Source organism: Zingiber officinale, chromosome 4B (genome assembly GCF_018446385.1).
Source record: "Zingiber officinale cultivar Zhangliang chromosome 4B, Zo_v1.1, whole genome shotgun sequence".
Lineage (NCBI taxonomy): Eukaryota > Viridiplantae > Streptophyta > Magnoliopsida > Zingiberales > Zingiberaceae > Zingiber > Zingiber officinale.
In genome coordinates, this window is record NC_055993.1 from 22,127,553 (window position 1) to 22,199,641 (window position 72,089).

Below are 72,089 nucleotides of genomic sequence, written 5' to 3' on the forward strand. Positions count from 1 at the left end.
ATGAGGGTCTGTGAAGTTTCTTTCCAGTATCTACGATCTTCAGTATGCTTGCCGCTCGGGGCAAATGTTATAAATTTTGTCTATCCGCCGCTTGGCGTGAATGAATTTTTTCTTTTGTTATTTGTTTGCTTGACCAGCGTCCAATCTCTAACTTTTGTCTCGGTCATAATTTTTCCGCGTCAAAGTACATTTGGTAAAGGAGCCGCCCGGCCATACGATGGCTTCATTCTCGCTATTACAGCCGGCCCGATAACAGTTCGGCCCTTTCAACCAAGGACCTCGTATAGAGCCATTCGTCCAACGGCCTTACAGGCTCCGGTTGCCCGTCTTTTAACATCGAATTTTATCATCGGAACTCGACTACCTTCCGGTCAGAAGGTTTATAGACGCCGATCCGTCTCTCGATTTTTAACGTCGAAGCTCGACGGTCTTCCGCTCGGGAGTTTATAGACGCCGGCTCGTCTCTCGATTTTTAACGTCGGAGCTCGACGGTCTTAGACGCCGGCTCGTCTCTCGATTTTTAACGTCGGAGCTCGACGGTCTTCCGCTCGGAGGGTTTATAGACGCCGGCTCGTCTCTCGATATTTAACGTCGGAGCTCGACGGTCTTCCGCTCGGAGGGTTTATAGACGCCGGCTCGTCTCTCGATTTTTAACGTCGGAGCTCGACGGCCTTCGCGGCTAACTTCGATACTGCCGATCGGCGTCTTAGCCATCCTTTGGGTTTATAGACACCGGCTCGTCTCTCGATTTTTAACGTCGGAGCTCGACGGCCTTAAAAGCTAACTTTAACACAGAAGCTCGGCGAACACCTTAGCCATCCTTTAAATCATTTTTGCTTCCTACATTACAAGGACATGGGCGGCCAGAATATATACAAAAATGAGTTACATCAGTGCACCTTTCACCCAGCTCGATAAGGCTGGAGATGATTCGCGCTCCACGGTTGGTCCAACTGGCGCCCATCTTCGTCCTCCAAATAATAAGCGCCCGAGCGGAGCTTTTCGATAACCTTGAAGGGGCCCGCCCAAGGAGCTTCCAGCTTGCCGACGTCACCGACCGACTTGACTTTCTTCCAGACAAGGTCGCCGACCCGGAATGATCTGGGAATTACACGCCGGTTGTAGTTTTGCTTCATCCGCTGCCGGTACGCCATCAGCCGGACGGAAGCCTTGGCTCGCTCCTCGTCTACCAAATCCAGCTCCATGTTCCTCCGTTCGGCGTTGCCATCATCATAGTTTTGGGTCCGAACGGACTCGACGCCGACTTCAACAGGAATGACCGCTTCGCCACCATACACCAGATGGAAAGGTGTGACGCCCGTTCCTTCTTTTGGGGTTGTTCGGATGGCCCACAGGACGCCCGGCACTTCATCTACCCAGCTTCCTCCCAAATGGTCTAGCCGAGTTCGCAGAATACGAAGAATTTCCTGATTGGCTACTTCGGCTTGTCCGTTGCTTTGGGGATAGGCCACAGACGTGAAGTGTTGCTCAATGCCATAGCTTTTACACCAATCTTCGAGTAACTTCCTTGTGAATTGCCGCCCGTTGTCGGAAACAAGTCGGCGAGGGATGCCAAACCGACAGATGATGTGTTGCCAGATGAATTTTTTGACCATCTGCTCGGTGATCTTGGCTAGTGGCTCGGCCTCCACCCACTTGGAAAAGTAATCTACTGCCACAAGTAAAAATTTCCGCTGCCCGGTCGCCATAGGAAATGGACCCACGATATCCATTTCCCACTGGTCGAACGGACATGATACAGTAGCCGCTTTCATCTCTTCCGCCGGTCGGTGGGAGAAGTTATGGTACTTCTGGCAAGACAGACACGTCGAAACGGTCCGAGCGGCGTCTGCTTGTAAGGTTGGCCAGAAGTATCCGGCCAGCAGGATCTTCTTAGCTAATGATCGTCCGCCCGGATGCCCTCCGCATGATCCTTGGTGCACTTCTTGAAGGATGTACGCCGCGTCTTCCAAACTTACGCATTTCAAAAGTGGGCGGGAGAAAGCCTTCTTGTAGAGTTGATCGCCGATGAGTGTGAACCGACCGGCTCTCCTTCTTAACAGCTGGGCTTCATTCCGATCGGACGGTGTGGCGCCAGAGCGCAAAAACTCCGTGATGGGTGTCCTCCAGTCGCTCGGAAACGTGAGGTCTTCCATCCGGTCGACGTGCGCCACCAAAGATACTTGTTCCATTGGCTGCTGGATGGCGACCGACGTTATTGAGCTTGCAAGTTTGGCTAACTCATCGACCGCTTGATTCTCTGCTCGGGGTATCTTTTGTATAATAACCTCTCTGAAGTTGGCCTTAAGTTTTTCAAAAGCTTCGGCATAGAGTTTGAGCCGAGCGTTGTTAATCTCAAAGGTACCTGTGAGTTGCTGAGCAGCCAATTGAGAGTCTGAATGCAGCATCACCCATCCGGCCCCTACATGCCGAGCGGCCTGTAAGCCGGCTATGAGGGCTTCATATTCCGCTTTATTGTTTGTAGCTCTATAATCCAGCCGGACGGATAAGTGCATCTTTTCCTCTTGAGGGGAGAGCAGCAGTACTCCAATCCCGCTTCTGAGCCGAGTGGACGATCCGTCCACATATATTCTCCACATAGCTTCCGGCTCCGGATTCTGCACCTCAGTCACAAAATCCGCCAAGGACTGCGCTTTAATTGCCGAGCGGGGCTGGTATTGAATGTCGAATTCGCTCAACTCTGTAGTCCATTTGATGAGCCGTCCGGACGCTTCTGAATTCAACAGAACTCTTCCGAGTGGACTATTCGTCCGGACGATGATGGTATGAGCCAAGAAATAGGGGCGAAGATGCCGAGCGGCGAGGACCAGAGCGAAAGCCAACTTCTCGAGCCCGGTGTAGCGAGATTCAGCATCTTTTAAAATGTGGCTCAGAAAATATATAGGCTCTTCTCCACTCGCTCTTACTAGCGCCGAGCCGACTGCTCGCTCGGTTGAAGACAAGTAGATACATAGCGGCTCACCCGCAGCTGGCTTGGCTAGTAACGGGAGAGAGTTCAAATATGTCTTCAAATCTTCGAACGCCCGAAGGCTCCGGTCGGCGGTTTTTGAGATAAACCTGGACAGAGCAGTTATCCGACCGGTCAAGCGCTGCACTTCCCTTAGATTTCTTGGAGGCGGCATATCTTGTAGAGCTTTCACCTTGCTGGGATTTGCTTCGATACCCCGCTCGGTCACTATGTAACCCAAGAAACGTCCTCCTTTTGCTCCGAACAGACACTTCTGGGGATTTAGTTTAACGCCGTACCTCCTCATCGTTCGGAAAATCTCCTCCATGTCTTCGAAGAGATCGGCCGCTCGGACGGACTTGATGAGAATGTAGTCCACGTATACTTCCAGGTTTCGTCCGATCTGCTCCTTGAACACTTTGTTCATCAGACGCTGATATGTGGCTCCCGCGTTCTTCAATCCAAACGGCATCACATTATAGCAATATGTGCCGTCGGCGGTGATGAAGCTAACATTTTCTTGGTCTTCACGGGCGAGCGGCACTTGATGATAGCCTTGATAAGCGTTGAGCATACATATCAGCTCGCAGCCAGCTGTGGAGTCCACCAATTGATCGATTCGAGGCAAAGGATAAAAGTCTTTCGGGCAAGCTTTGTTGAGATCCCGAAAATCTATGCACACTCTCCACTTGTTGCCCGGCTTGGAGACTAACACCACGTTCGCCAGCCAGCTCGGGAACTGAACCTCGCGTATATGGCCAGCCTCCAGAAGCTTTTCAACCTCCGACCGGATGATGGCATTCTGTTCAGTGCTGAAATCCCTTTTTCTCTGCTTCACTGGCCGAGCATCCGGTCGGACATGTAGCTCGTGCTGCGCTATGCTCGGCGAAATTCCGGGCAGCTCGTGCGTCGACCAGACGAAGACATCACAATTTCTCTGGAGGCATTTGATCATTCCTGTTTCCGGCTTTCCTCCAGATCGGCCGCAACGAACGTTGTGGCTGCACTTCCTCTTTTTCTTCATAAACTAAAGAGGGAGGCTTTTCAGTTATAGCGTTCACCTCTATCCGTGGCGACTTCCGAGCGAAATTGGCTTCTACTCGGACCATCTCGATGTAGCATCGCCGAGCTGCTAGTTGATCTCCCCGTACTTCTCCCACTTTGTCCTCGACGGGGAACTTGATCTTCTGGTGGAAGGTGGAGACGGTCACGCGGAACTCGCTGAGCGCCGGTTGTCCCAAAATGACGTTGTATGACGAGGGAGAGTCGACCACCACGAAGTTTGCTGTCCGCGTCCTCCTGAGCGGCTCTTCTCCCAACGAGATATCCAGTTAGATCTGTCCGTCTGGCTGAACTTCGTTCCCCGTAAACCCGTAGAGGGGAGTCGTCATGGGCAGCAGCTCGGCTCGATCAATTTGTAGTTGGTCGAAGGCTTTTTTGAATATGATATTGACCAAGCTCCCTGTGTCAATAAAAACGCGGTGGATAGTATAATTGGCTATTACCGCTTTGATGAGGAGAGCGTCGTCATGTGACACTTCGACTCCTTCCAAGTCTCTGGGCCCGAAGCTTATCTCGGGTCTGCTCGCCCTTTCCTGACTGCAGCCGACCGCATGGATCTGGAGCTGTCGGACGCTTGCCTTCCTTACTCGGTTAGAGTCGCCTCCGGTCGGCCCGCCAGCAATTATATTGATCTCGCCTCGGGAAGTATTACTTCTATTTTCTTCTTCCCGAGCAGACGGTCGGGATCGTTCTCTGGACATTTGGCGATTCTCCCGCCTCGGAGAGCGATGCCGATCGGGAGTCTGTTGTTTTCGCCTGTCAGCTAGCGTCCGATCGGCTTCATGAGTTCTCTGTCGCCTATCGAATGAGGGCGATCGTCGACCACCACTTCGGGGAACGGGATGGGTGATCAGGGGAAGACTACGACAATCTCTGGTATTGTGCGTATCCGTCCGGTGGAATGAGCAGAATATGGGGGTCCACTTCTTTTTTGGCTTAGGCCGCTCGGCTGCAACGTCTTGGACATGGGACCTAGTATGGGGGGAGCGGATGGCTTCGGACCTTGGTCCTCTGGGTGGCTGATGAGCAACGTGCGGCTTCCGTTCGGTAGGAGGAGCCCGCTCGGTTGGAGTTTCTTTTTTCCGGGCCGCTTGGGCTTCCTCCACGTTGATGTATTCGTTGGCCCGGTGCAGCATATGATCGTAGTCTCGGGGCGGCTTTCGAACGAGCGAGCGGAAGAAGTCCCCGTCCACGAGGCCTTGCGTAAAGGCGTTCATCATTGTCTCTGAGGTGGCTGTTGGAATGTCCATGGCCACCTGGTTGAACCGTTGGATATAAGCTCTGAGCGGCTCTCTTGGCTCTTGCTTGATGGCGAACAAGCTGACACTCGTCTTCTGATAACGCCAACTGCTTGCAAAATGATGGAGGAAGGCCGTTCGGAAGTCCTTGAAGCTTGTGATGGACCCGTCCGGTAGCCTCCGAAACCACCGTTGAGCCGATCCAGAGAGGGTGGTTAGAAAAACTCGACACTTCACCCCATCCGTATATTGGTGAAGGGTAGCAGTGTTGTCGAATTTACCCAAATGATCATCCGGATCGGTGGTCCCATTGTATTCGCCGATCACCGGGGGCACATAGTGCTTTGGCAGAGGATCCTTCAAGATGGCTTCTGAGAATTGACGATTGACCCGCTCGGGCGAGGCGTCCGATCGGGGGGCTTTGCCTTTTCTGTTATCCCGCATTGGCACCTCATCTGACGAAGAGCCTCTATCCCGATTAGCTGCTGCGGCTTCAGGAGGAGTGCGGAAGAGAGCTCGATGGAATGGAACTGTGGCTGGGGGTGCTTCCGCTCGGCCGCCGGATGCTGATGTGGCTTGCTGCTCAGGCCGCTCAGCTGGTGCCTTCTGTTTTTGTTCTACAAGCTTAGCGGCCCTCGACTCGATTAGAGCATCGAGTTCTTCCGTGGAAAGCGTCACCGTGTGCTGTCGTCCAGCTTCGTCCATTGCTTCCGATCGGATGCAGGAGCGTTCCCACAGACGGCGCCAAATTGATCCTGTCCGAATGCTGAATCAACGGACGCTGGGCACGTGGCGCTCTCCGGGTCACTAACGTGGGTCGACGACTGGTCGTATGAACCTCCGGCGAACCTGCACAGAAGAGAGGTGAAAGAGCTCACGCACACCTACCGAGGCAAACACGCGTCCTTAGCCCATACCTCGGTATGTGTTTGTCAGAAAGCTTACCTGACACCATACTGCTACAGTCCAGGCACGTCTTCGATGGGACAGCAGAACACCTCGTAGCCAGACTTAGAGTATGACCTAGTCATAGGACTTGACAGCTGTCATAAGATGTTCCTTGTTTTTCTCTCCCTACCCCATGCCGGGGCGTCCGGCCGGCCGGCCCTCATCTTACGCCCGGTCGGACGGCACCCCCATTACGTCCGGCCTTCCGTCTGCATCGGTATTTTGGGGAGATCTTCGGTAAAGTGTTATGTAGGGACTGCTAGCAATATGTTACCTTATGTCTTCGGCCGAGCATGACTTCCGCTCGGCCCTTCGTTACTGTTCAATTGAGCGTCGAAACCCCGACCCCTGTCAGGGCGCCTTTCGCTATCGGCTATTCATCGATCGGCCAGCCGACAGGTAAGCCCATCCTTCTCCGGTCGGCCGACCGGTCCGCCCTTCTCCGGCCGACCACCTAACCTTTTGACTCGCACGTGGCGTTAACCCCTCAAAATGGGGTCCCCTATTCTAACCGCCGGATCAAGAGACTTAATCCTTTGTGACCTACTCAACTGAAGGGGAGAAGATCTGATATTTTAGAATAGAAGAGGAGTATAATAATTTAAAGAAGGAATATAGCTAAGGAAAAATGTAATTTTTTCTCTCAATATATTTTTTGCATGTCACAACTTTACTTATATAGTTATAACAAAGAAAATCCAAAGAACAATTTAAATCTTCCTACATTAAACACACCATCATATTTTTCTAATCAAATGCATGTAGTTAACAAATTAATTCAATATGATAACTTAATTAGTCACTACATAATTCAATCAAACTTGACTTGATGAAGACTAAGCTAATTTGATTTTGAGTTCCCACAATATAATTTAGTATAGTTTCCAAATATACAATTTGATTTAGATTTCCATTCTCAACTTCACGTGGACAAAATGCCTCTATGGACATTTTATCATCAATATATACACTATTTCCATTTCCTGTCACATGTAATAGTAGATCTGGAGTCTATCAATGTTTTTCGTTGGCTTAATGTCTCCTTTGTCGAATGTTCATTGTATCTTGTTCTTTGGAACACTACTATTATTTGAATCCATACTATTGAATCAATCAAGAATTAAAAAATAATAAAAAAATAATAATCCATACATTGTCGACTGTTCATTGTATCTCACAATGTGCTGTTGAATGAGGTAAAAGCTATCTATACTTTTCTCAAAATAATAAAAAAATTTAAAAAGGAAAAAATCATGCAAAAATTTGGCATCTCAGCCATTAATTGGAGAAATCCTCTATCCGAACATCTGATCGAGGACGACGACGACGGCCATTGCGAGGCACGCGTCAGCCGCCGGCCGCACCACCAGCTGGTACACGTCGTCGCCGAATCCCACCCCTCTGAAGGCTTCCTTCCGCCGGACCTCCGCCACCACTCGTCGCCGCTCGTCATAAACCGTGCAGCTCCGCCGGGAATACGACCCCTCCACCTCGTACCCGGAGGCAGCACCGCCCTTACGCCGCCTGCAGGCCGCCACTCGAGCGAGGGCGGACTTTACATGAAAGCGGCTCTTGTACTGCTTCTTGACGGAGTAGACGGGGTCGACGGCGTCCTCGCCGTCGTATATTTTCCAATTCTCACCGAGACTCAGCTTCTGCGATCAGTCAAATCTAATTTAGTTCGATGAAACGATTTGAATCCACTCGAATTTTGTCAAAAAAAAAAAAAACTAAAAATTGAAATTTAATAGTTCGCATATCGCGCACCTTTCGTCGGACGGTGAGCAAAGGCTTCCCGTCTGCGTCCATGAGCACGACCTCGCCGGCACGGCCGGAGCCGTAGTTATCGACTCGAAAGACCAAATTGCCTTCTTCATCAAAAACCGTGAAACCTCTGCAATTGAAGAGTAGAGACTTCCTCCACACTGTCAGCACCCTACTCTTATCTTTCCCCTCGTCAGCGACCTCGACGCCGCCGGCTGCGCAATATGCTTCAGTGTTGGGATGAACCTTTGCCATGATCCACCGACCTCTGCTCGAGTCGTTTCTCCGGACGGCAAACTCGATCGAAGAGAGATCTCTGCTCGAGTCGCTTCAACTTTTGCTTGTTAGAAGAGAGCTAAAAGACATGTCTATATAAATACAGTGAGGTGTAGACCGAAATGGTGAACGTGATTTAAGGGGAAAGTGTCGAGAAACGAGTGGAGTAGGGCTGCTTGACTTATCCTTGTGACTAAATGGTCATTAGTGACGCGATAAAAATGACAAAACACAAATACAAATACCTTTTATTCAATAATTTTAATAATAAAAAAAGTCATTTTGATTTTTGCCATGTGAAGAGTCAAAATTTGGGCATTTCTGACTAATTTGGAAAAGAAATGGGTGAGATGGTGGGACTGCAGGATCTCGTCCACAAATTGGCAATAGTTTTGGTCAAATGGAGTTGAATTATCACATCACTTGATCAATTATTGAATAAAGACTGTGATAGAAGAAGGAAAAAAAACACGCTCTCCATGTTTAAATAAAACGTGTTGATTTTCTAGAAGGTCAGTCAACATAATACATTTCTTTCGGTGTCTTTTTTTTTTTTTTTGGTTATATTTGATAGTTTAAAAAAATGAAACAAATCGAACAATGAAAACAGAATGGAATATTCATTTATTTTCAGAATACTATTGCGCCAAATTCAACATATGTTTATTTTCAAAAGTATCTGTAATTATTCTTGATGTTACTGCAGTAGCTATAGAATTATAATTACTACACAGTTGGTTGGAGAAACTACGACATTGTAATTGACATAACTATACAATTAAAGCAGTCATGATGATATAGCTAGTGTACTCTGTTAGAATTACGATCACGAAACTGTCATATACTATAATATCACTCTTGATTATTTATGAATTGTTTATATATTATAATAACTAATGTTTATAATTATTATAATGATAGTAAAATATGATTTGTTCATCTTAAATATACTTTACAATTTATTCTCAAGTTATGTGAAAGGAGATAAATCATATGGTCAACTTATAAGCTATCGCTAAGTGGTTAGAGATGAAAGAATTTTTTCCAAAAATATGCATCCGAATATCCTATTGTAATAAATCTATCATTCTCTAATCAATTGGATATCCTGAGACCACATAATTACTATAATATATTATAGTATTGTTAGCTGGATAAAAAATAAAGTATTCATATATTGTAGAATTGTAATTATTATAACACGTCCAATAAATTATTTTTGAAAATAAAAAAAATGAGACGTGATGATGTTATTTTGATAATAAATAAATAAAAATGACAACTAAAAAAATTTAGTTTTTTGTGATGCAATTAGAGAAAAAATATATTTCCATCTCTAATTACGACATACTTAAGATTTAGAGATGGAAATGTATTTTCTTCTCTCATTTCTCATTTGCTCGTTAATAATAAAAAATTATATTTAATCTAGAATTATGACATAAACATATTATCAATCCCTTTATAGAGACAAAATTTAAACTCCATCTATAACTAATGATGAAATATATATTTTATCACTAATATCATTATTATATTTAAATATTAGAGACGGAGTTTATATTTCGTGTATATATAAGATTAATTTATTTCATTTCTAATATTAAAAAAATACAGTACTAATAAATAACAACGGAATAAATAATCAATTGCTAAATAGAGACAAGTTTAAATTCTGTCTCTATATAGCAACGGATTATTTATTTCATTGATAATATTTAAAAATACACGTTGATAATTAGCGACGTAATAAATTAATCTGTCGCTATAGAGAGACAGAATATAAACTATAGCGACAGACAGAATATAAACTTAGTCTCTAAAATAGCGACGGACATAAATGTTTGTTGCTAATATCGGGATTTAGGGATTGGCTCAGCCCCGATCTCCCAAAGTACTCATGTTCTCAATCTCTTCGACTCTAGCGATTCTCGATCTCTCCGGCAACCATGCCCTCCAATCTCCGGCGCCCTCTCCTCCGGCAACTGTGCATGTATGATCTTCTCCTTTACCTCTCCTCTCATTTTTTAACCCTAACGGTCATGATCTTGGCCAACCATGACTTGGGGTCGTGATCTTGGCCGACCGCAAGCTTGGCCAACCCTGATCTCACAGCTACGAGCTTGGCCAGCCCTGAACTATGGCCATGAGCTTGGCTAGCCCTGAGCTCCCTGCTGTGAGCTTGACAGGCCCTAAGCTCACTATCGCGAGCTTGGCCAGTCCTAAGCTCACTATCGTCAGCCTTGGCCACGATGCCTCGACCAACTAGTTGGTTGTAAGGTTTAGGATGCAAACCTAAATACCATTCTTGATGATTTTAACCTGGTTTAGTAAATTGTAGAATTTTAACCTAATTTCATTGTTTTGATTAAGAAACTTCTTGTATACTTATTCCATCGCTAGTATCATTACTGTATTTAAATATTAGAGACGAAGTTAATATTCCATCTCTATATAGTTATGGATTAATTTATTCCATCGCTAATATTTTTAAAAAATAGTCTGATAAATAGCGATAGAATAAATAATCTGTTACTAAATAGAGACAAGTTTAAATTCTGCCTCTATATAGTGACAGATTATTTATTTCGTTGCTAATATTTAAAAATACATGTTGATAATTAGCAATGGAATAAATTAATCCGTCACTATATAGAAAGGGAATATAAACTCAATCTCTAAAATAGCGACAGACATAAATATCCGTCGCTAATATCAGGATTTAGGGCTTGGCTCGGTTCCAATCTCCCAAAGTGCTCACATTCTCAATCTCTTCGGCAATATCTCTAGTGATCGTGCCCTCCAATCTCCGACGTCCTCTCCTCCAGCGACCGTGCAAGTATGATCTTCTCCCTTCCCTCTCCTCTCATTTTTAACCCTAATGGCAGTGATCTTGGCCGGCCACGAGCTCACAGCCGCCATCTTGGATGGTCACGACCTTGCAGTCATGAGTTTGGTCGACCCTGAGCTCGCGACCCTGAGCTTGGACGGCCTTGAGCTAGCGATCGCGAGCTTGGCCAGCCTTGAGCTCATTGCCACAATTGCTTGGCTGGCCCTGAGCTCTCTACCACGAGCTTGGCCGACACTAAGCCGCGACGTCAACCTTGGCTATGAAACCTCGACCAACTAGTTGGTTGTAACGTTTAGGATAAAAACCTAAATACGATTCTTGATTATTTTAACCTAGGATCTGCCTCAAGCATCGGGGTACCAGAGATCGGGGTGACCCGGTCACTGGCTGCAGGTAGCGTTGACCAGAGGACTTCTGACGACTTAGTCAACATAGAAGTCATCTCAGCATACCCCTCTTCGGGCCATAGTAATTCGGTTAACATTCCATCCGCCTCATCTGGCGGTTTATCTGACTCAGATTCCAGACAGGATCAATATGGTTCGACTAAAAAGAGACATTTCTCTCATACTATATAAGCTAGAGCGCATATTTTCATCCAGTTTTTAGATTCAATGGAACATTTATCAGTATATTTACTATAAGAGGCACAAATAGCTAGTCTGATGTAGTATAGATGGATGTATCCATTCGAATGGTTTTTAAGAAAATTAAAGAATAATATTTGTAACAAAGCAAGAGTTGAGAGATCAATATGTAATGCTTATCTGGTTGAAAAAATATCTTTTTTCTGCTCCTATTATTTTCTTGATAATGTAAAAATCAGACATCACAAGTTTTCTAGAAATTCTGATGATGCTCAGTCGATAGACCCATCGATACTTTTTATTTCAAGTTTTCTAGTAAGTCAATGGGTGCATATATTTCTAGATGGTTAACTCAAGGAGAATATCATACTGTAAAAATATACATACTCTTAAATGTGATGAGGTCAAACCCTACATAAAGTAAGTTGACTTCTCTAATCAAATATTTATCCCCTAGATAATTTGTTTGCTTGATATCCCAATTATTTTAAAATTTCCTTCTTTCCTAGCTTGTACAAAAAATAACTATATCTATAAAATCTATCAATAGGTGCAAGTGAGGTAGCTGAAAAGTTAGAGGTCGAATTTGTATTATGGTTTCAAATATATGTAAGTTAGAGAATTTTTAAAATTTTCTAGTTCATGTGTATTAAGTCGGGTCCTAATTTATATTATAATTATTTTTATAGGTAAAAGGCCATAGAATATTAAAAGTGCAAAATAATAAGAGAATGAATCTTACATCAGGACTCATCCGTAAAATATTAGTGCACTCTGGTTACTATGTTAATGGTCTTAAATTCCATGTGGCACAATGAGATTCATGAAGATTAATCTATAATTTTGGTATTTACATCAAAGGATCTATGGATAACAGTAACACTTAGTTTAATTACTATGGTAGACTTGACAAAATCAAAGAGGTTGAATATCCTACATTATCTATAAAAAGTGTATGTTATTCAAATGTTCATTGTATGATCTGACCCTAAGAATAGGTACTAGAATATATCCAAATTATAATTTAGTTGAGGTTAATGCAAATAAAAGTTTAACAAGTTTGAACCTTTCATTTTCGAGGTACAACCAGATCAAGTTTTCTATCTTGAATACCTTATGAAGAGAAGAAGATCTACTGAAAAGGATTGAGCAAATAGAAATATGAAGTCAGGTGGTTTGACTACCAGAACCGCTCGACATAGTCAGGATCCAGATCTATTGTTAAGCATGTCATAGATCTGGTGAGTTTAATTTAAAGTTGTACTTTGTAACAAATTTTGTATTTATTATCAAACTGGTATAATTTTATCTCAAATTATTTATATATGCAGGAACGTGATTTAGCCTGACAACCCACATGTATGGAGGTCTTTCTCAAGACCCACAAGAAGAACAATGGGACATTTATCGACTCTCGATCCTAGGTCATACATGTAAGATTATTAACTTTATTACATTCAATCGTTTCTATCTTTATTAACTTTAGTAATGGTGATCCAATTGGATATTAATTATATTATATTTTTCCACACATGAGCAAATGACAAATAGAGTGACTCAGACATCTCATGAACTAGTAGAGGGGGGAGTCATAGCCTCTATCCACCAATGTGCTAAATGAGATCTATTATGATGTTGTCGGTGGATAGACAAAAAAATCCACCCTTTATGGCCTTGGCTCTCAAGCAAAGTTGCATTTGATCGGTTGATGAACCCTAGGGGTCATGCTAGTTCTTCTTCTTTTATTGAGGTGCAATCTTTAATACTTAAAAATCAAGAACTAAACACTCAACTAGCCTCAACGGATCAGAGGATGGTTAATATGGATCAATGGATGGCCATTGAGGAACAGAGCTAATAACCAGAGAAGAGCCAAGGAGGATCGAAGGAGGGCCGAACGTGACACAAATAATAAAGATCTACTCGCTCATATGCGAACAGTCATGGCTAATTTCACCCAGACCCAATCCCAGACCTAGACACCACATGGTTTATAGTCATAAGAAACTCAAAATCCATCAAACTGTCTTAATTAGTTTTTCTGAAGTTTGTTCAACTACAACGTAATTCTTTATTTATCATACATAGATTATGCAATATCTATTTATTCTATTTTGATATTCTAATATGCACATTTCTAAATATTGTATTACTGTATATTTCAGGAGTCCCTATTGACATCCTAATCATCATCATCATCATCATCATCATCTGGTCATTTTATCCAGGTATCTTTTTATTACATGGAAAATTTTTAACTATGTATCAATCTGATAATAATTTATCATATTTAATTTTGTATAGGATTTTCTATTACTAGCTTGTGTTTCTTTTTTTATTTTGAGTATTTTCTATCATGGTATGTATTTAGATATCTGATTCTATAAATTTGGGTTTAGATATGGATATTTAGATAGTTTAGTTTGTTTCTATTATTGTATTTGTAATTTGTTTAGATTGTATTTGTTTTGATATGGATGATTATGTTTATTTCTATTATGGATTTTTGTGATATTATTGATATTTGTATGGATTGTGAAATGTGTTTGTTTGTTTGGATTGTGTATGTATGAATTGTGAATGTATGGATATTATATTTGTTTGTTTGTATGGATTATGAATTGTAATCGTCTGTGATGATTTATATAGATATAGAAATTGTAAATAGGGTAGATCCTAAATATAAATTGGCCTCTTTGATTTTTTTTTTTTTTTTGGTATTCCAATATTCTGTCGATATATATCGACACGGTATACCAACGAAAATAATGTTTTTGGTCAGTAGATATCGAAATAAACTACCGACAGAAATAGTGTTTCTGTTGGTAGTTTAAAAAGGATTACTAATAGAATTTTTGTTTCTATCAGTAATGTAGGTCCAGATAAGCCGGCTGGAGAGGGTTTTGCCTGAAAAATAACTAAAGACCTTTCTCGAGTTTTGGAATTAGATTAGTAGCAATAGGATAAAAAATAAATAATACAAAAACTGAAAGAAAGAGACTCAAAATTTTACTTAGTTACAATCGGGGTAGTTGTTAATCGAAGACAATAACAGCACTAAAAAGAATCTCCTTCATATAAGCGGAGAAGCCTCATACAATCTTTGAACGCTCAGACTATTGCTAGGAAATTAATGCTTGAGTTGTTGTTCTATTTTCTAGCTTCGGGGGCCTTTTTATAGCTCCTGAAAATTCTATCCATAACTCGAGGGCGCCTCCCAAGGGTTTGGAGGGCGCCTCCAGCGAGGCAACAACGGATAAAACTTTATCCGCTGTGAACAGCTATTTTGCCCAGGTCGAGGGCGCCCTCCATGCTTATGGAGGGCGCCCTTCGCCTGAAGGTGGCGGAGGCACTGGCTCGCTTCGGATGCGCCTTCAACACCTTGTTGAGGGTGCCTCCAGCAGTGTTCTCCAGCTCCTTTCGCTCTCCTGCTGCTCCGATCGCTTGGATGATTACGGCCAACCGAAATCAGACTCACCCCAACCCAATTTCTGATCTCCTCGAGTAGGCTTCCGCTCCGGCTTCTCATCCCTCGAACGTCGCGTACGCTCTTCTCGTCCACCGGCCGCAGTTCTCTCGTCCCTCGGACGCACCGAGCCCGTTGGCTCCCTTCCCGTGTCGTCCTTTTCGCTAGCTGCGTCTTTCACTCGACTTCATGTGCTCTAAGCTCTTGCACACTTAGGCACAGGGATTAAACCAAAACAGGACCTAACCTAACTTGGTTGATTACACCAAAATCAACCTTGGGGTTCCAACAAGTAATCCCTTTTTAAACTTCCAATGGAAACATTATTTTCGTCAGAAAAATTTACTACTGAAATTGACTTTCCGTTGGAAAATATTACTACGAAATTTAAATTCCATCGATATACAGTAATAGAATTTAATTTCCATCAGTAAAATTATTTCCGACAAATAACTATCTGACAAATCATTTTCCGTGATAATTTCATCACTGAACGAATACACTAATAGAATTTTTTTTATGTAATCCGATTTTTTTTTAATGATTTGTATAGTTATTATTATACACCTTTGATTTATATATATGAGTCGCTGTAATATTCTAATTCTAATTGTATATTATGAAAACTTAAAATTTAAATATTTATAAAAAAAATTAGAAGGGTATTAAATGAAATGTATTTAACTTACCATAAAAGCTATAGTCACGAATAAGCAAAAATTAGGGCACAATAAACATATCACATACGAACTTTAGTCATACCGATGCTTATCATTACCTGGGGTTAGCGTCCCGGCCATGCACTTTCAGCTGTGTATCTACATTTACAGTGGCGTAGCCAGGATTTTAGACCAGGAGGAGTGATTTTATAAAAATTCTAAATATTAGTGTAGATCAATTTTTATCCTCCAAAAGTCTAACTTTCAAATTCAAGGAGTTAAAAATGAACTTAAATTTAAAAATTTTTAGTTTGGCCCTTGATTTTAGTTGAAACAATGATCTATGGATCCTCAGACCTTATCTATGACTTAAAGCCTAAGAATCAATTTAGGTGGAAGAGAGAGAGAAGGGAGGATGTAGTGAAGGGGGATGCCCTATTTGAAGTAAGTATATCTCATATTTTTTTTAAATATTTCGACATTGTTATTTCACCTAATTTATCATTAATATAATATTTTAGACACATAATCACTTAATTTAATGACTATTTTTTTAACCATTCAATAATAATAATAAAATTGATAGTAAACAAATAAACATGAATATGAAAAATTGACACTATCTATTTTTTTTTGACACTTATATCCATAACGAAAAAGAACAAATAAGAAAACTTTACTTCAATCAAAGGTGTTTGTTGTGGAGTATTGGTGTAGCGACAACGATGACACTGGTAGCAAACAATGGCAGCACTAGTAATAATATCGTGCAGTGACAATAATGTGTATGGAAGTGGCAACGACATGAGATGAAGAATTTTGAGGATAAAATAAGGTTAGGAAAAAAATAAGAAGGGGATTAGAGGAGAAAAAAAGAAAATACGGTGAGAGAGGAAAAAAATAAGAAAAATTAAGGAAAAAATAAAATACAATATTGAAGAAAAAAAATGGGAGAGATGGGGGAATCATGGAAGAGAAAAAAATATGGTTGATTTTCATTGGATTTTTTTCATGAAAGTCTATAAAATTTAAAAATTTATAATTAAGTGTTTTTTTTATTTTTCTTCCCAATGTATTTTTTCCCCTCAAATTTCAGGGGGTGCGGTTGCACTCCCAAAATTTCACCTAGCTATGCCCATATATATTTACCTCCCTCTATATCCGTGAGACCGATTCTAAAAGATCATTGATGTGACAGTTCCATTTTTTTTAGTCGTGCTCATTGGAGTCAATCAAGTAGAGTCTCATACAGTGGGCTTCGTAATAAAATAAATAAACTTAATTTTTACTTAGGTTCATCCTTTAGAAGGCGTGCCCCTTTAGCCCTCATATGAAATTTCTGACTCAGATGGAAGGTGAAATAGTCCGGTTCAAATCACAAATATAAATATTTTTGAAAACTTTAACACATACATGATAATTGAAAAGTAATATGAGAATTAATATGTAATATTTAAATTGTGTCACATTATTTTTGTTATGTTAGAATGATATAAATTATAATATTATAAATATTTAACTAATAAATTTTATTTTTTATATCAATTTGTCCTCTTAATTCTATTTTTTATCTCAATATTTTTCTAATTTTTAAAAAGATATTATAATTTTTATATTTTTAAACTATAATTTTATTTTTAGTGAAGATTTGTTCAAGCCTATGCTAAGTGACAAAAGTTGACGTCCCAAGTCGTGCCAAACATTGTGCAAAAAGACGAGTCCCACCGCCCAGCGGCTCCCTAGGCCTGGCCCAGCGCCCCTAGTCGTGCCAAACATGACTTCATGTGATGTCTTGTGTTGGATCCTAACAAACCTACATAAACTTAGCCGTACTTGGCTCTGGGCCCTTTTTTGCCATCTCTAATCTAATATTCCCACCTAAGTGGATCCATCAAAATTAATATATATATATATATATATATATATACTTGGCTCTAGGCCCTTTTTTGCCATCTCTAATCTAATATTCCCACCTAAGTGGATCCATCAAAACTAATATATATATATTATATATATATATATATATATAAAAGAGAGCATTGGAGTTTAAATAACTAAAAGATTGAAAAATAAACATATAATAATTTAAATAAAAAAAATACTATATCATCATTTTCTGCTTATATTTTAAATTTAAATATTTAGATACAAGACCAGTTCAAGACATAGGTCATTAATGTCTATACCTAGGGCCCTTATTATATTGGGGTTCATCAAATTATATATATATAAAATTTAATTTAGATATTAAATATTTAAAATTATAGCTAAAATAAATTTTAATCAAGATTTATTTTCATCGATAATTTTAATTTTTTACTAGCTAAATTATATTTGGTTAATAATTTTTAATTTTTAGATTTAACCAATAATTTTTTAGTTTTTATAGATTAAAGTTAAATTTGATCGTTTTTATTTTTTTTACTCGATTTGATTGATAATTTTAATTTTTTTAATATTAAAGTTAGATTTGGTTGGTAATTTATTTTTATTTTTTTATTAAAATTTAACTCATAATTTTTAATTTTTTACTGATAAAAATTTAATTTAATAATTAAAATTAAATCTTGTTAATAAATTAAAAATACTTATCGGTTATACTTAATTAATATTTTCTTATAAAAATACGTTTGAAAGTCTTTCAAATTACATATTTAATATTGTACTATTATTTCTCTCAAAATTTTATTTTCTTTCTCTCTGCTTATTTATTATCATTTTTTTACCATTATTATTGTGTCCTTGCCAAGGTTTAAAATTTCGATCCGTACTGAGTTTTCGATTCTGGACTTGAACGATACAATTTCGGTACCGTATCGTGCTGTGTCGATATAGTTTCGGTATTTTTTAAATATAAAATATATTAATTAAAAACTAAAATATTTAACATAAATATTTAAAAAATAAACAATATAAAAATAATCTTAAAAAAAAAGAAAAAGATATGAAAATAGATAAATAAATAATTTATTATAATTTTTAAATTGAAATAAATAAAATATAAAATTAATTAGATAATTTTATTAGGGTTTAATAAAGTCTCTTTAGATTATCTCCATCATAGCTAGTGATTAAAATAATTAACTTAAGTTTAATTTTAAAAAAATCTGAAATCCGACACCTCCCGCGAGCCCACACGACTTCGCCGCTGCCGCGACGTTGCGCAACCAGCCATGGTCGCAGGGATTGCGTGACTCCTTCGACGCGACCGCATTGGTCTTGCAACCCCTCTGCAGTGATCGCAGGGTCGCACGATCCCTCCGCGGCGGCATCGAAAGGGTTATGCGATCCCTCCATTGCTGTTGCAGGGTCAAGCGACCCCTCCGCTGCGACCACGGGGTCGCACAACACGTCACACCTGTAGCGGGTCTGGTGCCAAGATCCTGCCGATGTCGGTTGCCGAGCGGAATGAGATGTTTTGTCCGTTTCGACTGTCTCAGCAAGACACTTTAAACCATGGTCCTTGCTCTTCGACGAGTTATTATGCACACTTTTTTTTTAATAATTTATCATCGATATTTTTGACTAAATAAATTTAATTGATGATTTATCTAAGTCGAAGGTCCTGCCAATGCGAGATACTAAGAAAGGGTATATTGTACACAGTATCTATATATACTAGACTATTACTCGAACCTATTACATCTAGGTCACACAATAATAATTTTTACCATTACGTCAAGACTTACCTTCATCGAAGTTAAAATTAATTGATAATTTCTTCTTAAAAATAACAATTAAAATGTATATTAATAGTATTATAATAATTTATTAAACATTGTCAAATTAGTTAACATAAAATATTTTTTATTCTTTTATAAATTTTACTAATAAAAAAATTGAGGTTTGACACAAGATAAAGTTATTACTATGTGACCTAGTTGCTCACTCCTTCTGATTGCATAAATAATCATTAGCAATGTATAAAATTGTCCTTTTAAATTTTACTAATAAAATTAAATATCTCTAATAATATTTTTAATATTTATTTTTTAAAAAATATTAAGATCTTAATTTTTTCAGCCTAGGACCTCAAGAATGGGTGAGACGACCCTGTTTAGATAATTAGTAAAGTCCAACTATGTTGCTACAGTTGAATTAGCATAATATTAATATTCACATTCTAATATAGTTGACATATGAAAAGACAACATGGGCTAAAATTTCAGGAGAAAATGACGTCTCACCAATATTCATCCATCCATCCATCCATCTTTTAAAATGATAGAGTTGCACATGATATCTCTATCATAAATATTAAATAGTGTCCAATAAATTTAACTCAATAATATTCATATTATAACGATTATAATTTTATAATTATTATATATATTATAACAATTATGATTTTATAATTATCATAACATGGATTTAATTGTTCATGCACATATTCACGTTATAACAGATATAAAATTATAATTACTACAACTATTGTAACATCTATACAATTGTAATTGTTACAACTATTATAATAATTATGAAATCATAACTGTTATAATGTAAATTCGACATGCTCACTTAGCATTCACGTTATAATAGTTACGAAATCATACCTACTATAATATTTATATCAATTATAATTTTATAAGTGCTTCATGATTTAATATATATGACAGGAGTTAGAGAGCAACTGGATCATTTTATAAAGGATTGATAAGGTGGGATGTCTTTTTGTTTAAAATAAAAAATAAAAAGAGATATTTTAAGGATTCCAATAATAAAAACAAGATGCTCTTTTAATTTTTATCCAAAATTTTACCCCAATTTTAAACATTGCAATAGATTTTAAAAAAATTGATACAGAAAGTATTTTCCATTTAAAATAGCATCTATGTACAAGTAGTCAGTACCTAGATATATAGGCTTGACCCAAACACAGTAGTATTTATTAGGTCTTTAACATTTGGCACACAATATTTTTAGAAGTCTTCTGTACAAAAACATCACCACATTAATAAGTATGTACAAGAAATCCACACTTTTTTTATTTTTTGTTCTTTTTACCCCTTCCTTCAATTACTTTTGTAGCTTCATTTGCAAATATCTGGTTTTGTCTAATGAACTCCAAAGGATGTGGCACAGAGGCTTTCCACTGCAGGAGTGGAGTAAAAGCAGGTCAGCTGTGGGATGTATGTGGGGCGCTCTCCCATGGATTTGATAGCTGGTTGATTCAGATAAGCATACTTGCTCTTGGTCCACCTTGAGAAAATAAAATAAAATAAAACTTGAAGAAGAAAGGTAGATTCTTTAGACAAAAAGAAAGCGAATTGCCAAAACTCAAAAGTATGTGGATTTTATTTATTTTGAAAAAAGCACATCATATTATATTTTAATTTAAATTTCAATAAACTCCTCTGTTTTTTCTCAAAAATATAAAAACTTGAACAAAAAGCTTTGTTTCTATGTTTGTTATAATACTTAAAATGGGCCAACCATAGGTCGTCCAGTACTTATTAAACTGTTTGTTCATTTAATGAAACGAGGTAATCTAAATCATTGTCAATTAACATGAAAGAAAATATACAATGACGATGTATTAACCAACCACTGATCAAATTATTAAATTATCATAAACACAGCAAAGGGATTTCAATGATACAGAATGGTGAAAAAAAAATCCATTTAAAAGAGTGAGAGTTTAAAAATATACGTATGTGTATCTTTATCCATTTGCTGATACATGCCCTTATCCATCCATTCAAGTTAGTAACAAAAGTGAGGTCATAAGAAACAATATAATGAAATAAATAAATCAAAACCGAATTAATTAATAAAAAGAATCGATCAAACTTTTCTACTAAAACCAAATACATTGAACTAACGTAGATTTAAATTAATTGAATTTTTCTTAAATTATTATTGGATAATCGAGTCAGTCTAAGTTTATCAATTATTGCACCGTCGATTTTCCACCGCCATCAAATTAAATTGGGAATAACTCTCAGTCTCCTGAATGCTCTTCTAGGTTGATTAGTCGAAGATGATAACTAATACAATCTGAATTCTTTTTTTATTCTTCTCTGTTTGTGTAGCGGACAAGGGACGGTGAACTACTTTACATTTGCATCCTATTTTAAAGTTGTTTCAAGTCACCATCAAGTGATGATTAGATTACTTGTATGTTTGGAGGGGGATTCCTTCACTATTACGCACCGAAGGCTATAATTTTCTACAAGAACTCTTTAATTTTTTAAAAAAAAAAAATAACCAGAAAAGGCATCATCTAAATTGCTTTACTAATTTATCATTAACTAGTTTCTGATATTTTTGCAGATGAAGAATTTAGCAATGAGGTGATGTAATTAAGCTAGTGGTTTGATGCGTACCAATCCTTGATCCCAATCCGCGGTTCCTTGTTTCTTCCGCCGCAGCCGATGGCAGCCTTCGCCTCGTCTCCATTCTTCTCCAAAATCTCCTTAAGGAATTCCTCAAATCGTCGGTGATCTTCCTCCTGCTCAACGCGATCCCCAAATCACAAAGATCAATCGAATCATTCGACCGTATTTGAAGTTGGGGAAGCATGGAAATGCTTGCCTTGAGAGACTTGGCCCTGATCCTGGCGGCTGCCTTCTGGGCGAAGAGGAGGTGGTCCTCCTCGATCATTCTTTGCATTCGCCAGTACCGATCGATCTCCTCCCTGGTGAAGCTTTTCACCTTGGTCGGATTTCTTGTCGGCGGCAGCGGCGGCGAAGAAGACGGCTTTGCGGAGGTCACACGAGTGCTTTCCTTCTCCACCATCACGTCGATCGGGATCTTCTCTTGCTTCTGCTGCTTGGTTTTTCTTCGCTGGGCTCTTCGGATGCTTCAGCCGGCGTCTTCTTATGTAAAATATAAAAATAGATAAATAAATAAATAACACGACGGACGGTAGGCAACTGCTACTTCAATCTAACGAATGGGGCCAACCGCAGGAGAGAAATAGAACAAAATCTTAAAATAAAATTTTATTAAACATTTTAAAAAATTTATAACCAATTTTGAAAGATTTTAAAATTTATAACTAGCAAAATATGTCTTTCCTTTCACTGGCAAAACTTTTCTTCTTAGCATAGCCATATAATTCATATTTGTAAATCATTTCATTAGGTTTACTAGTGAAAAAATCATAATTACAGTTTACTCATTAACTGGGGTGATCGATCGACTTCTCATTAATTATTAATTATCAGAATAAATTGAGAAATATATGTAACGATGCATCTAAAAATCTAGTATTTTTATATTGTATTTTTTATTTGAAGAAAAAATTTCTGTAAATATGTCATATCTAGGGATCAAATTATGGGTACCTGAGTGACAATCTTGATATCCTACCACGACATCATAATCCCGGGGATAAAAAGATAATCCTAGTTAGTTTCATTGACTATTCTTGAGTGACCGACTCAGTCCCACAGAAATTTTCCACCGGCCACCAAAGTAAATCGGCAAGCGCACACGATGGTCAACCCAAAAATCTAGTATCCTTTGGTTGCGCCCCACCTATTTGGAGAAAAAATTCTTGTAAATATATCATAACTAGAAATCGAACCATGTATATCTGAGTGATAATCTGAATATCCTATCGTGGTATCATAACTCTAGGTTTACTAGTGAAGCAAACTAGTAAAGGAGTTTAATTGAACTTATCAATGGATGATTATGACATGATTTTTTTTTTAATGGGTATCAAAGCATGTACAATGAATATATTAATAGGGTATTATAATATCTCCTTGATGTTAACCTCGTTGTGAAAGGATATTATAATACTCCTTCATTTGAACGCGTTCAAGCAAACGTGGGATGTGTGTATTTTTTTTATTTTTTTTATTAAAAAATTATAAATTTTAAAATTAAAAATAGTAAAATTATTTTTTAAAAGTAAGATTATTATTAAAAATAATAATAATAATTTTAATATTTTAAAAATATATTTAAAATATATTTATTTAATATGATATAATTTTAAAATGATTGATAACCTTAAGACCTATAAATATTGAGTATTAATATTAAAAAGAATGTGAGTAAAAAAGATATGTTATTATAATAAGTATGTGGATATCCTCATGTATCTAATTTATGCCGATTAATATTATAATGAATAATTCGATTTCATAAAAATTTTTACTAACCTCCAAATTAAATTAAAAAGTACTTGCAATAAAAGATTAATTAGTTTACCATTCTTAGATCAACCATCATCTATCAGAAGAAAACGATCTGTTAATTTACCAAGGTTAAAATTCTATCCATGCTTAAACAATTGAAAAGGCATTCTCCCATTTATCTTCATAGATGAATCATTCCCGACAACACCTCTATTTTTCTTCTTCTTAGCAGCACTAATTGAAAAAATTAATTACAAGAGAAAAGAGAAGGTCAAAAATCGAAAAAAAAAAAAAAAACAAATTCTCGGAAGAGTTTTCTTGTAGTAGAGGAGCATTTGATTTCTGTGAAGTAGTTATATTCTAAACGCAACCTCAAAGCTCCTTTATATATTGATTGAGATCCAACCTTCTTCTGTGTGTTTGCCTGGTCAACGTGAATGTTGTAGTTATTTTCTATCAATCCACTAACACTAAAATTTGATCAAAATGCAAACATTGCAACTTAACTTATCTTCGCAATTGCTCATTATTAACAAACAATTTTTTTTCCCTTGCAATTAACTTGACTCAACTGATCAGCTTGCTAGCAAATATTTTTGCTCAAATGAATCAAATCATGAAACTCGAATAACTTTGTAGTTATATCAGTTGGCCACTTGATGTGCATTAATTAAAAGGGTAGTTCGGTACATGAAACTTTCGTCATGCGAGATCTCAGGGAAGGATCCATTGTACGTAATCTTACCTTACTTTTTATAAAAGACTGTTTTCAAAATTCGAACCCGTGATCTTTTGGTCATATGGTAACAATTTTATCGTTGTATCGAGGCTCCGCTTCCTGATGTGAAATCATAAAATTTAAATAAATTTATGATTGCATCGGTCTTTGATGTCCATCGGTTGATTAGATTCTTGAACAACATTTGTCGTTGCATCAGTCAGTCGACTGCCCAATGTTCATCAATAAATTGGACTAAAGCCACAAAACCTGAATATCATCCATGGTAGCATCACACGACTGACCAAATCACAAAACTTGAACACAACATATCTCTTGAACACAACAAAACCTAAATTCTTGAACAACTAGTGTTGTCTGACTGATTGTAATCATCCTAACGATCAAGTCTTGCCTATGTTGAATTTACCTTCGCTCCATGAATACAACATATCTCTTAACACTCAGAGTTTACCACTTGTCATAAGACACTTGTGCCTTATCTAATCTGTTGGGCCTTTATCACTACTAAAAATCTAATGTTCAATTTTCTTGGACTTCTTTGCATAGCATTCAATTTCTCTAATCTACTAGGACTTTTCCCTACCACGAATTTAGTGGATGACCTCTTTGAACTTCTTTACTTAACATTTGGTTTTTACATATCAAGTATCTGGTCTTTATCAACCTATTTAAATTTTTATACCTACAATATCTATCAAATTTCTTACCCCTATAATTTTTTTTTTTGTTAATATAGTTATCCAGCTTTTCAAACTAACTAATCTTAGAGGTAATCGAATTGGCCACATAAAAAATTTCCATCAACTATTAGGGTAAATCGAAAAACACATGGATCCTGATGGATGATCCAACATCAGAAGTGGTTCGAATATCACAGATAGATATGTAAAATCACAAATAATTCTTAATTTAAAATTAGTACAAATATCTAAATTATATGTTCTAACCAATCGTACCTAGTGGAATAAACCTTTATTGTTGTAGTATACTCTCAATTGACACAAAATTATAAATAATTGTTAACTTAAATTCAATCTAAACATCGAAATCACATACAAAAATACTACATACTTGGTACCCAATTCCAGTAACATTTTCTTACTACCACATCCCATCCATAATATCAAATCTGTTCAGCAAATCCAACTTTAGCTTGCAAGTCTTGCTCAGAATCTTGTATATATTATTTTTTCAAGTGCGTTGTATTATCTTTCTTCACATCCCCCTGCAATCAGAATTCAGTGTCTTCCATCAAACTAGCGGCATCATTATATTAAGTGGTACAACATTTGGGAATATCCATATTCGTTTAGGTCTCTTACTGAACATGATGTTTCAGCAAAGATACCTCCTCTTTCATTGATATTCAATCTGACAGACGTAGGAAACTCTGAATTATATATTCTAACAAAATTGGATCATTCTTTTTTATGTATGAATTTATCACAATATAAAACCAACACAACTTGCTAAATAGTATGGAAAAGGTCAGGCAGACGACTGATCCTTCAAGAATGAAGAATAACATTAACAAGTACGGTGCATTATAAATATTTTCCTCCAATGAAATAAAAAACACAGGACATTGACTACTGGATGAAGAGTCACATACGCTTCCGAACTTATCCTAGTGACCGACGAGAGCTTTTCATGGGATTGGACCCGTCATCTCCAAAATCAAACAATTGGATACCTAGATTATAAAAGATGAAGAACAACAAAGATCGACCTAACAAAGTTCAAATGGGATGTTTCCACACAGTTCAAACCAGTCTAATGAGGGAATAGTGCTTCTAAATCGTATTACAAGGCATGTGGTTCAACAAACTATAAGTCAAACATATAAATCTGAGCACACGTCCAGATATCATATCCTCCCTAAACTGACAGAAAATCATTAATCATATAGAACAAAGCCAATAACGACTCTGCATTCTGAATATAGTCATCTTCCTTGGGAGGAAATCGTAAGACACCATACAAACTGCTGCAGGTTTAAAATATTTGACATTTTGAAAGAATATAAAAGAGCAAAATACACTATTTCAAGTAGCACATTAGTAGGACAACTTCTGAAGAGAAATTTAAGGTTTGCTGATGGGTTAAGAGTCATCGTGTCCAGCTGAGTGAATCCTGTTAATCACAAGGTTACAAATTAGTACCCAGAAAATAAACTCTGCGCAGGTGAAGAGTTTGAGCCACAGCAAGGGAGGAGAAATCAACAACGCAAGCAAGGATCTTGAGCCATACGCCAGATATGTTGATATGATGCTTGTTAATTTCCACAGGAAAGATTCTGGAGAACATCATTTACAAGGGATATAAATATCCTCTTCCATACAATACATGAGATTTTGGTCCGTCCAAATGTCTTCCCAAATGTTTGATATTAACTATTGTCCTTCAAAAGCTAAGCTTCTTATTATGGAATGTTCTTCTTCAGCTCATTTGCCTGTATAACATAACAGAATCAGATTGTGAATAAAACAGAACAGGGCATTTGCATTACAGAGAGAAACAAAAGGCATTTCCATATAAAGTAATTGCCAGAAACATAGTTCAGGTCACTGCTAATGTGTATGTTAAAGTTCAGGCAACCTTAAAATAGAATTAACTGAATGTTTATTCCTATGTCATATGTCAACTACAGAGCTAATGGAGAATTAACCAGATGTTAAGGTTGGATTGGTTGAGTTGTTGCAGTTTTAATTCATTAGATGAAGAAACATGGCATAAGAAAATGCATTTGAAAGTTAAAAAAGCCTTGACCTTGCAATCAACCTATGCTAGTCAGAGTTACACAGACCATACAGTAAAAAGATTGGCATCTCCCGCAATTGCAAATTCAGCTCCATTACTCAACTTCTTTACCTGTTATGACCGCTTCCATCTGATGCAAACAGTCTATCTGATCTGAAACTGAATGGCATGTTACTCGTGCGACTGGTTACTACTTCCATTCTTGTGTAAATTTAAATCTCCTCCTATTAAATCTAAGAGGATGGATATTTCTATAATGTTTATTCTTATGTAACCTATGGTGTAAAAACTCATGCATATTTAACATTATACACAAATTCTCATAGAGATGTAGTGGTTCTTACCGACATATTACAGTCGGACCCTATAACACATTCCTTCTGTAAGGACCTAGTATTGGCATAATAATTTGATGGATCCATTCATAGAACAATCACATGTGTTTAATGTTGGCCAGCAACCTAATGCAATCCTCAATCTTTTTCATCCGAGTTTAGGATCAGCATTAGCAATTTCAAGTTAAAACTTAGTTAAACATTGAAGGAAAATTCATTTCACCAACTTTTTCCAAATGTCCTTAGAGCTTTAAGATTATCAAAATGCCCTTGAGAGTTTGAAAGTTTTTCATTTTACCACCCAGATATTAACACCATTAAATTTCTTAATAGAATGAAGATGAATGACAATGTGACATTTTTAACTCCAACGAAATTGTCCACACATTTGTCATCCACATGTTTGCCACACAATCATTCCATTAATAACTTAATGGTGTTAGTAGCAACCAAAAGATTGCCAGAAATCACAATTGAAAGATTAGCGTCACATGGAAAAATGGTAAATGAAGGACCTATAGACAACAGGGGAGAAGGCCTTGAATGGAAGTGGATAAAAATTACAGTTATCTTTAATAAGTAAACACCCCTCAAAGATTTTTTTTTCTGGCAAATGGTGCCAAGGCAAAGTGCCTAGGCCACATAGGCCACCTATGTGGTCTATCTGGGTCGGCTTTTAAATGGTCTACTTAATGTGAATCACCTTCCACCTAGGTGAGATGGAAGCTGGTCAAAACAGCCTAGGCGAACGTCTAGGTCACTTCTTGATACATTGCTTAATTATGAAACCAAAAGGTATCACGGTCTATGCACATATTTGGCATAACAATCAGATGTAAGAAAAGTAAGTTCAACTTCATATCTATCTTAGCACATTCCTAGACATATAGTTAGTAAAAATTTAATAACTTTTTGACAAATCAAGGATGCATTAATGAATTTTTATAATATTTTCAATCTATTTTTGTTGCTAAGTATATTTTTATTTATTTTAGCCCCTTTCCCACCTAATCAGAGCAACATCAAGTATCACTAGGAATCGTCAAACCTTCATCAGGGCATTTCTGGAGTTTCAAGTAGATTTGATTATTGTTAAAGAACACAAGTAATCAAGCTAGGCTAACTGGGAAAAAAATACTAATCCAATAGAACATGTTCACTAATAAAATTTTGAAATGTGGAGGCAGTCCAAGTATAATTAAGCTATAATCAGGGATTCTTGTGATTTTCTAATTTATTCTAAGAATTGATTTAAGACAAATTACAGTAAACTACACAGATCCCTTTTACTAAGGCCTAGTTGCAGTTGGACAAACAGTACTTCCCAACATGCCTATTCGAGTATTCATTTTGTCGAGACAAACTAATTTAGTTAAAGATCCAATTCACATGAACAAAAATGAATTATAACTTCAATGATGTTGCTACTATAAAATTTAACAAAAATATTAATAAGATTTATTCATTACAAGAAAGAAATAAAATAATTCTTATTGATTAGGCAAGGAAGGCAGATTACTTTATCTTATTTCTGCCAATGGTAACAACATAAGCTTCTATATTTCTAATGAAATTTTCTATTGTGGCCCATCCCAAATCAATATTACATACTTTGTATGTGGAATACTAGCATGTTAGATATATTGCATCTCAGATTTTTCTACTATTTTTGAACCCAATCACTAGAATCATTTTTATATTACTTTTTGAACAGAATCACTTGAAATTGAGCATGTCAACAATGCCAACAAAGGTAATCTCCTAAATCAAGCACTAAAATGTACAAGTCTAACACTGAACGGATGGTAAGAGTTAAACAAGATACTTTATTATACCTTTTGAAGTTTCTTCAAAATAGAAGCTTCATAGTCTTGAAATCCAGCACCAATGATATTGTTCGGTGTAGAGTTTGTAGATTCAGAAGATTTTGCAGAAAAAGGACTTGATATATCAGGAGCCACAGCTTGAACAGGAAGAACAAGTAGAGGATTTGAGAGACTGCCACACACACTCTGTGTAGCAGCCACCTGACATAATACACGAGTTAGTATACCATCTGACAGTATGTAGAAACAATTAGTTAAGGGTCTAGTTGATGACAAAAAGTTTGTCATTTGTCCACCTTGGCATAACACTCCTAAATACTTAATAATGGCTAATATGCATATAAGACAAGGAAACAAAGAACCAAATCAAGAACTAAGACCAGATCATTAAAAAAAACATGCATTTTTTCTGCAAATCTCAATCAACCAATTACTAAATACAAATCTGCGTGTCATTTTGCTAGTACACAAGTAAAATCCAGAGTTAAATTACTAAAGGACCTCTATCCCCTGTCCCTCACCTTTGGTGTGTTTGTATAGTAGATTCACAGAATCATTTTTTTTCCTTTTTTTTTTCCTCATAGTTTTATCTCATCATTAAAAAAAAACATGAATTTTTTCTGCAAATCTCAATCAAACAATTACTAAATACAAATCTGCATGCCATTTTGCTAGTACGCAAGTAAAATCCAGAGTTAAACTACAAAAGGACCTCTATCCCATCCCTCTCCTTTGGTGGGTTTGTATAGTAGATTCACAGAATAATTTTTTTTCTTTTATGTTTTTGCCCATAGTTTTACCTCCTTACTTCTACAATTATGAAATGAAACTACACAATGGTACACATAGAGGTGCATTTCTTTTAATGAATTGAACATATAAAAGAGTAGTCTTCTGGCAAAAGCCTATACCATATAAGATATTAACTGCATTCTAACCACATAAAAGGAAGGTACCAAACTAAATAAATAAACCCCTCATAAGGAAAATGTCTAGTAGTAGAGTAATAGCATTCCATGGTTATCCATTCTTCACTGTATTTGACAACAAATCATATATAAATTTCTTAAATTAAAAAAAAATGAAGAAAAAGGACTCACTGCAGCATCTTTGGAAGACATGACCACAATCGCAGATCGTCTCTTTTTTGATGCCTTTGACCTGATTACAACATCCTCTACACCGCCAAACCTCTCAAACAGCTCTCGCAGCTTTACAGCAGTATAGTCTCCCAAATTACTCTCCCAAGAGACCTTCAACATCCTTTCCTTATTCAGTGCAGTTCCTCCATTATCTTCTCCCTTTTCTTGCTCAAATGCCTAACAAATTACAGAGACATATTTAAGATAGTCATAAGAATATTAAAAAATCATACTTTTGCACTTCTTCATCAACAAATACAATATCAACTATCAAGTATGATAAGCTAGATAGTCGGTCGGGAATCTTCATTATGACAATTCCCATTCATTACAAAAATTGGCATGGGAAACCTCAAGGCTATTACATTGCGTTATTCAACTGCATTCACCAAAAGCATCGGCCATTTAGATAAGATATGATATAAGGTGAGGCCTAGCTCAAATTCAGAATTGAAGAATAATAATTATCATGGTACAATTCCAAGAACCTATTATCTGACAATAAATATCTCCACCAAAACGAAGTAAATGAATGTATGAAGATGTCAAAAATAAAAAAGAACAATTGAAGCCTTAAAAAATTACAAAAAAAAACGCTGGAAAACGAATACAATACCTTGGAAGTCGAATTGGAAGCAGCAGTAGGTTTCTTGGTCTTCCTCGCCTGGAACTCGGCAAGCTCCTTCTGCAGACGGGCCGCCACGTCCTTCTCCCTACGCTCGGCCTGCTTGGCAGGGTCTGCTGCATCTACTTCCTCAGCCGCTCGCTCCCGCTCCTCAAGATCAGTAGCCAGCTTTCTCCGCTTGGCATCGAAAGCGGAGTCTCGAAGGATTCGCTCGCGGCGAGCACGAAGGCGGGCGTCAAACACGCGGCGGGCAGCCTCATCCTTGAGAACCTCGAAGGAGGTCTTGAGTCGTTGGAAGTCGGCGGTGGCGTTGGGGTCGTCGGGTCGCTTGTCCGGATGGCGGATTCGCGATTGGTTGCGGTAGGCCTTCTCGATCTCCTTTAGGCTTAGCTTCGCACCCTCTTCGCCGGAAGGAAGGCACAGGACGGCGTAGTGGTCAACGTCCTCTTCATCAGCCGATTGCGTACCGCGGCCTCCGGCCATGACGTGAAGCCGGCTATAGAATTGAGGGAGTCACGGAGTGGAAGACGGCGGAGGTGCCGTTGACGTACAGAGTTGAGCTAGGGCTACGTCCGAAACCACGGCGAAGTGCGTACCCTTTGCGAAAAAGAGGCGAGATTTTAACCGCTTTTAAATTTACAAAGGCACACTTAATTTATAAAATATAAATCATAAATGACTGTGATGGTTAAAAATCAATAAATAACATTATAAAATAAATTTAAAAGCATAATTAATCAGATGATAATTTTAATTTTATTATTTCAATTGTAGAAAATTATCAAAAACTTTTTATAAAAATATTTTAATTGTCGTAGTAATAAAAAAAAAGAGTAAAAGTGTGAATGCACTTATAACTTATAACATTAAAATTTTAGCTTGATTTTGTATTCAATTAATATTTGAAATTTATGTAATTTTTTTAACCTAGAGGTATGAGTTTCACCTAATTAATCGTCAAGGAAGAAAATTACTCTGTATTTTATAAATTTGAAGTAAAACTTATGTATATTTAAAAATTGGCATATTTATTCCATTTAAAATTTAAACTTTTATTCTTTTATTCTTTTATTTTTTTTATGATATATCAAAGGACACTAGGTATACTTTAATATTTATCAAAAGGACACTCAATTTTCACTCTTCTCCTTTTACCCATCCCGCCTTTCTCTCTTCTCTCTCTTTGCATACATGCATGCATAACATACAAGTCCAACGTAAAATTTAGAATTAATTCTTTCAATAACATTTAAACATCTTTGGAGAAGCTAGAAAGTAATGAAGGGTACCGTTAGACTCTTTGTAGTCTTAGAAATCCATATAAATTAAAATGGGCCCAATCAAACTTGTTGAGGTCCATCAATGAGTTTTGATCGAAACTCACTGATGGACCTAGACAGGTCCGATTGAACTCATTTTAGATATTATAGATTTCTGAGGTTATAAGGAGTCCAACAGTACCTTCCATTACTTATTTTGACTTCTCTAGATGTGTTAAAATATTATCGAAAGAATTAGTGAAATCATAAATCCTGTAGATATGATATGATTTATATTATGCCCAATATAGGCCTTAGAGTCGATCCTTTTAATAATATTTTATCCAATGGTGTCCTCCATTACTTTTTTCGGCTTTTTCTTGTTATGATCAAAAGAATTTAGATATCTCCATAATAGTATGATATTATCTACTTTGGGCTTATTTTTGGACTCTACTTAAAATGTCTCATACCAATGAAGATATCTTCCTTTTTAAAACCCGTGATCTTTTTCATATATTTCCAATGTAAGACTTTGTTTGCAACCTTGCTGTTAGTATTAGCCCTAGTACCAATTATGAGATGATTGTAAAGGGCTTATTTTGTATCATATATCATTATTAATAAAAGGCAAAGTTGGTTATTATATTGATTGCAGTTCAGTGTCGATTGAATAAATATAATAATGTCCTTAGGTAGTAGGTTCTTATCTACAATATATCAATTGGTTGAATTGATAGTGAGATATTGTAGAGAACACTACTCTTAACTATTTCTAGTCAAACATTAATATACAAGGACAATATTAATGCGTTGAGATTAGCATGTAGGTCAACGGATGACTTGATCTCACAAGTCATGGATATGAGATATCAGGTTGACACATGGGTATATATTAGAGAATATATACTGAATGATCCGCCATGAGAATGTTTCATGGATCGTCGTATGAGTGTCATAAACATTCTCATGTAACTATTGGTATGAATAGTCCTTAGACCTGAAGTCACTACGGTTCCCTACATAAGGAGTTGTATACTTTGGTATCGTCAAACGTCACCCGTAACAGAGTAGACTATAAAGTCGATCACTGAGTATGCAATGAATTATGCGGAGGGATGTGAGTGATGTAGATGGGATATATCCCTTCCATATGACGGAAGCGATATCTGTGGGCCCCTTGATTAGTAGGACACAAGAAAGCACGACCATGCGTAAATAAGTCAATATGAGATATTGAGCTTATTTGATAAGTGTGTCTACTTAGAGATCAAGAAACACAAAGATTGATAAGAGGATGATATTGTCTATGCCTCATTGATCAATCTAGATATCAAAGATAGAGGGACCAAATCATACATGATGATAGCCACGGACAGGTTAGGTCGGATCTCGACTTTCTCGTCACTTGGGTAACAATGATGCCTTGCTAGATGTCACTCATTGTTTATGTATCGCAAATGTTGATTTGGGTACATTGCCAACGTTACGAGAGCCTATAGGGTCACACACAAAGAACAAGTTGATATGAAGATGAGTTCATGTGATGAATCAATAGATTAAGTGTAATCCGAATTTGACTCATTGAGTTAGACTCAAAGAGATCCAATTGTTGGATTGAGTTCAATTGCATGGGAATCAATAGGTTAGACTCATTGGGTGAACTTGAGTTCACAAAGGAAGTTGAATGGTCAAAATTCAACCATTGGATTGAATGGTTGATTTTGAGCCATTGGATTAGAAGATGAAAGGGTGGAGACTCTTAGTATACCATGGGATGGTTATATAAATCATTTTGGAAGTGATTTTCATTAGATGTGAATGTGAAGAGATCCTTGACATTCTTCTTCTTTCTTCTTCCTTCTTCCTCCTCTTGGCTGAAATCACCATTGTGGTTGCTAGCACAACCTTGTGATTTCTTCTCCATCTTGCTTTGTTTGTGAGACAAGTAAAGACAAGGCTTGTTCGTGTGGATACTGTAGAGACGCGGACGCTTGAATGCGCTGAGATCTTCACCGAAGAAAGGTTGCTGTCGGGATTGCGAAGGGCATGCAACAAAGGTATAATCCTATCATGTAGCTTAGTATAGATTATGAATAAGAAAATATTTCTTCCCTTTGCATGGATCTGCTGGATAAGAGGATCTAGTAATTTTTCCGCTGCGTTTCCATGTCTTTGGCGCTCTAGATCCCAACACTTGCAACCCCAACAATGTCTCCCCTCAAATAAAGGATCACAAGCCCCCCTCAAACCGAAAGTCTATCTATTTGACGTCCGATACTCGACCCACCAAGTCTTCTTATCTCTCAGTCCAACTGACCTACTAGGACTTCCTTGTCGCTCAGTCCAACTGACTTACTAGGTTTTCCTGCCCCTTAGTCCAACTGACTTACTAGATTTTCTGCCCCTCAGTCCAACTAACTTACTAGGGCTTTCTTGCCTAGTCGCAACTAGGGCTTCTCTACCTGGTATCTGGTCCTCTTGATCCGGGCATGAGATCCCCCCCCCCCCCCACACACTTTATTTGTTTAAAGTCAATATTTTACTCATATGGTTCAATTAGAGCATAACTCTTATACACAATTGATGATTAGACCTTTAGGCAGTCCAGACTCTGATATCAACTGTTAGAACTAAAAGAATTAAGATATCTTTATAATCGTATGATATTGTCCACTTTGGGTTTAAGCCCTCATTATTTTATTTTTGGACTCTGCCAAAAGGTCTTATACCAATAAAAATATCTTTCTCTTTTAAACTCATAATATGTTTTATATGTTTCAATATGGAATTTTATTTGTAATCTTGCAACCTCAACACTCTGAAAGGTTTAGAGTCAATTTTTTTAATAATATTTTTAATACCTCCGGAGAAGTCGAAATAAATAATGGAGATACTAATAGACTCCTAAGTTCATAAGTAGGTTTTAGTTGAAACTCATTGATAGACTTAGATAAATCTGATTAAACTCATTTTAGGTCATGTAAATTTTTAAGACTATAAAAAATTTAAAAATATTCTTCATTATTTATTTTGATATTTCTAAACATATGAAAATGTTATTAAAAAAAATCAATTAAATCATAAATCTCGCGAGCCTGCATGTTATGTAGCATGTTATGAAAGACCGGAGGGTAGAACATTACAAAATATAATGTTTTTTTTTTTTGGTAAATTTATAAATCTTGACGTCTCCTTTGGTAAATGGCCGTTAATTTTTTTTTAAATATTTTGTTATTGTACCATCCTGTAAAGATGTCTTATGCAATTTTTAATTCATCAAGTGGGTAAGATCACTATTATATATATTTACATTTTTAGGGCATTCAATTTTACAACAATCTACGTATTCATGATTAAACAAAAAAATATTTTTAAATATTCGTTTTATAACTTTAATAACTTGATAATAATTTTTAAAGAAATCATTTAAAGATGTCTTAATCACAAGAATACAAAGGAATTACAATACAGCTTAGAGAAAGAAGGAAAACCTCTGATAAAGCTTAACTCATCTTATTCTCATCAACTTTCATGCCTTTACCAAACTCTTCTTTAATCCTCCAATATCTCGAGTTATCTACCACCCAATAATCGATTGATCTGCACTCTACACCATCAATTGATTAGTCTTTGCAATCTAATCATTATTGCATAGCAGCAATTCCATTTTGCTTTTCATGTTAGTATATTAGTCAATTTATCATAAATGGATTATTTATCGACCTCAATCTACTCAACCACGAATAAAAATATTATATTCATTAACTCCTCTGACACAAGCAGTGTTTAGTTGATTGTTGCATGACTTAATTTCACTTGTTATGTTGTTTATTACAAACCACAAGCCCCAACTTACAATAACTTGCTAGCTGTATCCCTCATAAAAGAGTCGTTAAAGAGAACATGTACGGCGAATTTTATTATGGTTGATGTCCCATTCGCCTATAATATTATTCTTGGTCGACCAATTCTGAATGAATTCTGGAGGATAGTATTCATATTTTGTTAGAATATTAAATTCCTCATGAATAATTTAGTCGAGAAAGTCAAGGGTGATCAACTTACGGCTCAGTGATACTACGTCGAGATGATAAGGGTAAAGTCACGGGCCGAACGAAAAGGTTCATGGCTGGAGGTAAACGCAATTCTAGAGGAGCCTCCTACCCTAGTATATGACTTGAAAGAAGAAGTCCAAGTGCATCCCAACAGACTGAAAGTCACGACTTTCATCGTGGCCGACTTGGATGCGAAACAAAAGAAGAAGCTTGTTGTCTGCCTAAGGCAGAACCACGATGTGTTCGCATGTGCAACACATGAACTCCCAAACATTTCGCCGACTATCACCCAACATGAGCTACATGTCCGGCCGAATGCAAGGAGGGTGAAACAAAAAAAAAAGAGACTTCAGCTCGGAGCAAAATCAAATAATCCGAGCAGAAGTAGAAATGATGCTGGAGGCCGACCACATAGCGAGGTATAATTCCTGAGCTGGCTGGCTAATGTAGTGCTAGTCTCTAAGCCGAGCAATAAATGATGAGTTTGCATTGACTTTTGAGACTTGAATAAGGTCTGTCCAAAGGATTATTACCCGCTGCCACGCATTGATAAGATGGTGTACTCGACGGCAGGTTGCGAACTGATTTGCATGTTGGATGCGTACTAGGGCTATCACCAGGTGCCGCTTACCAAAGAATATCGGGAGAAGGTTAGTTTTATCATGATCGACGGGACCTTCTGTTATAATGTGATGTCATTCGAATTAAAGAACGCAGGAGTAACCCACCAAAGGTTGACGAATAAGGTGCTCCGAGGGTAGATCGGGCGGAACATGCAGGCATATGTCGATGACATTCTGATTAAATACCTCCGAGCCACTAATCTTTGTACAGATATTGAGGAGACCAGCCGAACGTTGAGGAGGTATGGTATCAAGCTCAATTCAAGCAAGTGCATGTTCAGAACAAGAAGAAGACACTTCCTCGGTTATATCGTGATCGAGCGGGGGATCGAGGTGAATCCAAATAAAGTCAAGGCACTTCAAGACATGACTCCTCCTCTCAACCTTAAGGAGGTTCAACGGTTGACCGAACGGATCACAGCATTATCAAGATTCATCTCCAAATCATCCAATCGGAGTCACTCGTTCTTCAGAGTTCTACGTCGAGCTACAAAATTTCAATGGGATGCCAAGTTCGATAAAGCGCTGCAAGATCTTAAGAATTATCTAAATTCCTTACCTGTATTGGCAAAGCCCATCACTGGCGAGTCGCTCTGAATTTACTTGTCGTCTACAGAGCGGGCAGTTGGCTCAGGGTTGGTGCGACAGAATGACACTGAAAATAGTCAGTATATTTCTTGAGTCATATATTAAAAGATGTCGAATGCCGCTATACCTGTCTTGAGAAGTTGGCGTACATGCTTATCCTCATCATTCGGAGGTTATGCCCATACTTTTTATAGCATCCTATAATTGTATTAACTAACAACGCTCTGGGGTGAGTTCTCCTCAACCCTCAAGCATCTGATCGACTCATCAAGTGGACTACAGAGCTAAGCAAATTTGACATACATACCAGCCCAGATCGATGGTCAAGGTGAACGTCTTAGCTAACTTTGTGACAAAGGTACAAAACGCCGAGCGGGAGGTGACTTGGAAGATCTACGTGGATGGATCATCCACAAGGCAAGGCAGTGGTGTGTGCATACTTCTGATATCACCACATGAAAATTGAATGTAGTTGTTCATTTGGCTGGACTATCGGGCCACGAACAACGAAGTAGAGTATGAAACATTGATCATCGGGCTGCAAGCGACTTGGTATGTAGGAGTCACTCTGATCCTTATCCACTCGAACTAATAATTGGCAGCATAATAGCTATTGGAGACTTTTGAAATAAATAAGACTAGGCTAAGGCTATACGCCGAAGCATTTGAAAAGTTGAAGAACATATTTCAAGAAGTAATTATTTAAAAGATCCCCCAGATAGAAAATCAGCATGCAAACGAGCTGACAAAATTAGCAAGCTCCCTAACCCCTATAGTGTTGGATGAGCCAATTGAGTAGGAATTATTGGTGGCTCATATCGAGAGACCGGCTACATGAGGGATCTTAAACGACTGGAGGATGCCTTGATCGAGTTCCTTAGGTTGGGCAATACACCAGCCGACCAGGAGCAGACTCGACTGCTGAAAAAGAGGGTCGGACGGTTCACATTAATAGGAGACCAGCTGTATAAGAGAGCCTTTTCGAGGTCACTGCTCAAGTGTGTTGGATTGAAGGACATCCAATACATCTTGCAGGAAGTTCATCAAGACTCCTGTGGCAATCATCCAGGCAAACCCTCATTGGCAAGAAAAATCCTATTGGTGGGATACTTTTGGCCTACCTTGCAGGCAGATGCCGCTCGGATAGTATCCACTTGCCTCTCTTGTTAAAAATATCAGAACATACCACACCGACCAACTAAAGTGTTGAAAGCATCCATTGTGTCATGTCCGTTTGACCAGTGGGACGTGGACATTGTGGAATATTTCTCCATAGTGATCGATCAGAGAAGATTTTTGCTCGTAGTAGTGGACTATTTTTTACTGGGTTGATGAGCTATCGAGCGTGCTATGGTGTTATCACACCACTCCTCAGGAGGCCACTGGCATTACGCCATTCCACTTGGTGTATGGAGGAGAAACAGTGGTGTTGATTGAGATCGGCATAGAGTCTGATCGGCGACAACTATACGACGAAGACAATCCCAAGCGGCGACTTATGGAGCTAGATATGATAGACTAAGTTAGAGATAAAGTCATCGTCAGATTGGCAACATATCGACAGAGGATGAAGCAAAATTACAGCAGGCGAGTTATTCCCAGATCATTCCAGGTCGATGACTTTATCTAGAAAAGACTGAAGTCGGTCGACGATGTGACCAAGCTAGAAGCACCATGGGGAGGGCCCTACAAGGTGATACAGAAGCTCAGCTTAAGATCGTATTATCTGCAGGATGAAAATGGAAGGAACCTCGATCGACCATGGAGCACAAACCATCTGTAACACTATTGGGTGGGATAGTAAGTGTACAGTAGAATTGATGTAAATTGTAGCACTATTTATTCTATGAATGCAAAAAAAAAAAAAAACAAAGATTCGCTAGGTGTCAAAGACTTACGTGCCGAATCGCCGTGTTATAAGTAAGCTTAGCCCTCACACCAAGTGTCATAGATTCATGTGTCGAACGGTCATGTTATAAATGAGCTTAGCTCTCACGTTAAGTATCAAAGACTCACGTGTCGAGCAGTCATGTTATAAGTGAGCTTAGCTCTCACGTTAAGTGTCAAAGACTCACGTGCCAAGTGACCATGTTATAAGTGAGTTAGCCCTCACGCCAAGTGTAAAAGACTTACATGCCGAGCGACCGTGCTATAAGTGAGCTTAGAAATCACGCCAAATGTCAAAAACTCACGAGCCGAGTGGTCGTGTTATAAGTGAGCTCATCCCTTACGCTAAGTGTCAAAGACTCACGTGCCAAGAGCTGTATTATAAGTGAGCTTAGCTCTCATGCTAAGTGTCAAAGACTAACATGTTGAGTGACCGTATTATAAGTAAGCTTAGCCCTGGCATTGAGGGCTAGAGATCCTTGACCCGATCGAGCAAGTTATGAGCAAGCGAAACTCTCACATGAAGTGCAATAAACCAATTTGTCGCTTAACTGTGATGAGCGGGAACGTCAGGACTCACATTTGAAAACTATGGAAGATTCTCAAACCAAGAGCTCAATGGCACTGAACAAAATCATATTAATTCATACTTGTGAAAGTTTTACAAGTAGTGCTAGGCAATACAAAAAAGAGTAGAAAAACTTAAGAAAAGACTATGCAAAATAGTCAAGTACTTAGTCGGGAAGGGAGTTGGTGATCGCTCCCTTTTTACAATTTTGGTGGAGGCTTCCAAGGGGGGAGGGGGAGGAGGTGGCCGTTGTCCTTTAGCTGTTGGATAGTGTCGTCAATTCCATAGTAAAAAAGGTGAAGGATCAGGTTAGCAAACACTTCGTTGAATTCCAGGGAGCGAAGATACTTCACCCGGAAGGATTCCTGTCGATCGGGCTCCTCCTCTCTAAACTTGTCAAATGCGGTCTTAGATGCCTCCAATTTAGCCTTCAGCGCAACCAGCTCGATGTTTTTTTCGTTGATCGCGCGTTGGCACTCACCGAGCTGAAGCTCACTCGTCAAACACTCCGTCGTCTAGCTGGCTTGCTCTATCGCCAGAGATTCTTCTACCTCTTTCAACTTCTGCGCCAAGGCTCGAGCCTCCTTATTCTTGAGGTCTAGATCTTCAATGGCTCAAAGTTTCCTGACGTTGGTAGAATTAATCTGGGACTCAAAATGTTGGGCCTGCTTAGCCAGCCGATCAAGCTGGTAGACTTGGTCTTGGCTCTTTTTCTTCTCCACGGTGAGTGCTTGCTCAGAGCCCAGCGGCGGCTCGGAGTTACGTTCCAAGTCTTTTTTCAGCTGAGCGACTTTGGCAACCATTTGCTCAACCCGGGCTTGAGAGGTGTCTGTCTATCTGACCGGAGCACGAAGTTGCTGATTCTCGCACTCTAAGAAGGCGAGCCTTTGGCATAGTGCTAGACTATCTACCCAGAACTTCAATCGAAAGCAACCGGTTATGGTCGATCGGGAACTGTAAAGGTTTGAAGCTGTATAACTTACCCTAGTAGAATTCTGAGTGAACTTGTCCACAAGCTCACCGGCCGAAATGGTCGCCGCTCAAGTCCAAGCATCCGCCCAGACTTACGCCAAGGGTCCTTGAATATGGATCTGATGCCTGAGGAGAGTGGCTCAATATCATTCGGACGGCGCCATGCGTAAGTCGGTAAGCGAATGATGACCTTTAATGTGCCTACGGCTGCTCGGATCGGTAGGCTCTAAAGTAGTTGGGGCCTGGGACCTGGACATCTTGGAAGAGTGAATAATGGAAGGCAGTCCCTCCATACGGGCCAGGGGAGGCGATAGATAGGTGACCGACGGTGCATATATCACCCTGGTTTGCAGCTCAGACAAGGAAGGTGCCCGATCAAATGAGGGCAGAGTGGGTTGAGGAGCCGACCTATCTAGAAGCACGGGAAAAGAAGACTCGCTGTGCTCGGTTTGGGGGGGGGGGGGGGGGGGGGGGGTCAGCATAGAAGAGCGAGCCTCTAAAGGCGGAGGAGCCGAGCGGAAAGACTCCACTTGGTGCCTTTTGCGACATTGGATCAACGACTCATCAAAAGTGGCCAACTCAGATGGGACAGCGATGGGTGACATCGAGGGCTGCTCAGGGGGCAACTCGCCAGTAGCTGCTGTTGCATCGTTGGGCGCCACCCGATTGACACTTTCTTAGCCGGTCGGCTTGTTAAAGTGTTCGACCGATAGCAAGCCCCGACTTACCATTTTGGCCACTGCCTTGGCATTGATTTCTACATCGGTAAGCTTGTACTTGCCGCTCTGCGTGGTCCTCAACATGACTTTAGTTGTACAAAAGGAAATGAAATCAATTAGCCCCCTGAAGCAACAAAGAAGAGGATAGTTTACCTAAAGTGCAGAACAACCAAGTTTGGATGGGACTCACCCCAAAATTGTATAGAATGTCCTCCAACAGCAGCTTATATATGTGATATTTCTGCTCAGCCAGATAAGAGGTTGCTTGAAGGAAGGACGACTCCCAACAATATTCCGAAGGGCAGGGGGTTTGGGAAGCTCCATTGTCTAGCTGGTCGAGAAAGGGGGCTGGTAGGAAGGTGAACGAAGAAGTATGTTCGGTGCTTATTGGAAGAAGACATTTTATCAAAAAACACAGAGCCCACTCAGCTTTAGAGGAGGAAGGTGTCTGACTCGGATAGTTTGACATAGTAGAAAAAATGGAAAATACGGGGTATGAGTGAAATTTTTTATAGACGGAATACTATTAACACACCACACAATAATCTAAATGAATTATGCACCAAATGGAGCAGAGGAATGTGGAAATATCTACATACATTAGAGAAAAAGGGTGAATCGGAAAACGGGAGCCAGCCAAAAATTGATCTTTGAAGAAGGGGAGAAAGTCCGACGAAGTGTGGGAGCACGCATAGGCAGAAGGGATAGCAATTTAGTAGTCTTCGAGGATGTGGTAAGTCATTTACATTTGGACGATCTCATCCCCATTGAAATCAGATTCTATGGAGGTATACCATAAGTCGGCAATGGCTCGAGGAGGAGAAGAAGAGTGGGTCATGGGATAACGGACAGGGATCATAGATCGAAGCGAAAAAGAAGGAGGAACTTACTGGAGTAGTAGAGACCGTCAGCGGTGAATAGAAGGAAGAAGGCGAGAGTGAGGAAGGCAATGGAGCAAAAAGAAAAAGTACGGGCTTAAAAACTCTATCTATGGTCGCTCCAGGTCGTCCAATCTAGAGTTTGGAAAATGAGGCTTCATCACGACCATTGAATTCAAAAAGGTAGCCGTCACATCAAACCCAAACAACCGTCTATCACATCACGCATACGACAACATAGAGGGGTGACACGTGGCATTCTGTTATAGGTGACATTAATGGCTAAGTAGAAAGCATGATTATCAGGTGTGGCCAGGCATGCTCTGCATTAATGGGCAAAGATTTAAATGAGTTTCAAGAAATCAGGGTGACATCAACAATAATTAAGGGGCACGATAGTCAGAGCATAGATTAACAAGGATCCAAAAAAACAAATAAGTGCTGACCAAGATACCGCTGAGCGACAGTTATAGATGCCGGTGTAGAGAACAGTAGTAGCCGATGATAGCTATAAACCATTGAGTCAGAGACATCATCAGCCGACCGACAACTATAAACCTTAGAACACTGAGTCGAGAAGAAAAGAGCTCCCAAATATACTAATCGTCCAGTCAATCGGACTTGCAGCTTCTTTTGACTAGACTTGAGGGGAAGACTTGTAATACGGTGATGAAAAGAGGCCCCGCCAGTGGGCCAGAGTAGAAGATAGGTAGCGGATGTGGAGGTCAAAGTCAGAGCAATCAAAGGCCCTAGCTCGGGAAGCAAATTGATTGAGCTGAGTTGCGCGACGTTTGGCAGGCCGAACGTGACCACCCAGTCAGCCCAAATCGTGTCTGAGCGGCTACTCAGTGAAAGCCCACGGTTAAGGCCCATAGTCGAGCAACAACTCTATCAAACCAGTACCCTTAAAAGGGAGGTGTGGCCGGTCGGACAAAGAGCAACCCTGCGATAACAACAACCAAACAGAAAGTGGGTCAATAGTTCAGTGCAGTACACTCAAATAGGGACTATCCGCCTGAGCAGCGGTCGATCGGCCACGTGCAGACTGCTGACTACTTTATTACATCCTTTTGGGAGTTTGTGTCGCTGACAATGGAGCATGTCAAACATACAAATCGTACTTTAAAAGCTTCTAGGCTACCACATTAGAGAGTTGCTTGACTGCTTAAGGACTGGTGTCAGGGACACTTTTTGACTTGTCTGTTGTGCTACAATTTTTTGCTATTTTACACATTACCAGTAATTGACTTGAGCATTAGAGGGTCAACGTCGGGAACTCTTTCTTGGCTCGGTACTAACGTTCCTTATTTTGCAAATCGCGAAAAGTCTTCATCGAGTCAAAGAGAATGCCACATTCCCAGCTCGCCATCTTCTCAGATTCTGGACAGAATCATATAATATTATTTACTTTGGGCCTAAGCACTCATGTGTTTTATTTTTGGGCACTACCTAAAAGGGTGCATACCAATGGAGATATCTTTTTTTTTTTATAAATTCATGATCTTTCCCATGTGTTTCAATGTGAGACTATATTTATAACCTTACAAATCAAATATTTGTGAATAAACTTGATGTTCAGCTTGATAAAAGTTTATTTATATTTGTTCAATATACATAAGGTAAATTAAATAAACAAGCTTAAATAACTCGTTAAACTAAACAAGCAAGTTAGAACTTAGCTCGTTAATGTTCGTATATAATGTTCATGAACAATATTCGTGAACAATATTTGCGAATAATATTCACGAACCATGTTCATTAATAAAACATTTATCAATGTACTAAATAAATAAAAAAAACTTTTAAAATAAAACAAACAAGTTTGAATTATCAAGTTCAATAATCAATCAAATAAGTAAAATTTTTAAACAATCAAACAAACTTAAATCGAGAGCTCGATAACATCTAAGCCTGAACCAAGCTCAAGCTCATAAAAAATAATCCAAGTCAAACTTGAACAATCATTTCAATAGCTTGATTCATTTTAACTCGGTTCGACTTGACTCGATTACATCAAACAAATTTGAACATCCTAAAACTTGACTCGTCTTAACTTGTTTACAATCCTACTACATGTCTCGATGCTTCTCACCTACATTCTCTTAGTTTACCTCATACAACTTTCTTTGATCTCTTATGAACCTCGAGCCATCAGCAGCCAACCTAGTTGTATTAGGTCATTGCTTAAAATCTACTCCAACACTATTATAGTGCTTCTCATCGTAGGTCTCTCGGATGTGTCAAAAGTATCCTTTATTTTGATCTCAACTAATTTTCAAGTTATTGAATGAGATGAGATTAGTTAAATGGTGATAACTTTATTATAGTGGGATAAATGATCAATTTTTGACAGATGCATGTCCTTAAAAAAAAAAAAAAAAATTCTTTCACTTTCTAGACACTTGACAGATGATTTTAAGCCGACCCCATAATTTATCTTTTTTTATATTACCTAGGAATAGACTCTATATGGGTGAGCATAATCAACTGCTACTAAGGGAGGGGTAATTTGAATATTAATGTAAGTGAAGTGGTTGAATAAAATCTAATTTGGGGTATTAAATTATGAGTAAAATATTATTTTAATATAATATTTAAAAAAAATAAGGAGTGCTAAATAATTGGGGAACCCTATTAATTGCCTATGTTTGTTAGCTCTGTAGTTGCCGTCTTGGATCAATCGGTAACCTGCTCCAGTCCATTCGCCACCAATCCACCCTTTCTTTCCCTTCAAGATCGGCAGCAAATCGATGTAAGTTGAAATAATAAAAGAAATTATCGTCACTGTCAAAATTCAGCAGTTATTGCTTTCGATGATTCATCCAAAGCGTGTGGCTTTGTGAGCTGCAAGTCCAATTTGGGGGTTTAGCTAAACGAACTCGGCCGGTGTTCAGAAATCAAAAACCACGGCGCGACCTCTTCAATTTCAATCCGCTGCTGCTGCTGCTTCACGCCACGCTCCGCTAAATAAGCCAACGGCCTCAAAAGGCCGTTTCCTTTTGCATTAATTGCTCGCCTCCTTCCTCTCCACCTTCCCTCTCTCCTTCGCTTCGCCCTTAAGCATCCCCCTTCTCTTTCTATATTATTATCATCGCTTTGTATTGATCCACCAGCAGATCGACGAAATGGACGGCTTTGCTCGCTCTTCTTCCTTCAGCTCCTCTGCTTCCTTCCCGTCTTCCACCAGGAGAGGCAGGGAGAGAGGCGGCCGCCGATGCACTGTGTCTCTCGTGGTAAAAAGAGTCGTGCGTGCTGTGCTCACATGTGTTTTTGCAACAGGTAGGGGTTTTCTTTTCCCCTTCGCTTTGTTCTTCGTTTTTTTTTTCCTTCTCTTCCTTCGATTGCCTCCCTTCGAGCATGTTTTGATCTCTCTCTTTTTCCCTTTTTTTTAAAGAATAAATTAAACCCTTAATCTTAGCCAGAAGGCCGAGTTTGGTATACACTTGCTTTAATCTGCTTCAATCGTTTCGAATTTATCTTTTGATGCGAATTATCTGGGTGATCTGTTATGATTCGCTCCTGTTTCACTTCGTCTATTGTTCTGCCCGCTTCAATTGATTACAGTTAAATACGGCTATATTTCATCTAAGAGAATTGGGATCGTATCATTCAACGCGTTTGCTTTTCTCCTAGCTGGTCTTATCCTATATCAGGGCTGCTACAATTTGGGCGAGCAGCGTATGAGACATACTTCATAGGTTGATACATAATATAATTTAATATCTTTATATAGTTTTGTTTATTTATTAAATTATTTTTCAATAAATATATAATTATTTTATTTCGTGCAGATTTTTATTGATATTTGTGGCATAATGAATATAATATGAATTGTTGCCCCAGCAATAATTTTCTTTTATTTTTAATGCAAAATATTTGGTGATCTATTTAATAGGTCATTTAATGTTCCTTTCCCTTTCTGCGCCATTCCTTAGACTTAATTGGAACACTGCTTATTGCCCCACATACAGATCTATAGTGTTAAATTTGATTAACGAGCTACTGAATTATTGTAAAAGGTGATTACGCTCACAACCACCAAGTGGCTAGGGATTAATGAGCTAGTGAAGCAAGTTGGACTGATCATCTTCTTAGAATAAATTGATAATTTAATTGTTTGCGCTATATCTGAATTTGAACAACTTTATGGATAGGCACGTTAACTAAATAATCTAAGTACTTTTACAGAAGAAAACGTTCTTTAGGTTATTCCTGCTCACTTCTACTTTTGTTTAGTTTGGAAGTTTTCTTTGTTTGGGGTTCATTTTTTCATCTTGATGTTGTTATTTTCTTATGTGCAGTTGGTTCACTAGTAGGGGCAATCACCGGCGCTCTTATCGGCCTAGCTACTGAGAGCGGCTTAATACGTGGGGCTGGAATTGGAGCTATTTCAGGGGCAGTCTTCTCCATTGAAGCTGTTGAGTCATCTCTCTATTTGTGGAACTCCAGGGAATCAGGAATTTGGAGTGTTTTATATGTGGTAAGTCAGATTAATCTAATAGCACCAGAGAACTTCACTGTAATGTATTCTATGATGAAAATAATTGCAGTCTAGAAGAATATCCTCTATGCCAATTGTCGAAATGTTATATGAATCTAAACAGATTAGATGCGCGGCATAATATTTTTCATATTCAATGGAGTAAAAACATAACTAAAGGGAATTTGCTAAATAATTCATTCAATAGAGGGCTTAAAATAGGATATATCTTCAATATCCAATATTAACAGTTTAAACAGTTTGGTCTATATTATTTTTACAAATTTTAGGGCTTAATCAATTGATCATGTTAGTTGGCGACTTAAACAGTCAGTATTGATCAATATTTCTCAAATACTATAAAACTTTGCACAGTTTTGGCCGCATAACATGGTGTAGTATGCTTTCATCTAGCACGGCTTAGTCAGAATCTTTTTGTAGGAATTAATCAATATAAGTTTGTTGTAAAATAAATGCACAATTATACTTATTTAGGAGTTATATGGTAGCCAGACCCCATCTAATGGGATAAAGCTTGGTGGTTGTTGTTGTTAGGAGTTAAATGGTACTTATTTTGGTAATGATACTTTGATAACTCTAGTTTCTCACGTATTGACAAGCCAAACATCAGCTTAACATGCCATAATATTTTCTTAAATTCAATGGTAGAATATGTTTTCATGGTTTAATCAAATATGCATTTGCAATTAATTAATAAAAGACCTCCTAGGATTGAAGAAGAGATTGTATTAAAGAGTAAATACAAAATAATCGACTTGCATGTTCTATATGAAATGAATATATTGATGACTTAAAGCTCTATTATTACTCCAAAGTTTCAGTTTTAAGATTATTCAAAACAATAATTCAGCATTATTTTTTCTTTCTTGAAAAGTGATTTCAAGCGTGATTGTCTTGCAGCTTGACATAATTTGTAGCCTATTGAGTGGAAGAATTGTTCGAGAAAAGGTTGGCCCAGCGATGCAGAATGCAGTGCAAAGCCAGGTACATGCTCTTTCTGAGCTGTAAATAAGCATTTGAAAGGAGGATATTAATGCTACATTATTTTAATCTAACTAAATTTTATTCGAGTGCAGATGAGTGCTATTAACTTGCCCTCGATGGAGACTTCTGATTTATTCGAAATAGATAGCACGGCATGTGGGTTATCCATGGATTCTGTGAGAAGGCTCCCAGAAATCAAAATTACTGCCGCAAATATTGAAGCTGCAGGGGACAAATTCTGCTGTTCAGTATGCCTGCAGGTAGATTTCCTTGCTCATATATAAGATATAGATGTGCTTTAAGATTATGTTTTGAAGCTCTATCAAAAACATCAGATAGAACTTAAAAGTTGCGCTCATAAAATTTCAATTAAACTATTAAAAAGCAAAGGCAGCTAATGAGGATGCATAAGATGTTCTATGCATGAATCATAGTGAAAAGAATGACTAGTATTTCTTGGTGTTCTATGCTTAAAACAACTTAGTTAAAATTACTAAGAAGGATGATGTTATACTAAGAATGAATGAATCATAGTGATAATTTGTAGTATTAGGATCATGCTGCCATCTTGGTTATACAATAATTCCACTAGCATATTTTCATTATAATTTTGATGAATTATTTTGTAGTTATTAACAATGGATGATTGAATTATGGTTTCAGGACTTCCAATTCGATGAAACAGTGAGGAGTCTGCCTCATTGCCAACACTTGTTCCATTTGCCATGCATCGACAGTTGGCTCGTCAGGCATGGCTCTTGTCCACTTTGTAGAAGAGATATCTAGATGATTTAACCCCTGTAAATTCCTCAACTAGAGAGTAACTTGAATTCTATCTTTTAGTAGAGTAATTGTTTTTTTCTTCTACATTTCTACTTGCTCACCTTTTGTTTGCACATCCTCGTGGATCGTGATATTGTAGCTATAGAATGCTTATATAAGATGCATAATTTTGTAGAGTAATCAGCAAATCCCTTTGTTTGCATGAGCAGACTATTGAGGTAATTCATGAAATCAGCATGATACTGACAATTTCTAGTAGTCCGTCTAATAATATGACACGACATCTTACCATTCACCTCAGACTAATTTGAATATAAGCATATAAGTGAAAATGTAATTGGTAGGAGAGTTTCACTAGAAGACACCACAAAATGTTAAACAACAATTAAATAAAAAAGGTAAACGAAGATGTCTAATTTAACCATAGTTATGCACATAATACATTATATAATACTCACTCAATGAAATGAATTATTGTAAAAGAAGGTTGAAACACATCCCATGTATCAACTAAAAGAGACCTCCATAGCATACAAGTATCATTAGGTCAAATGTGATCCTAACGAAGCATCAAGAACCCTAAGTGTCACATGCTTTGCATATCTTTGAAGAAACGTGACACCCTAGCTAAACATTAGAGGCTCAAATTGCATCATGCATCTTGTGATATATATTAAGTCATGTGATACTCGATTAGTCATTTATGATCCAAACCGCTATGCGCCTAGTAATTTCCCGAAGAACATAATACCGCAGTTAAGCAAGCTCCTTGGATGAGTCCATTTTCCTTTTTAATTGTATGTAAAGAAGTATATATCATCTTAAGTAATAGAAAAAACATCGCTTACCATACACTATCGATAAAAGATACTAAGTAAAGATGATTAACACCAAGGATAAAAATTCAAATGCATATAAAACACGATATATAAGTTAAATTTATAAAGAGGTGAAGGGCTTCTATCAAGTTAGGATATCAATTAGAGCTTCCACGAGTCATTACTCCAAGGCAAGATCTTGACTTTGAGGTTTTGAATAAATAGGAGCTGAGGGCTTACAAATAATCTATAATAATTCTAACCGTAGAGATCAGGGGTGAGATATCAAAGTAGACCTGGCAAAACTTCCTCATCAGGTCAGATAGATGACTGGCATATAGAGATACTTCAAGTCGCTGTCGCTCCGATAGAGAGTTCTCACTCGGCCCATATCTTTTCACTGGAACCTCTTGTTATAATATAAGTAGAGAGACTCGTATCTTCTTTTCGTCATATGTCTCGTTCCGTCACTCGGACCCAACAACCAATAGTCGAATATCTGAATCTGAATCTAATATCAATATATTTCTCATATCTTCATCTGAGTCTTCAGAGTCTCGTATCTTCTTTAGAATCTGAGTGTCATGCAGAAGGTAGTCGCCAGCCTCCCGCCTCCATTCCTACTGCCCCTTCGGTGAGCGTTAAAATCCTTCCCCTTTCTAAAATGCCTAATTGGTCTGCCTCAGTAAATGTACAAAATGGAGCTGCTGCCCGTTGTTTGGCTGACCCTCTTCTTCCCATTCGGTTTGGGTTGACCCAGCAGTCAAGAAAGAGGGTATGTAATAGTTCGAGCATATACACAAGAGGGCTGATTGAGTTGGACAGATCTTTCATAGTCATTCACGATTTGTTGGACTTGACGGATGATATTAGGGAGATAGTATACCCTGATTGTAGATAGACTCGAGCGCATGTGAGTGGACTGATGAATAACTCAACCAGAAGATCTTTAGTAATTTTAAATTTTATTCAGGACTAGTACTAGGACAAATATTAGATCTTTGTACATTTTGAATCTCTATAGTCATTCACGACGACTGATATTGAGATAGATCTTTTATAGATTTTCATAGTCATTCATGATATAGTCAGAGAGAGTTTTGTATTTGTTTGTTATAAGAGAGAGTGTTGTTCGGTGGTAACCTATTGTGAATTTAAATCAAATATATGGATTAATTTTCCATCAAATCAAATTAAAAAAATATAAACATCTAAAATTTAATAAAATATCAAATATAATTTTCATGTTTTAGAAATAAATATTCAAAAATATTATTTCCACTGAAATATGATTTTTTTTTAAAATAAAAGAATCGTGTTATTAAAAATAAAAAAATAACATTCTTAAAATTCAATATGAATTTGGAAGTCCAAAATTTATTTTAAAACATTTTATTGTTTCAAATCAACAACAAAATATTAAAATATTTTTAAGTCCTAAAAAACATGGAAATTTCTGAATAATCTGAAAATACCATTTCTAAAATCCCAAGTTGTTTTAAAAAATATTTTACTATTTTAAAATCCGAAAAAAATCATAGAAAAATCATTAGAATTTATAAAAATGAGTAAAATTCAAATATTTTTTTAAAACTCCAAATACAGTATTAAAACTCAAAAAAGACCTCAGAAACATAATTTTCAAAAAAAAATTGAAATAATTGTAAAATACTTTCATATATTTTAATTCTCAAAATTAATAAAAATCTTAAAACTATAAGAATCTCTTAAATATTAATGTTTTAACAAAAGTAGAATTCAAATCATAATGTTTTGTTTTCAAAAAGTAAAAGCTAATTTAAAATATTAATATAATATTTTAATGCTATTTTAATATTTTAAATGACCAAAATTCAAATCCAATTTTTTTAATAGAGCTGGGAAAGAAACATATTTTTTTAAAAAAGATTTTTATTATTCTGAAGCTATCATAAATTAAGGCATATTTTTCTTAGTAATAGTATTGTGAAAATCATCATATTCAAAATCTTGTGTACCTAGAAATTAATATTACGTAGTTTAAAAACTTGTGAGTTTCTATTAAAAAATATTTTTCGTCTCCCGATGAATTACGGATTAAAAGTTTTTATATTTTTCTTACATTGCTATTATAATTTTTATTATTTTTAAAAAATAACATTGAATTTAATATTTAATTATGAATGTTTCTACATACATGACAATTAATTATGAAAGCTATATGTCAAGTAATTATGCAATGAAATTTTTAGAGATAAAGTTACACAAATATGAATATTTAATAGTATAATTATTTTTGTTATTATATAATTTCATGTGTATAATTTGTTAGTCACCAATTGATTAAATTAGAAAGTTTTCTAGATTATTAATTAAATAATATTAAATTGTTCATTAGCATGTGATGTCATATGAAATTACATTTCTTATGGATAATTTAAAATTATAAAATATTTAGGAGTTGTTTAGTTATTTTTAAAATCCTGAAATTTGATCATTGTTAATTGATACACTTTGTTAGATATATTTTTGTATATTAAAATATAAAAAATATATTTAATTAAAAATATACATAATTAGTTATTATGTGAAATTTGACTTGACTATTAATTATGTTATATAAATGTGTATTATAGTATTTGTAGATCGTGAATAATGTTAGGAAGTGAATAGCATTTGAGAGCTCTCCTTAACAAATTTTCAAAATTTTATTATGAAAATATTTTATACCCAGAATCGAAAGACTATGAAACGAAAAATAATCTTTTTGGGAGGGCATTCAACTGATTGTTGGGATCACGAGTTGATTTTTGAAAGATTATTAATCAACTGCCTCCAAACTTTGACGAACATAAAGATTTTTGGTCGACTGGACCAGCTAACTTTGCCTAATTAGTTGATTGATACATCCAAGCAGTTGATTGACACATTTCTTCCCGTCTTAGCTTGAGTTTGTGATTGTCTTTTTCCCCAAACTGTTGATCCTTCCATGCTCAGTTGACCTTCGTGCCAAGAGGCTTTTCAAACATCCGAGACTTCCTCCATTCTAACTAGCTCTCACTTCTAAGACTTCCTCCTCGTGCCTAGGTCTGGTCCTTGTTGATCCATCAGGATTTCTTGCACTTGTCTAGTATCCTGTCCTTACCGACCTATTGAGACTTCTTTAGTTGTCTAGTATTCGATTGATCTCAATCTATTGAGATTTTCTTTATGTCAAGTGTCCACTTAGACTTTTCCTTATCAAAAATTTTCTTGAACTTCTGTTTGTGCACCTGAAACTTATGTCAAGCTCATGCACCTACACACTTGGCATACATGTTGTTAGGATATGTACAGAGCTAAAGTGGGAGGGGATGAATAACTTCAATCACTTTTTCGAACATGATTTGTTGGGGAAACTCGAAACAAAGATCTTCACAATGCTAACACCCTTGATTTACTTTGTCTCCACCTCCTTGAGGTGACTAATCCAAGAATCTACATAGTGCACACAACTCCAATATAAACACACCTTCTCGGAAACCTTCCGGAGGTGAAGAAGTCTTGTATAATCTCGAACGCAAGAAATACAACTAGAATATAAGTGAAAATGAAAGTAAATACTTTACAATAAGATCTTGCTTAGTATGCTATCTTGTTGCTTGGAAATGACTCTTGATCAGTTGGAAATACAATAGCACTTCTTCCTCAACGTCCCAAGAACTGGCAGCGTTAAAATGCCCACAAACACCTCCTTTTTAGAATTCTTTTGACGCCTCCTAATTGATTGGCTTCACTCCAATTGATTACTAATGTGTCGTGTTCCACAAGTGCACGAAAATATTATCAAATAATAAAAGATATCAAACCCACAAGGATTAGTAGTCAAGTACTAGTTTACTAAATGAATATGATTGTCTAGACTAATAACGAAAGAGTGGTTGTTCAAGAACTAAAGATCTTAGAAAGAAAAGTAGAGAATAGTGAAGGAAGTGATTTGAATGAGAAGAGAGAAAAAAGGGAGGAGAGTGATCCGAGAGCGTTCAATTCGAAAAAGCAATTCTAGGATTTAGATTTCACCACTATGATTGTAAATACCTAATTTAAGTTTAGTTTCCTATCCTCAATGGTTGTTTATCTAGATAAACTATCTCAGGTATCCGATGTGGACTTTTAGAACTATACCGACGTATCAATCCCAATTCATCGTCTACTTCTAGAGTGATAGAGTTGAGGGATTGCTTTCTTAAGGAGATCTTTGTGACGTGATCCCACAACCCCTAAGTTATCTTCTCTTACTATGTAGCGGCAAATTGGAACCGATCCTTTAAGATTTATGATAGCCTATTACTCTTCCGATCTATTCTGGTAGTCGACTCTTCATGTCTCAGATTTATACTGGTAGAAGGATTGGGTTCTCCTTTCGGTTCATCTGTAGATTCTTGAGGGATATAAATCTCATGAAGAACTCGCCATCGCAAAAACAAAGGAGAGCGAAAAGATACGAGGGGAAGGAAGCCTACGGGAAGAATATCGGTGGAACACAGACAAAGAAATGCCAAAAAAGTCGAAGACGGGTGTGATTGGAAGGAAGCTTACTGGAAGATCGCCGGAGGAGCAGGAAAGGAAGAATATTGCCGGAGCACAGAGACGAAGTGTCGCTGGAGAACTCGAAGATGAAAGTGCGCAAAGGCGGCGACAAGCCCAGGTTTATAAACCTCCGGACCGGCCGACCGGAGCCGTCCAATCTAGGTCGCAGAAATCCAAGAAGAAATCGAGCAGTTGAATTTGAAGCGCCAGAGGTCACATCGCCAGCGGATATTCGCCTGTCACGTCAGGCGTGCGGTGGCAGAAGGCTAGACACGTGGTGCCTCGCCACAGGCCGACATTTAATGAGGGCAATTAAAAGGCAAAGGGACGCGCTCAGCAATAATACACAGGGATTTGCACGATTTCCCAGAAATATGGGTGACATAAGCTCGGATCGCGCTTGCCCAAGACAGCACAAGAAAAGATTTCCAAGTATGAATGTTCGATGTGCCGATCAGCTTATGAGAGCAGACCTATGACCGAACGACAATCTTTAACAGGCCGACCGGCATATAGCGGTCACATAGTCGGCCGTTGGGCCACGTTAGTCCGATTAGAAACCAAGGAGTGTCGAAGCTGATCAGGTTGAAAGCTTCACAGATAATTTTGTCCATTCAGTAGTACTTGCAGCCTCCTTCGACTAGATTTGAGGGGGAGGCATGTGATGCGGTGATAAGGAGGGGCCCCACCCCGCGAAGGATAGCTGCCATGGTGGAAGTCAAAGTTAAGGCTGTCAACGCTCAGATATCAACGGTCGGTCAGGCGATCATGCCCCGACCAAGGGGAGAAGGTTCCGGTTTGATCTTGGGGGGAAGGTTCCAATCCGATCCCACCTTTGACATAAGAAAGTGTCAAATGACCGACGCTCAAGGGAGTGGTGGACGCCGGACAGAAGAGGAGACGATGTGCAGAAGCCGGGTTGAGCAGCTACCATGCTCAACCTTGCGATAGGATTCGGTATTGGCACAATGGAGCTCCGGCCGACCGGACGAGACACAAGAACAACAGAGTTACGACCGAGCGGACACATGCACAGGAGTAGCGAGGTTTCGGTCGAGCAGACTGTTGGTTGCTACTCGAAAAACCTAATGGTTCCACTGTACAAAAATTTTGTACAAAGGTCTGAACCTTTTCCTAGCTACCATGTGTTCTTTTAAATTAAACTTGGATCGCCTGCGGAACTTAACACGTTTGATCCAAAGTTTAATCTATTTGTTCTTTTAGGTTTTGACTTGGATCTCCTGCGGAACTTAACACGTTTGATCCAAATCACCTAGGTTATTAATTTCATTAAATATTAGTTTCCAAAATTGGCTCCCAGTACTGACGTGACGAGGCACATGACCTTCTTGGATATGGGAACAACCACCACCGACTAGACAAAGCCTTTTAAGGAAAGTTAATATTTAATTTCCTTAAATAACTTTAGGTCAACCGAAAAGAACAATCAAATCATAAGGAAAAGAAAAAAAAAAAAGAACACAACATCGAAAACAAATTCGAAATACTAGAATCGTATGCCTCTTGTATTTGGTATTATTTCCTAAAATAACTAGTATGATGCGGAAAGGAAAAATACTAGTTATACCTTTTAGAAAGACCTCTTGATCTTCTACTGTATTCCTCTTCTAACCTCGGACGTTGTGTGGGCAACGATCTTCCGAGATGAGAACCACCAAGCACCTTCTTCTTCCTTACAAGTTTCGGCCATCAAAACTTCTCCTAGGATGAAGAGGTTCGGCCACCACCACCATGCTCCAAGGGATGCTAGAAAAGAGGCTTCTTTTCTCTCCTTCTTCTCCTTCTTAGATCCAACCACCAAAGCTATCTCCACCATGAGAAGGTTTCGGCCACACAAAGGAGAGGAGAGGAAAGAAAGGGCCGACCACACCCAAGGAAGAAAAGAGGGAGAAAAATAATAGAGTCATTCACACATGAAGGCACCTCTACCCCCTCTTTTATAATCCTTGGTCTTGGCAAATAAGGAAATTTAAATAAAAACTTTCTTAATTCTTTTGCCATGAAAAGAAAATATTTATTTAATTAAAAATAATTTTTCTCTTCTCAATTTACAATGGCCGGCCATATACAAATCTCCAAGCAAATAAAATTTTAAACACAAATTAAAACTTCCTTATTTGCTTCCGGAAATTTATAAAATTTTTCAATAATTTTTATCCCTTTATGATTGGTTTATAAAAAGGGAATTTAATAAATTAAAATCTTTCTTTTAAACATGTGGATAAAAAGAAAGTTATCTCTAAAAATTAAAATCTCCTTTCAATCTACAAATAAGGAAAGATATTAAATCTTTTCTTAATCTTTTGTAGAAACTAATAAAAGAGAATTTTTAATTTTTAAACTTTCTTTTAAATCATGAACATAATTAAAAGGAAAGTTTTTACCAAAATTAAAATCAACCTTTTAATCTACAAATAAGGAAAGAGATTTAGCTCTTCTCTTAATCTTTTGTAGAATCTTATAAAAGGAAAGATTTAAATTTTTAAACTCTCTTTTAAATCATGTTATCCACATAAGAAAAATTTTAAAAAATAAAAATCCTTTTATTTTAATTTGGGCCGGCCACACCAAGCTTGAACCCAAGCTAGGGCCGGCCACCTTGAAACACCCATGAACCAAACTTTGGCCGGCCCTAGCTTGGTCTCTAAGCTAGCTTGGCCGGCCCTTATGGGATGGGTAAGAAGGTGGATATAGGTGGGTATAGTACTCTATAATTAAGAGGCTACGATAGGGACCGAGAGGAGGAATTGGTTTTGGTCTCCCGATAAAATTAAGCATCCCGTGTTCGCCCCGAACACACAACTTAATTTTATCAATAATAATTCATTCCACTAGAGAACTATTATTGAACTACCGCACCAATCCCAAATTACATTTTGGGCTCCTTCTTATTATGAGTGTGTTAGTCTCCCCGTGTTTAAGATAACAAATGTCCACTAATTAAGTAAGTTACTGACAACTCACTTAATTAATATCTAGCTCCAAGAGTAGTACCACTCAACTTCATCGTCATGTCGGACTAAGTCCACCTGCAGGGTTTAACATGACAATCCTTATGAGCTCTTCTTGGGGACATTCTCAACCTAGATCACTAGGACAGTTTCCTTCTATAATCAACAACACACACTATAAGTGATATCATTTCCCAACTTATCGGGCTTATTGATTTATCGAACTAAATCTCACCCATTGATAAATTAAAGAAATAAATATCAAATATATGTGCTTGTTATTATATTGGGATTAAGAGCACACACTTCCATAATAACTGAGGTCTTTGTTCCTTTATAAAGTCAGTATAAAAGAAATGACCTCTAATGGTCCTACTCAATATACTCTAAGTGTACTAGTGTAATTATATAGTTAAGATAAACTAATACCTAATTACACTACGACCTTCTAATGGTTTGTTCCTTTCCATCTTGGTCGTGAGCTACTGTTTATAATTTATAAGGAACCGATAACATGATCTTCTGTGTGTGACACCACACACCATGTTATCTACAATATAAATTAATTGAACAATTACATTTATCATAAATGTAGACATTTGATCAATGTGATTCTTATTTCTAGATAAATGTTTATACCAAAAGCTAGGCTTTTAGTATACATCCTAACACAGACGGGACACAGGAGCAGCGAAGTTCCGGCCGAGCGGCCAACCCGCTCGGCCTACCAGCATACTCCCTCTGTTATCCATCGACATTCTTTTGGGAGTTAGTGTCGTTGACACCAGGCATGGGCAACCAGAAGATCATACGGCGGAAGCTTCCATAGTCACTTCAGAGATATGCTCGGCCTGTTAAGGTATTGTGTTAGGAACACTTTACTGACAAGTCTTTTCAGGAAAAACTTTGGAGAGCATGGTCGGCTTGGGGAGCGTGCACACACACTACAGGAGCTTTATATAAAGGGGGTCCAAGTATCGACGGAGGTATGTAATAGACACTATTCGTGCAACTGTTCATCCTTTTTGTTACTCCGCCTTCTACTTCATCACCGGTGACTGATTTAAGCGCCGGTGGGCCAACACCGGGGACCCCTTCCCTGGCTCGGCACTGACTTAGTTTGTGTTGTAGGGTGGAGCTGAGTTTACAGGCGGTCAGCGGGAGCGCCACATCCCCATCTTTCCATCTCATCGACTTTCGGACAGGATCAATACACATATAAAATAAGACAATATGTGAGGACTTTTTTTTGATCTCCTAATTGATTGGTGAGTCATAAGAATCAATTTGGTATCTTCTAATCGATTTTTCCAGTTGATTTAGAATCTTTCTATTCGCAAGAGAAAGTAACCTAATCTTTTAAAAGATTGCCCAATCGATTCCCAAGCTCTCTGTTCTCTGCGAAAAAGCCTTAATCGATTACACAATCAATTAGTCAGGCCTTGCCCCAATCGATTCAACCTCCTCTATTCTTCACAAAATACAACCTCCAATCGATTCCCAATCGATTGGAACCGAGCTTAATTAATTAGCTTAGGCCCAATCAATTTACCAATCGATTCCTGTCTCACTATATGCTCGCAAAAGCTCGCAATCGATTAGGCAATCAACCTAACTATTGGAGCAAGTCCTAATTGATTAGACACTGTGCCTAATCGATTGTACTTGGGCAATTTAATTGCCCAATCCTAAGCTATGATCTCGAGTTTAGGGTTCCTTTACTTAACCCTACAGTCATCCGTGACTTGTTCAGACTTCCCGTTATCTAGCATCTGGTCACTTTTGACCTACCAAAGCTTCTTCACTAAGTATCCGATCAAGCCTTGAGTCACTAGGAGTTTTCATCTTGTGCCAACTTTTCGTTGGACTTTCAATTACCAAGTGTCCAGTCAACCTCCTTGACTTCTCTTTCATATATTGTCAAATATCTAAACTCAAGCTCGAGCCAACTAAAGCTTAGTCAAATTGGTCAACCTTGACTCGAGGATGATTATATCAAATTTTTTTCCTTTTTGATGCTTAGCAATATATTTAAGTTATATTAACTTATATTAGCCAAACTTCCCTTTTCACCTCATGTCAAAGCATAAATGAGGGTTTCCTAAATTGAACCTTACATTTTTCTTTCCCTTTGATACACATCAAAAACTCTTCCTAAGAGTCAACATATGCTCAACCTAAAGGATTCATGGTATCAGATGCTCAACCTTGAGCATGCATTTATTATAATGAAGATTCTCCAATCTTCCATTATCTCCAATATTTAACCTAGAGTATTTATTACAATGAACAACGAAGGTTCCCAACCTTCCATCGTCTCCCTGTCCTTATTATTTTAAAAAAAAATCCCATATCATACAATTAAGAACACCTCCCCTCAAAGCATTCTCCAACTTTTATTATTGTACTAACAACGATTTTAAATTCCTAAACCTTTAGAAAACTCAAAATGAAGTCATGAGGTTAAAGATTCAATCTTGAATCTAAACTTCCCCCTTCACTCCACAATTTCCCTTTTGACCATTCCTTTCTTAGTCAAAATAGTCAACCTTGACCAGAAATGATTGCACCAACACATGTAAAATAAATCATATTATATAACTTAAATATTGCATAAACATCAAAATCACATGCACATATGCTAGGACATGATTGCAAGCACCAACATTATGTAGTAGGAATTGAAATATTATATAGCATATCGCAAGGAATGATATGGTTGTCCCGGAAAGTATATATAACAAAAACTCTAGATAGATTTAAGGTGGTCAAATGCTCTACGAGTGTTTTTTCAATTCAAAAAGGAGATTGATCCGGTGACAAGGTTGGGCCCCGCCACGCAGAGAGGTCAATGCCATGTGGAATGTCAAAGTCAAGGTGGTCAGCGCCCCGGGCTAGCGTCCGATCGGACGACCCCATCTGTCAATCGGACTAGGGAATGGTCGGTCCGACGCTATAACAGCTCGGTCTCGCACCGAGCTTCCGACGCTCAACTATCATCAAAGCAGGCACCGACTGGCAAGTCATTTGCTGAGTAGCTGGGCATGTGTCGGCCGGACATCCGGATCGGCCACAAATCAGATCACAACCATCAAAGCGCAAACCCGACCCAGCAAACCTGGATAATGGAAGTAGTCGAACGGTCGCCCCGCTTAGCCCATACAGCAGAGTTAGCTGAGCGACCCACCCACTCGGCCCACTAGCAGACAGAGGCAGGATCAACTGATATCCTCCTCGAGACCCGTGTCGTAGACAGATAGCATGGTTGGCGGCATGATCAGGCAGAGAATCGTACGACGGAAGCTTCCACTGTCTTGTCAGGATATGCTCGGGCTGTTGGGGTATGGTGTCAGGTACACTTCTCTGACACGTTCTATCAGGGAGAGCTTTCAGATACATGCATGCCTCGAGGAGCGTGCACACGCACCCCCGAGAGCCCTATATATATAGGAACCCAGGCTTCGATGGAGGTATGTGCATTTTACTGTAGCTACAGTTACGTTGCCACTTTCATCTCTTTGCTTACTTGCCGCTTTGTCGGAGATCTGACTTAAGCGTCGGAAGGCCATCGCCGGGGAACCACTCCCTGGCTCGGTACTTGGCAGTCACCTTTTCGCATGTCACTAGGCGCTCCAAATGAATAAAGAGTGGGAACGAAAGTAAACTCAATAAAAGAGATGTAGCAATGAGTCCCGAGTCATATTTTTTTCTCAAGGATAACTAATAAATGTGTGTTTGATTTAGATTCAAAATTCTTTTTGGGTTGTCTAATCTTCAACAGAAAATGAAACTCTAAGTTGTTGATTGAAGTGCATAAACTAAACTAGTACATTGCAATTCCTACTTATAAATTTTGGATTGCTCTTAGCCAATAAAATTGTTATGCGAAATTAAACTAACTCAAGACATTAAATTCTAAAGATGGACTAAACAGACAAAGAAAATTATCCCTAAACAATAAGATCTAGAGAAGTACTGGAAATTATACTAAATTGCATCAAAAACTAACTTCCCTAGATAATCTATAACTGAAGTAGATTGACTGCAGCTATTAAAACCCTTAAACAACTAAAGTAAAATTGACTAGTGAACCTTAAGAAACACATAATATGTAAAATTCCTAATCAATCATCAAAATATGAATTCAGAAATTAAATCTACACTAAAGGCTCCACTAATTCAAAACTTAGTTTCCAAACTAACCTAACTACTACATTCCTTAACCGGTTGAAATTAAAACTACTCTAGAACAACTAAACATAGTTAGGCCACTAAATTAACTAACTACATATTCAATATTAAATGAAAAATTGCTGACTAAAACTAGAGCTGTCTACAATTGTAATCTAAGTTCAATCTAGCAAACGATCTCAAGTAAAAGAAGAAGAAAATATCCTGAACTACAAATCTCAGATCTAAACTCATAAACCAAAAATTAATCAAGTGCATTCACATACTACAACAGGAACCCAAACAGAGTTCAAGATCTTCTACTCAGAACTGTGAAATCAGAAATGGGAGTTGTTCATATGAAAAGAAAACCAAACAAACAATTGATCTGCAAACAAAATCTAAAATCTAAATTAAGAAACATTCACAAACTCCAAATCATAGATCCAATCCCTTCTCTTTGCTGATTTGCATAGGAGCTACAGGGAACGCCCTTCAAGCTCTCAATCACTGCATCTGAAATCTTCAGCCATGTAAATAAGAATCGCCAAGCTGCAAGGAACACCCTTTTAGCTCGCTATCTTGTTGCGTGAAGAACAGAGGAAGAAGATGACAATCGAAGCTTCAATCGATTGATCAGCTCGATTTCAAGCTACGAGCTTATGCGGAAGTAGAACGATTACGGAAGCTTCAGGGAAAACTCCAACCAACCTCCGTAGATGCCTGTAATCTTAGATCTAGCGAACGCCCTTCTATCTAAGGTGAATGCGGATCGCGGAAGAAAAATGTCGTGGATCTAGGGAACACCCACGACCGTGATCTGTTCTTCGATCATTGATTGCCAAGAAATCATGAATTCACGGTTGAAGTCGGAATTGAAATATGAAATCTGGAGAGTGAACGGAGCTTGCATCCGTGCTGAGGAGGAAGTCGCGGCACGGTGAACAGTAGCACAAGCCACTGTTCATCGTGCCACAGCTTTGATTTTGATCTCATCTTGGGCCAGGTTCAATTCCTGGTTCAGTGCAATAGCTGGTTCGGTTCAGTGGTTGCAGCAACTCATTCAATCTACCAAGTTCAACATTACTTGGCACGGGTCGAATCCATATCCAAGCTATCTAGCTCGAGTGCACTCAAGTTTGATTAATGAATCCAAATCTTCATCTACAACCAAGATTAAAGAATATATGAAGCACAAATCATGAACAAAAGGTAACTAATTGGATTAGTTCAAGATCATCTTGAATAATAAAATCTAACTCCAAAGTCAATTACTCAAATGAAATAACCCAAAAGCCCATCAATTTGAATCAAAATATAACACCAATTTGACAAATCATCAAAATCCCCCACACTTATTCATGCTTGTCTCATGCAAGTTAAGAAACTGAAATCCTACTTTAATGGTACCCCCTATACAAATTCCTAAATATGATTAGAGAATAGAAAAATAAAACCATCACAGATCATCACATTCTAGAATCTCAAGCATTCATGGACTCCAAACTTTACTCTTGGTTAACAACATAATAATTTCCATCTATCATGAGTAAATTAAAATTGATTTCAAATTAAAATCCTCACAAGATAGAGTTTTTGTGGCCCTCATCCTATTTCACATGTAATCACAAAAATGGAGAGCACTCATGCAACTTGTGCTTCTTGCACTACCATATGCTTGCTTATCTTCTACTCTCTACCATGATCATGGATACAAATCACAATATGAAGATTAATCATGGAATGGAAAATGTAAGAATATGAATTAAGTGCACATCAAAACATTAGTTGCAAGGAAAGATCAGAAAAGGAATAATTAGTTCAAAGAAAAGATAAGAAAGAAAGATTTAGCTTTAGTGGAAGACATGGATACAAAGAATGATATATAAATGAATACTTGGTCATACTTCCTTCTTTCTCTTTCTCCTTAACTTTCTTCCAATTATATCACCACTAATTCCTCAATTCAATTTCCGCATTTAGTTCTCCCCAAACAACTCATTATATGCTTTGAACACTCATTGATACTACTAAATCCGGCTCAAGTAGTTTCATAAACATATGAAAATAGTTACAGTACCAATTGTCACTATAATTAACCAAGCTTCACAATTAGAATTCACTACTTAGAGAGCTGCTGAATCTAATTTGATACAACATATCACCATTCCAAAATTTGACTTCTATTTAAGTTCTGATTAGTTGTAAAATGTCCTCATTCAGTTTTCACAGAAATCAGATTCCAAAAATTTGTACACACAGCTCCACAACTCAAAAACAGACCTTGCACACTTCATTCCTTCCCCCACACTTAAATCTTTGTCAGTCTCGGACAAACCAAACATGGCACACGAAGTAGAAAGTTTAGCAAACTAAGTTTGATGTACAACTCTCCTAATTTGCAACAGTTGATACATAAAATTCAGTAGCCTACCATATATCACCGACCTTAATTTAAATTCCCGAATTAAGTATCAAGATTTGGAATTCCAAATGATTTAAGCTTGAGGGATGATGTCAAACTTGTACAGTTTCTAATGCACTGGAAATGCAGATTCTAGCATTTTAGATTTCAGCTTTTCTGTTTTTACAGCCAAGTGACTGCCCTTCCCTTTCAAAACCTTCACTCTTTGTAGGTAGCTCTGAATTTAGTACACTATTGACACAAAACTCTGCAGTTAACTTATTTAAATGCTAATTCTATGATTCAATCAGCTTCAAAAATTTCAAAACAAGCAATCACAGTTTCTGCAGCTCCACTGGTTTCTTTCAGCAGTTTGAAACTTTCTAGATTCTAGCCCATTCAGCTTGTGAAGTCATGGAAAGCAATTAAACCCCATATGTTACTGATAATTCAATAGCTTTAGTGTATTTCCTCAAAGATTTGAGTGCTGCTCATAATATTTTGGTACAATTTTAGCATTAATTCCGAACTAAATTCTCTTCTTTCTTTTTTTATAACAGATTTCACTTCAAACTTCAACTTCTGTCCTTTTCTAATCAAACCACTCTTTAGTCAAGTTAATGCAGAGTTAAACCTTCAGAACATTTGTGATAGGAATCCTAACAGATTCAAATCTAAATTTACTTCTAGCTACATCACAAATTCAGTATCATGCACAGATTTTAACTCAATTTATGCAACAAATTTCTTGCACATCTTAGTACTTCAACAGGTAAACAAGAATGTTGTCAAAGTTGTTTCCAATAGACAAAATCTTCAAGTGCTTCAGATTCCACAGAGATCACTACAACTCATTGTTTCTGCATTACCTTACTGTTTTAAACCTATTTCTGCAGATTTGAGCAATTACAGATTTAGCAATGGTAGCGCTGTCCTAGCATTCCACATTTTTTAATGTGATTTTTGAATTTCTAGATTCCTGAAATTGCTTCACAACAGTAACATTCAGATTTAGCACATAATGCATTAGTATTCTACCGTGTCCCTTTTCAATGTTTTACAGAAAGTGAGTGTATCACCATAGTATCAAATTTTAAAATTCAAAGCTATTAAAGATTTCTCTATACATGATTAAGTTCAAGGAATGATTCGATTTGGTACTGCAATATTAAGAGTTTGGATTTAAAACCTTGCTATTCAAAAACCTTGCTATACATGATTATGCAGAATTATCAGTTGGCACAAGAATTTCTTAACAAAAACAACCTTTTAACAATTGCTCTTCCCAAAAATGTAATCACACATATCTTCCAAAAATTCTTTCCCCCACACTTAAACTTAATCCACCTTGGCCAAAATATTCATCATATAACAAACCATGTATCCACATCCAAAAGATTTACAAATGAGAAGACATGAATTGATATGATGATTATCAAGAAAAATAGTAAAAATTTGTGTGGAAGAGAAAATTATGCAAAGTGATTAACCTTCACAAATGTAATTCAACCCATTGGATTGTGGTTTCGAAAGAATCAAAGCAATTCTATAGTGCAATAACACAAGAGCATCACTCAATTAAGGCTCAACCTCACTAGGCATGAAAAAGTATCAATCCAATTTACCAATCAAGTGTCCATTATTAAATAGAAACCTTAAGAAAATTAAAGGTCCAATCTTGACATGAAGCCTAAAACTTAACAATAAAAAATAACTAACTTCCTCCATTTCTAACATATCATTGAAATCATGCAAAGGGGGTACCATTTTCTTTATTACTAATTTCAAAACCAAGTTCTATAAGAAGATTTTTCACAATAAAGAGATTATTTTTCTACACTAAAATTATTATTTGCAAATAAAGCATTTATTCAGCAACTAAACATGCAATATGTGTGAAAGCAAAAAAATAAAAAATAAAATAAAAGCTAAGTTGGAACAAACTCCCTTTTAATTGGGTAGATAGCGTCAATGTGCTTCAATCTATCCACTTCCACTTCATTGTTGACTTCATGAAAAACCTTAAGTCAATGCCCATTCACCTTGAAAATCCGGCCCGTAGATTCCTCCCTAATCTCAATAGCTCCATAAGAGAATACATTAGTGACAACAAATGGACCTTCCCAACAGGATCTCAATGTACCTTTTATAAATTTAAGTCTTGACCTATATAAAGGCACCTTATCTCCAATATGAAATTCCTTACCCACTATGTGCTTGTCATAAAAATTCTTGGTCTTTTCTTTGTAGATCCTTGAGTTTTCAAAAGCTTCCAACCGAATTTCCTCAAGCTCTTGGAGATGAAACTTCCTTTCTTCTCCTGCTAGGCTAGCTTCAAAATTGCAAGCTTTGACCACCCAAAATGCCCTATGTTCAATCTTCACTGGAAGATGACAAGCTTTACCATAAACCATCTTATATGAAGACATCCCTATAGGAGTCTTGAAAGCAGTCCTGTAAGCCCAAAGTGTATCATCTAATCTTTTCTATCAGGCTTCATTGTCTTATGTAAAATTGCCTTCACTTCTCTATTTGACACCTCAACTTGTCCATTTATTTGGGGATGATAAGAGTAGAAACTCTATGTGAAATCCCATATATGCTCAGTATAACTTTCATATGTCTGTTGCAAAAATGTGAACCTTGATACTAATTATGGCCTTGAGCACTCCAAACATGCAGAAAATATGTGACCTGACAAAACTCACAACAACTGAAGAATCGTCAGTCCTGGTAGGAATGACCTCCACCCATTTGGAAACATAATCAACTGCCAACAAAATATATGAAAAATCCAAAAGAAATAGGAAATAGACCCATGAAATCAATACCTCACACATCAAAAATTTCATAAAATAGCATGTAATGTTGAGACATTTCATTTCTAGGTCCTATGTTCCCAGTTCGTTGACACCTATCACATGATCTACAAAAAACAAAGGCATCACGAAAAATGGTAGGACAATAAAAATCACACTCTAAAACTTTCCTAGCAGTTCTCTGAGGTCCAAAATGCCCCCCAAACTCAGATGAATGGCAAAATGTAAGTACAGACTGAAACTCAAAATCGGGTATACATCTCCTAATGATCTGATCACTATAAAATGTCCACAAATAAGGATTATCCCACACATAATATTTTGAATCACTTTTCAATTTATCCTTTTGTTCTTTTGAAAATTGTGCAAGAAAAACATTACCTACTAAAAAGTTTACCAAATCTGCATACCACGGAGACTCACGATGCACCCTGCAAAGCTGTTCATCCCTGAAATCATCATCAATGCCCGTGTGATCCAAATCTCCTTCAATTCTGCTCAAGTGATCTGCAACCAAGTTCTCCTTCCCACTCCTATCTTGAACCTCCAAATCAAACTCCTGGAGGAGAAGCATCCATCTAATCAATCTGGGCTTAGCATCTAGCTTCTTGAGGAGAAATTTCAAAGTTGCATGATCAAAAAATACAACCACGTGAGAATAAAGTAAATATGATCGAAATTTATCTAAAGCAAAAATAATGGAAAGAAGCGCCTTTTCTGTTGTGTTGTAATTTGCTTGAGCTAAATCCAACAGCTTTGATGCATAGCAGATCACATGTGGCGCTCCCTCTACTCTCTGCACAAGTACTGCCCTTATAACAAAATTTGAAGCATCACACATAAGTTCAAACGGTAAAGTCCAATTCGGTGGCCTGATGATAGGTGCAGAAATCAAAACCTCCTTCAATCTCTGAAAAGCTTCCTTGCACCTCTGATCAAAATGAAACTCCACATCTTTCTGAAGAAGCTGAGACAATGGAAGAGTGATCTTACTGAAGTCCCTAATAAATCTCCTGTAGAATCCTACATGGCCAAGAAAAGCTCGAACATCCCGCACGCATGCAGGGTAAGATAAAGAAGATATAATGCTAACTTTAGCAGGATCTACCTCAATACCTCTCCTAGAGACTATATGACCTAAGACAATTCCATGCTCCACTATAAAATGACATTTTTCGAAATTAAGTACCAAATCAGTCTCAATACATCTCTCTAAAACCCTAGATAAATTTTCCAGACATGCATCAAATGATGAACCATATACAGAAAAATCATCCATGAAGACCTCCATGCAATGCTCTAATAAATCACCAAAAATACTTATCATGCATCGCTGAAAAGTTCCTGGAGCATTGCAAAGTCCGAATGGCATGCGCCTATAAGCAAATGTATCGAAAGGGCAAGTGAAGGTAGTCTTCTCTTGGTCCTTTGGGTCGATGCAAATATGAAAATAACTAGTGTAACCATCAAGAAAGCAATAATGTGATTTACCTACCAATCCCTCCAACATCTGATCAATAAAAGGCAAAGAGTAGTGATCCTTTCTGCTTGCTTGATTCAACTTCCTGTAGTCCACACATACTTTCCAAGAATTCTTCACTCTTGTGGGAACCAACTCATTCTCTTCATTAGCTACCACTGTCACACCTGATTTCTTCGGAACCACATAGATGAGACTTACCCACTTACTGTCAGAAATAGGGTAAATAATACCTGCCTGTAGAAGTCTAGTCGCCTCTTTCTTGACTACATCAAGGATCAGTAGGTTAAGTCTCCTCTGAGTCTGTCTCACTGGTTTCACATCCTCCTCCAAATAAATCATGTGCATGCAAATAGAAGGACTGATACCAGGAATATCTGTTAGAGTCCATCCAATGGCTTTCTTGTGCTGCCTCAAAATCTCTAATAATCTACTTTCTTGTTCTGGTTCTAAATTCTGGGCTATAATGACAGGCAGTTGTTGATTCTCTCCCAAGTAAGCATACTTTAAGTGCTGAGGTAATGGCTTCAACTCATCCTGTGTCTGGTCAACAGAAGGCGATCCTAGGGGTAGAGCTTCTCCTAAGCAATCCTCTCCTCTGGGTGATCCTAGGGATAGAGAATCTCCTAAGCAATCCCCTATGCATAAATCATCTCTCTCACTCGGATATAATCCACAAGACCTATCATCCACTACCAAGGCTGAAATATCCTCCACATCCGTAAATAAAATATCACCTTTACCAACCTTTGTAGAATCTGAATCTGAATCAATCACTGAAAAGAAATCCATGTTGTCCAACTCCTCTAAGATGTCCAAACTAAGAATAGAGTGATCCTCTCTAGAATGTTTCATAGCGTCAAAAATACTGAATTGGACCACTGTATCTCCTATCTCCATGGAAAGTGTGCCCGTATGAACATCAATCTTAGTCCTTGCAGTCTTTAAAAATGGTCATCCTAGAATGAGTGGAGATCTACTGACCAGATAGTCTCCCTCCATATCAAGGATATAAAAATCTGCAGAAAAAATGAGTTCTCTCACTTTAACCAATAGATCTTCAATAACTCCAGCTGGATGAGTCTGACTGCGGTCAGCTAACTGAATGACTACTCCTGTAGGTTGTAATGGTCCAATCCCTAAAGTCTAAAAAATTGATTTTGGCCTCACATTAATTGAAGCTCCCAGATTTAACATAGCATCCTCAAAAAGATTGCTTCAATTTCACAAGGTACAGTAAACACGCTAGGATCTTCACACTTTTGAGGTACTGGCTGAAAAAGTACAGATACATTCTTGCCCATGCTAATCAACTCATTCCCTTCCAACTTCTTCTTGTGCACACAAAGATCCCTAAAAAATTTAGCATATTTTGGAATTTGCTTCATCATTGTGTGTAAAGGAACATTTACCTCCACCTTGCTAAATAAGTTCACAAGCTCTTGAAATTCCTTAGCTCTTTCCTCTTCTACATTCTTCCTTGGTTGAATTTTTTGTTGAGGAAAAGGCAATGGGATGCTTGGCTCTGAATCTTTTTGAACCAAATTCTGATATCCCGAATTTCCAAGTTTGCTGGAATTTGGCACATCTGCTTAAAGTTGTTTAGCTGGAAAAAAGTTTCTAGGAATTTCCGGCATCAAATTTCTACTTCCTTGTGTATGCTCCAAATCCAAGGGATCAATGAAATTTGGATTAGAACTCGAAATTGGCAAATTCTGAGTTTATGGAATTTCTTCAGTGCTGGAACTTTGTTGCTGGATTTCTGAAAACTTTTCAGCAGCATTTTCTTCACTTAAAAACTCTGAAACTCTTCTTCCACTTCTTAAAGTCAATGCACTAACATTCCCTTTAGGATTAGGAGTTGTTTGTGAAGGCAATTGACTAGATCCTTGAGCTTGCATTTGATTAAGGATGGAAGCTAATTGCCCAATCTGCCTTTCTATATTTTGAATTGCTGAATCTGTCCTTTGCTAACTTTGTTGCTGTTGCAACATATATTGCATCAATTCTTCCATTTTAATTGTTGTGGCTCTGAATTTGAAGCATTACTGGAGCCACCTTGAGTTAAACTCAACCTTGAAGGTGCTGGAAGTGCTTGCTGCTGGAATTGATTTGCAGGTTGGAATTATGAGTTCTGGAAATTCTGGAAATTGTATTGATTAGGCTAATTTTGCTGGAAATTATATTGATAAGGCTGAAATTGTTGCTGAAATTGACTTGAAGGGTGGTAATGATGCTGAGAATGCTGATTCTGCTGCTGGAATCCCTGCTGAAAAGGTTGATTCTGCTGGAAATTCTGAGTATGCTGAAATTGTTGATTTGAAGATGGTTGTTGATAAAATGAATTGCCATATTTTAAATTCGGATGATCTCTCCAACCAGGATTGTATGTAGAAGAATGAGGGTCATATCTTTGTTGTTGAGCTCTTGAGAATGCTACTAAAGATTCATCTTGATGAAGATTCGGACAAAGTTCTGAAAGGTGATCTTGACTTGAACAAATGCTACAAACTAAACTTTGTTTACATGGAAATTGCACATTCGGCACAGGAATAGATTGAGCAGCATTGTTCAAAGCTAATTGTTTCACCAAAGATGTTAATTCCATCAATGAGTTCCTTATCTCCTTTTGTTCATTGGAAACCATTTGAACTTCACCAACTCCTCTAGTAGTGAGTGCTCTACTTCCAAATTGTTGTGAATTTTTAGCCATGTTCGAGATAAGTTCCCTTGCTTGCTCTGGAGTTTGGTTCACTAAAGCTCCTCCAGCCGCTGCATCTATCATATTTCTGTCCATAGGTAATAAACCCTCATAGAAGTATTGGACTAGTAACTGCTCATTGATTTGGTGTTGAGGACAACTTGAACATAACTTCTTAAATCTCTCCCAATAGTCATATAATGTCTCTCCCACCACTTGTTGAATCCCACAGATACTTTTCCTAATAGTTGCAGTCCTTGAAGCTGGAAAGAATTTCTCCAAGAAAGCCTTCTTCATATCAATCCATGAAGTGATAAATCCTGGTGGCAAATAATACAATCAATCTTTTGCTACTCTAGTTAGTGAAAATGGAAAAGCCCTTAATTTAATATCCTCTTCTGAAATTCCTTGTGGCTTCATGGTTGAGCAAACTACATGGAACTCATGTAAATATCTGTTAGGGTCTTCTCCAGATAATCCCTGATATTTTGGAAGCAAATGAATCAACCCTGATCTCAACTCGAAATCTCCTGCTAAATCTGGATAAGTGATACATGAATACTTAAAAGCCTCATCTAGAGCTGCAAGCTCTTTCATTGTTCTATTATGATCAGCCATGGAAATGTTTGAAGGTGACAAGGTAGTTTCTGAGACCTCTGAAATTTTCTCTTGAATTCTCAAATCCCTGAAAGTCCTCTCAATCTCTGGATCTAACTCAAATAATTTGTCTGTCGAAGACTTGATCATGAAGACAATTCAATTGAGCATTCAAGTAGATATTCTGTAAAAACAAATAAGATGTAAAACAGAGAAATTGAAAATATGTTGCATTTCCCCGACAACGGCGCCAAAATTTGGCAGTCACCTTTTCGTATGTCACTAGGCGCTCTAAATGAATAAAGAATGGGAACCAAAGTAAACTCAATAAAAGATATGTAGCAACGAGTCCTGAGTCGTATTTTTTTCTTAAGGATAACTAATAAATGTGTGTTTGATTTAGATTCAAAATTCTTTT

General features: G+C 37.7%; 4 protein-coding genes across 4 annotated transcripts; 1 reads left to right on the forward strand and 3 right to left on the reverse strand.

The window, feature by feature from the left end:
- Positions 1–7,320: 7,320 nt before the first annotated feature.
- Positions 7,321–8,343, reverse strand: LOC121977453 (protein LURP-one-related 8-like). Its single transcript, XM_042530021.1, has 2 exons — positions 7,984–8,343; positions 7,321–7,871 (listed from the first exon to the last, which is right to left on the reverse strand). Exons 1-2 carry the CDS (start codon positions 8,233–8,235, stop codon positions 7,512–7,514), a joined length of 612 nt encoding a protein of 203 aa, XP_042385955.1. The 5' UTR covers positions 8,236–8,343; the 3' UTR covers positions 7,321–7,511.
- Positions 8,344–20,613: 12,270 nt separating this feature from the next.
- On the reverse strand, positions 20,614–22,655 carry LOC121974849. The gene is made up of 3 exons (XM_042526108.1): positions 22,354–22,655; positions 22,146–22,270; positions 20,614–21,018 (listed from the first exon to the last, which is right to left on the reverse strand). The coding sequence occupies exons 1-3, from the start codon at positions 22,555–22,557 to the stop codon at positions 20,874–20,876; spliced, it is 474 nt and encodes a 157-aa protein (XP_042382042.1). The 5' UTR covers positions 22,558–22,655; the 3' UTR covers positions 20,614–20,873.
- Positions 22,656–26,558: 3,903 nt separating this feature from the next.
- Positions 26,559–31,974, reverse strand: LOC121974850 (dnaJ homolog subfamily C member 17-like). Its single transcript, XM_042526109.1, has 4 exons — positions 31,334–31,974; positions 30,676–30,894; positions 29,585–29,776; positions 26,559–27,106 (listed from the first exon to the last, which is right to left on the reverse strand). The coding sequence occupies exons 1-4, from the start codon at positions 31,823–31,825 to the stop codon at positions 27,077–27,079; spliced, it is 933 nt and encodes a 310-aa protein (XP_042382043.1). The 5' UTR covers positions 31,826–31,974; the 3' UTR covers positions 26,559–27,076.
- A 13,549-nt stretch (positions 31,975–45,523) lies between these two features.
- Positions 45,524–49,350, forward strand: LOC121974852 (NEP1-interacting protein 1-like). Its single transcript, XM_042526110.1, has 6 exons — positions 45,524–45,646; positions 46,011–46,173; positions 47,196–47,374; positions 48,296–48,379; positions 48,472–48,639; positions 49,043–49,350. Exons 1-6 carry the CDS (start codon positions 45,539–45,541, stop codon positions 49,163–49,165), a joined length of 825 nt encoding a protein of 274 aa, XP_042382044.1. The 5' UTR covers positions 45,524–45,538; the 3' UTR covers positions 49,166–49,350.
- The last annotated feature ends 22,739 nt before the right edge of the window (positions 49,351–72,089 follow it).

Excerpts from the sequence above, each read along its gene's own strand:
- LOC121977453 (XM_042530021.1), bottom strand. The coding sequence starts at position 8,235 with ATGGCAAAGGTTCATCCCAACACTGAAGCATATTGCGCAGCCGGCGGC. Across the intron at positions 7,872-7,983 it reads TGCTCACCGTCCGACGAAAG|AAGCTGAGTCTCGGTGAGAA; the intron begins GTGCGCGATATG and ends GACTGATCGCAG.
- LOC121974849 (XM_042526108.1), bottom strand. The coding sequence starts at position 22,557 with ATGGTGGAGAAGGAAAGCACTCGTGTGACCTCCGCAAAGCCGTCTTCT. Across the intron at positions 22,271-22,353 it reads TCAGGGCCAAGTCTCTCAAG|GAGGAAGATCACCGACGATT; the intron begins GCAAGCATTTCC and ends CGCGTTGAGCAG. Across the intron at positions 21,019-22,145 it reads CGGATTGGGATCAAGGATTG|GTGGACCAAGAGCAAGTATG; the intron begins GTACGCATCAAA and ends TATTTTCTCAAG.
- LOC121974850 (XM_042526109.1), bottom strand. The coding sequence starts at position 31,825 with ATGGCCGGAGGCCGCGGTACGCAATCGGCTGATGAAGAGGACGTTGAC. Across the intron at positions 29,777-30,675 it reads TGTCTTCCAAAGATGCTGCA|GTGGCTGCTACACAGAGTGT; the intron begins GTGAGTCCTTTT and ends GTATTATGTCAG. Across the intron at positions 27,107-29,584 it reads TTTTGAAGAAACTTCAAAAG|GCAAATGAGCTGAAGAAGAA; the intron begins GTATAATAAAGT and ends TATGTTATACAG.
- LOC121974852 (XM_042526110.1), top strand. The coding sequence starts at position 45,539 with ATGTTTGTTAGCTCTGTAGTTGCCGTCTTGGATCAATCGGTAACCTGC. Across the intron at positions 45,647-46,010 it reads AAGATCGGCAGCAAATCGAT|ATCGACGAAATGGACGGCTT; the intron begins GTAAGTTGAAAT and ends ATCCACCAGCAG. Across the intron at positions 48,640-49,042 it reads GCTGTTCAGTATGCCTGCAG|GACTTCCAATTCGATGAAAC; the intron begins GTAGATTTCCTT and ends TTATGGTTTCAG.